Source organism: Gymnoscopelus braueri (assembly GCF_963280865.1).
Source record: "Gymnoscopelus braueri genome assembly, chromosome: 1".
Lineage (NCBI taxonomy): Eukaryota > Metazoa > Chordata > Actinopteri > Myctophiformes > Myctophidae > Gymnoscopelus > Gymnoscopelus braueri.
In genome coordinates, this window is record NC_137603.1 from 42,205,441 (window position 1) to 42,274,075 (window position 68,635).

General features: G+C 41.7%; 2 protein-coding genes across 3 annotated transcripts in view; one reads left to right on the top strand and one right to left on the bottom strand.

Annotated features, from left to right (window-relative positions):
* The first annotated feature begins 20,564 nt into the window (after positions 1–20,564).
* Positions 20,565–38,105, top strand: LOC308083668 (cell adhesion molecule CEACAM5-like). Its single transcript, XM_080425984.1, has 8 exons — positions 20,565–20,638; positions 20,907–21,239; positions 26,199–26,483; positions 26,993–27,256; positions 30,411–30,695; positions 31,322–31,585; positions 32,725–32,997; positions 37,762–38,105. Exons 1-8 carry the CDS (start codon positions 20,572–20,574, stop codon positions 37,851–37,853), a joined length of 1,863 nt encoding a protein of 620 aa, XP_080282110.1. The 5' UTR covers positions 20,565–20,571; the 3' UTR covers positions 37,854–38,105.
* Positions 38,106–67,389: 29,284 nt separating this feature from the next.
* LOC308085480 (uncharacterized protein) overlaps positions 67,390–68,635 on the bottom strand; it is a 2,885-nt gene continuing 1,639 nt past the window's right edge. For both annotated transcript variants that reach the window (XM_080428650.1, XM_080428651.1), the window contains exon 2: positions 67,390–67,769. In XM_080428650.1, the coding sequence (XP_080284776.1) occupies positions 67,450–67,769 (320 nt within the window). In that variant the 3' untranslated portion in view covers positions 67,390–67,449. The remainder of the gene's footprint in view (positions 67,770–68,635) is intronic.

Genomic DNA, 68,635 nt, shown 5'->3' on the forward strand with positions numbered 1-68,635 from the left:
TCACAATATTGGAGTATATTAGTTAGTGTTGCTGATGGGGAAAAGCACTGTAGTTGAAGAAACCTCTGGTTGGCCTTGTTAAAGAACAAAAAACAAAAAATGTGTTCTTGATATTAACAAGTAATTTTGTTTTATAGTTGTGTGTAACAGACCATTGATTAATTGTTAGTGTTGCTGATGACAATGGTCAGCCTTGTTAAAGAACAAAAACAATAATTTTATTTTTTGTATAATAATTACTGTTGCTGATTTTGCCAAGCACTGTTGTTGAACAAACCTCTGGTCAGCCTTGTTAAAAGAACAAAATCAAGCAAGCAGTTATTTTACAACACATTGAGTGCTAATCGCGTAGATCTACGCAAACCTAAATAATTGCGCAGCGTGCCAGTCGCGTAGATCTACGCGAAGTGGTCTTTTTTTTTTTCTTACTCGCAGGTTCACATTTCATTGTAGGCCTCGTTCGCCACGACACATTTCATTGTAGCACCACCGGAAACGGAATTATCCATATCCGGAGATTTTCGTTCCCATCCGCCTCCACTCTAAAGCGGAAACTAAATCTCCATTTTCTCGGTTGTTGTTTTTCTCATCGCTGATCGCTGTTTAACATAAACCGCTGTAGCTTCAAGGTGGCGGATCGCAGATCGAAACGGTCTTTGCTGGGCGTCTCACACAGCTACCCTGTGTGTTTACAAACAGTTGAACGCGCGATTTTAATGGATTTAGCGATGTCTGTGGCGACGTGAAAAAAACTAAAAAACAACAATAAATCGCTGGCGCTGGTGAGTACATTATGATATTTAACTCTGGCGTGGAATGTGTTAATGCTGTACACACTGCACAATATTAGGCTCTAAGAAACATTCTGCAAGATTGATAGTGTTGCTCAGCTTTGTTGTTGAGGAACCACAGGTCAGCCTTGTTTTGATCAACAACAACAAAATCTTCTTCATATTAAGTCATTTTGTGTTACAGTTGTGTGTAATCTCTGTGTTTCATCGAGGCAGAAGAAGCGAAAGAGAACGTAACTTCCGCTTTCCGGGTCCTTTATACCCTCGGGGGGTAGGGATTTCCGGAAAGCGACTGATGGCCCACCGGACCAATAGGAATTGGCCCGAGGGAGTTAATGTGAAGCTTCTGTATCATCGCCAGGGGCGCTGATTCCCATATGTGAACAGTGAGAGAGCAATGTAACAAAACCACAGGTCAAATGTAATAAAACCACAGGTCAGCCTTGTTGGGGCCCAAAAACAACACATTTAGTTTTATCTCTGTGTATTCATATTGTGCCAAATTTGCTGTGTTTAATTGTCTCCGCCAGGCCGAAAGGCATGGCGAGAGAGTATGTTTTGCCACCGGTTTTGCACCCTGTCCAAACGTCACTCAAATCGGTACACAGTATCTCTATAGTCATTAAACCAAACGGGTCTTTCAGATTTTTCATATTCCATCCTTATTGGCTATGAATGGCTTCCAAAGTTTGTACGAGTGCTCAGTTTTGCACAAAATGCCTCAAATCATGAACACAGCATGCAGTGTCCGTGAAATTTTGCACGCACATTCTCACTAGGCCGAGGAAGAAATGCCAAATCAGCCTCATGGAGGCGCTTTAACAGGCCAATTTGTACTTTTACCTATAACTGCACCGATCTGTGCAAAACTTTGTATGTGCACTCCCTAGAGGACAAGGAAAATCTTTTCCCTGCATTTTTCACATCTGCCTTTCATAGCGCCACCAGACTTATAACATATTTTTGGATATTACTCCTTCATATTTTATCCAAATTTCACCCAAATCAGTATACACTACACATGATCTCTATAGTCATGTGATCAAGACGGATCTGTTTGACTTTTCATATTCCATCCTGATTGGCTAACATTGACATCTTAAGTTTGCAGGAGTGGCCCGTTTGGAACAGCATCCGATTGCAGTGAAACTTTGCACGCACATTTGCACTACGTTGAGGAACAAATGCCACCCTTTCTACATTGCCCTATTATAGCACCACCAGGAGGCCGATTTTTGCAAAACCATTTTTTTCATATTACTCCTACAAATGTAGTCCAAACATCGCACAAATCGGTACATATTATCTCTTAAGTCAAGTGATCCGTCCGATTTTTCCCATTCCAGCCTGATTGGCGAATTCCGAACATTGCTGGCCCACACTAACCTACCTGACCTGGCGGAGACCTGTGCTCCGAGGAGCACTTTTTCTAGTTTATAATAATTTTATAGTTTAACAAATGTAAAACGCAAAAGGACAACAAAAAAAAGGAACGAAAAAGTACTGCCATCGGCCAAGACGCAGGAATGGAGGGGCAGAGGCCCAGTGGGCCAACACCAAACACCCGGGCCAGCAGCGGGCGAGCCAGATCCAGCCCTGGCGCCGACAGTGGCGTCCACCACCACCGGTGCCAATGGACTGGCACCCACATCTCGCCAGGCCTCCACCCCTGTCACCCCTAGTTTAACAAGAAATGTTTTGTGTGAAGATTATGGTTATTTCCCTATTGAAACACCAAAGCTTAACAGCCTTATTTTCAAAAAGGCAAAATAAAATGGGCAAATATCAGACTGGTTGAAGGAAAACAATTGCATCCCGTCATTGCATCCTCTGCAGTAATTAGGCCACCAATGAAGTAAGGTGCTCCGCACACAAACATGGCCCTGCACAAAGTGAGATCCACTATACAGATTCAAGAACAACAGATCAAACACTTAAAGACAACGGCGACATCACTCACGGAAGACAAAACCTTTTTGCATGACCAGCTAGAGTGGCAATTCAGTGCATACATTGTTTGAAATATTTTGATTAGGTTTTTAATAGCAGCTAAAAACAATTCTTCGATAAATTACTTGCACTCTCTTCAGTCACCTACTCTTTGTCCAGCTCTATTCGTGTTGATTTCACATGAGAATGCAAAGAATAAAAAGAAAAAATACAAAAGTTGGGCCATCAGTGAAGACTGAAGTAAGACAAGAATGATGTAAATGTTGTCCTTCAACCAGAAATCTATTTGCCAAAAGCAAATTTTTAGTACAATGAGCACTCTCAGCCTTTGTTGGGAGACCCCTTGTCATAAAAATATATATATCTGAAGAGAACGTGTACTGTACGTGTACGGCATTGTCAGTGTGGAAGAAGAAGAGTGCAGCCAGGAAAGTGGAGCCAGGCAAGTTAAGTGAGACCAATGAATTAGTTATCATATCAATCTAATATGGACGTGGTGTTTGACAGGGGGTTTCCTACAAGGGCTGAGAGTGCTCACAGCACAGCATGTAAAGGTTATAACTTACACAATCACAGTGATATTTGAACAAGGCATTAAAATAAATTGCCAAAGTCTAAAATAAATTTATTCTACGTAATCTACGCATACCCCTTCTAGTCTGGCCAGAAATGCGTGTACGGCTCCATCATAGGGCCCCATCTTGTGCGCCGCCTTACTCCTTATCCCTTAACGTTTTTGCAAATTTTTACCAGTTTGATTTATGTTTTTAAATAGTTCAAATAGCCGATATACAAGCTCACAACGTGTCTATGTAGATCGGCTAGTTGAACCATTAAAAAAAAAAAAAAGTAAAATGTGGCCAATAATTTTAGGGATAAGGTGTAAGGCGGCACACAAGATGGGGCCCATTCCTGCTGTTGAGCTGTAAAAAAATAAATAAAAGACTATTGGAAGGAAGGAGTCGTCTTAATTCTCCATTCTAGTTTAGCTCACGCTAAAACTAGCCACTGCCCATTGTCCTTTTACTTGACGACTCTGCTTTTATTCACAAAATGAAGTTATGGATTGCAGCTTTAACATTATTATTTAAGCCTACTTAGTAGTGTTTTTTTTTAACAGCTAATTTATCTTATGACACATGATAGAGTCATTTCATTTGATCTCTTATCTTAATTATCATAATGTGTCTAGGGTCCTTAACCTGGTTAAAATGTCCTATTAATGGTCCCATATGGGCCTGTACCTCAGTCATGTTAAAAGTACTCTGTACTCTCTACTAGCAGTCTCTCTCTGTCTGCAAGCCAAGGTCGAACTCATGCAGGCTTTCTCTGCTATCTATTGTTTTGGGAGCACGGTATCTGGATGTTCTTTTCTCTACAGCTGTCTCCCTTTAGTGTCACCCAAATCATCATCTGACCAGTGACAGGTCAGAGCAGTCAGATGTCAAACGTGTTTGACCCAGACATGGGGACGCTGTTGTCCAGAGATAAACTGTCACACAATCATCATCTACCATCATCTACCATCATCAGACGACGACGGAACCTCATCGCTCTCCACCAATGGCAGGATTACACCTCCGACGGCTGGACGATTGATCTGTCATCCTATGACTCTCATCCAATCCGAGAAGTCCACCTTCACCCGGAACCTCATCGATGTCACATCCTATGATGTCATATGTTTATGTTACTGGACAATGTTAAAAGCTCGTGCTTGCTCTGTTACACTGCGGAGAGACGGACGGCCGATGTTGCGGACCTGTGATATACTGTAAACCTTCTATTGTCTCTCTGATCTGAATACAAACATGTTTCCTTATACCCTTCGCTGCCTGTCTGAGTCTGGTTTTTCCTTATTGTCTCCGTGCTACAAGTATCTGTACTTTGTGTGGGTCATAAGGTGAAATTCAACTCCAACAATTGGTCCTTATCGAGCCCGGATATGTTTGAAATATGGACGGGGGGAACTGAGCTATTGTCAGACTCTCTTCCCCGGCAGACCATGTTTTAATACGTATCAAACGAACCGGCCTTGGGTGTAACGACTTATCACTTCTATTCAGATGAAGGTTAACTTTGAACAGTATCACAATTTATTTTGTTTGGGACCTGGACGCGATCGCTGGACCTTTGGACTGGACCCTCGACATGTCTCAAATTCCACATGGTCCAGCCATCGGGGTCGGGATCCCTGAACCAACATCAGATTTGATAAGTATATAATTTTATTTTTATTGTACCATGGTCCAGTGATTGGGACCTCCATGTAACTTATCCCTGCCTTGATCTGATGAGTATACCTTTTTCTTTATTGTCTTTACCGAACCATGTGTCTCATAATTATCAGCCTGTTTGTAAATGACTGTTTAACAAAGCTCCGCCAGGGAGCCTGTCAAGTAAAAATGTTTTATCACCTTATATTCCTGGGAGGACATTCCTGAATGTCTCATAAATTCTCTTATCTAGTGGTCAATTATTTAGCTCGTTATTCCTTTTTCCGTTTCTAAGTTTCAGAGTGTAGTGCAAACACCCTAATCTATTTTTATCTACTACTCCTCCACGGTTTTCAGACTGTATTTTTTCGGTGCGATTTCTTTATGACTCAGGCAGACTCAGGCAGAACCCAGCAGACTCAGGCAGAACCCAGATTATGTACTTTAGACTCAGGCAGAACCCAGATTCTGTACTTTATTCCTGTTGTAATCTGTACCGAATAATATCTATATCTTTATTTTATCTGCCTCTCTTTCTCTCACCACCTCCGGCCGGGGTGGTGCGGGGGGGAGCGTATATATATTTTTTACCTTTGACCGGTTTTATTTTGACCACTGTAGTTAAATCATCCATCCATTTAATATATTAAACTTTGACAATAACTTTTAAATCCCTTATCCAATATACAGCCTCTCACTTCTCCCGTGTCTTATCTGTTTACATTCTCTTGTTCAGAGCTGGTATCATAACAAGGCTATGCCCACAGAAGAATACAGTCACACTATAATGTTATACTATGAAGGCTTGTTTTAAAAGTTTAAAATATATATATTTTAACTCTGTTCTAAATTCCTTGAACCATCAGTATAATTATTTTTGCATTAAAAAATAAGTTTTAATTTATTTAAAATATTTTGAATATAATTTAAAATAATAAGTAAACCAATCAGGTTAAAATCTTTTTCATTCCAAAATTAGTTTGTTGCTGGAAGATATCTATGTTCGGTATGTTTGTATGTCTGTGTGTAGTAATGAACGGTTTCTCTCTCTATCTCTCTCTCTCTCTCTCTATGGGTCAGCAAGCTGTCGTCTACAGTGTGTGTGTCCGAGCGAGCGAGGGAGCTAAGGAATGAAAGTCTATCTGTTTATCTTTGTCTCCCTTCTACTATCTATGTATGAACGATTTCAGCTATGCAGGAATGCGTGAATGTTTGAGTTTGTCTGTCTCGCTAGTTCTAACCATTTTAGTCCAAATTTAATTAATTCCCCAGTCAGTTAGAACAAAGTAAAACAATTTCCAAGGATCTGTCAGTGACAAATCATTAATTTAACGTCATCAGCTCATCCAAAATGGTCGCTTTGATCTCTTAAAACTCAATTTCCCATAATTCCTTCTGGGCTACTTAGACTCCATTTCCCATAATTCCTTCAGCAGGAAGTGTTAGTGGTATGTTAGACACGGTTCCATGGCAACGTCATCCTACCAGCTGAGTCTATATTGAATTCCATTTAAAACATAGATCCGTTACATTAACCCTAATAAGATTCAATTTGTTCCATATCAATATTGGTGAACATTAACTATAATATTAAGTTTATTATCAAGTCATTTAGATTTATTTTAAAAGTTTTGAAAATATTTTATCATTTTAACTTAAGATTTTTTGAGCTTGTAGATTTGCTAATTTTCAGAAGCTATTTTTCTGTACTTATCTAATTTCAATATACTCTTCAGAACAAAGATGTTTATTCCTTATTTTTCATTGTTATATTTTCATTTTCAAAGTTTTAATTATAACTTTTTAATTTTTTTTTAAAAAAAGGGAAAATTTAATTTAATTTTCTTTTTTTCTTTTTTTATCCCCTTTCTCATCAACAAATCATCTGACACACATTATATTATAGATATATGGGTGTCAAATAGAGGGGAGTTTGATGAATATTTGATTTAAATATGATTTGATTTAATGTTTAATTACTGTGTTTTGTGTTTGTGTTTCATTTTAGAACGAGAATGTAAGCCACTCCATTACCCAAACCCAATTCCTGGACAACAGTCACAATACCTGCTAATTGTACATACAATTGTACATACAGGGCTAAACTTTAATTTTATATCTGGTTCTAAACCTGTTTTAAACTGCTTATGTTTTGTCAAATACATTTCATGTGCACTTTCTACACCCAGTAATTCTGTGTTTAATTCATTTACAGATTAAATAATCTTCCTGGTTAAATTGAGTGACAGAAGCCTCTCCTCTCGACTGCTCAAAGAGGAAAAGTAGGTCCTATACGTCTGTGTGAGTAAAGAGGCATCACGTGAGTTTTTCCCGCCATAAATTATTTTGCTTAGGGTTAACATATCTACCCACAGTATTGCTTCAAGGAGAAGTAGGGCTAAAATTCGACTGAGCCGATACACACTTGGGGGCGGGACCTGAAACAACAGCTTCTTGGAAACAAGACTATGTTGGCTAAAGTTCCTGGTGGTACATATACATTGTGGGATTTTCAGGAAAAGTTAAAAGTTAAAAAATTCAGATCCTGCCAAGGGATGGCCTTCAAAATAAAATAAAGAAAGGTTTGACAGATCTGTTCATAATTATAATACCTTATTCTGGGAACTTATGAGGTGATGTCATTTTTCTCATTTAACAGCATATAGAACCCACTTACCATTTTAATTATTCTATAGTCTATGTAAGATTTCATCCTACTAACGCTGATTATTTACTCATGAACTATAAACCCTGTTTTGCTTCTTATTTGAATAAATTAATAAATTATACAGTCCTTTTGAAGAAGTATAAATGTGTATGTTATCTAACACCATTTATTTTTGGCCTTAAGTCCTTTAAATCTTTGCCTGTCTGATTTGATTTTGAATAATGTCACAAGGTACAATCAACTTGACCTTTGACCCTATCCAAATCATGATAAGATGTAGGCTTGATAGAGTCATTTCATTTGATCTCTTATCTTAATTATCATAATGTGTCTAGGGTCCTTAACCTGGTTAAAATGTCCTATTAATGGTCCCATATGGGCCTGTACCTCAGTCATGTTAAAAGTACTCTGTACTCTCTACTAGCAGTCTCTCTCTGTCTGCAAGCCAAGGTCGAACTCATGCAGGCTTTCTCTGCTATCTATTGTTTTGGGAGCACGGTATCTGGATGTTCTTTTCTCTACAGCTGTCTCCCTTTAGTGTCACCCAAATCATCATCTGACCAGTGACAGGTCAGAGCAGTCAGATGTCAAACGTGTTTGACCCATGGGGACATGGGGACGCTGTTGTCCAGAGATAAACTGTCACACAATCATCATCTACCATCATCTACCATCATCAGACGACGACGGAACCTCATCGCTCTCCACCAATGGCAGGATTACACCTCCGACGGCTGGACGATTGATCTGTCATCCTATGACTCTCATCCAATCCGAGAAGTCCACCTTCACCCGGAACCTCATCGATGTCACATCCTATGATGTCATATGTTTATGTTACTGGACAATGTTAAAAGCTCGTGCTTGCTCTGTTACACTGCGGAGAGACGGACGGCCGATGTTGCGGACCTGTGATATACTGTAAACCTTCTATTGTCTCTCTGATCTGAATACAAACATGTTTCCTTATACCCTTCGCTGCCTGTCTGAGTCTGGTTTTTCCTTATTGTCTCCGTGCTACAAGTATCTGTACTTTGTGTGGGTCATAAGGTGAAATTCAACTCCAACAACACATTACACCCATTTCTTCTTCCTTTCGTCATTTCATTTGAAAGTTTTTCCGGATATCCTTGATCAAACGCCCCAAGGGACCATCCTTATGCCTCCTGCCTAGCCAATATGTCCATTCTATTAAGGCCAAATGCTCCTTTAAAAGATGCACAGTCCTGTTTCCTCTCTGTCGCCACACTTGACCTTTGTAAACCCCCCACGCTCTTTCGATATTCTGAGTATGTGCTCCACTTTCAGGGTCAACAAAGCTCCTACTGTGGTTAACGGAGTAATCTCTCTCTATGTCGTCCTCAGACGAGCCCTCCATCGGAGTCTCCAGTCATCTCGGTTCTCCATACATCTGGCCAGCTCCTTTGTGCTTTCTGCACCAGCATCTTTCCTTAGTACATCCACGTAGGTAGGTGTGGGACGTCCTCTTGATCGATGCCCGTGAGTTGGTTCCCACAGTACGAGCTTTTTGACCGGGAATTCTCGGTGCCGGTGGCAGTGGCCGGCTAGTCTCATCCTCCTGACTGCTAGCTTTTCTGATACACTTGGTAGTGCCCCGTACAGACGCTTGTTGGTAATGGTTGTACCCTGCAGCAGAAAGCGCACCTACATAGGCTCGCCATTGATCGCTGATTATTTTGGATCCTGTACTTACATGCCTGGTGATGATCAGTAGTAGATGGTGCCTGAAGCGTTTCTTCACCAGTCTGAGTTTGCAAAGTCCTGATAACAATGTCAATGTAGTGCCAACTCTGACAGAGACAATTACCTTCCATTTGTGGCAGAAGTTGCTTTCATCTATCATGATGAACTCATGAGGACCACAGAGTTGCTGTCCCGTCTTCCTCCTCTCTCTCCTCATAGCACAAATGCAGAGTGAGCAGTTTGGAGTTCATTTTTGTCAGTGTGCCTGCACTGAATGCAATGCCCTCCTCCATCATGTCGATTTGTCGCAGCTTCAGCCCCTGGGGAAATCTGTAAGTGTAAACGCCCATCCCCAAAAACATAAAAGGAACGAAAAATTAAGTGGAACAAGCATTAGTTTATTAGCTTACATAAAGAAATCATTAACACTATAAAGTTGTTATTTATTAGTCCTGTATTTAAAAAAAGTTAAGGCCATGGCACTTACTGGCCCTCTTGAAAAAAAAGATAAATATATCATATTTTTATCATATATTTTATAAGTCTTATTACCTTGCAAATGCCTATAATTTGTGTAAACCCTGAATAATTGAATAAAGTATATTTAAAAAGCGAAAGGGACCAGCTGCTTCAGATCTGCTTATAAGGAGCTGATGATTCAATTGGTTCCCTGTGATTATGGGGAGGGGCAGAGGTTTCTTACTTTGAATTTATTAATAGGATTTTGAGGGAATATATTTTTCCAATATTTCAGTTGCATTGTAATTTCATAGTTTCATAGTTAATATTTAGTGCTGTAGAGGTTTGTGTTATAGTTATTTGTAGTTTGTTTGAATGTTATGTCCTAGTGTATCCCCCCTGGGTGTTAAGAGTGGACTGATCACCACATGATCCCCTCATGTCTCATTTTGGTTAGGTCAGTTGTACTGTTAAGTTCAGTTCTGTTTGTCATTTGTTTTGGGCCCAGAATTATTGTTTGTACATTTTTAGTTAAAAAATGTCAGTCCTTGACAACTACATTCAAATATATATCTGAAAACATTTGAGGTGCGAAATAAGCAAATCAGTACATAAACGTGAGTCAGTAGTGCTTATCTCTCTCCCTCTGCTTCACTGCACGACAGGTGTCTGTAAAGCCCTCGATCCCATAGAGGGCTTTACTTTAGAGGGGACAGGATCCTCGGCTGATATTGTGATTGCGAACGCCGACCAAGTGAAGCTTACTATGTAACCGTGCTCGGGTTGTGTGTGTGTGTGTCTGTGTGCATTCTGTGTGCATGCACTGCCTGTGTGCAGCCGCCAGAGGGCGCCAGAGTGCAGGAATTTAGACAATGCTCTGATTAAAATGCACAACAGCCTGCAAAACACACACACACACACACACACACACACACACACACACACACACACACACACACACACACACACACACACACACACACACACACACACACACACACAGTGTCAATGTTCTCTCCCCATCATGGTGAAATAACACGGATTACAAGTCCGTAAATACACAATATTTTTGAGCTGCGTTCGCTTCCAGCGTTGGTATTAGTTAGCCTGTTATTTTAAGTAGGGTGCTGGAGGAGTGTCCTAGTTTATGGTTTCTAGCCCCAGCGCAGTCTCTTTCCTGATATTTTGGCCTCAAATAGTAAATATGTATATAGTATAAAACTTGACTATCAAATTAAGTGTCCACCTAAAATATGTATTAAATGAAATGTTAAAAATAGTGCTCAGTTTATCTGGCTGATCAGGCAATTGCCTGTAGTAACAAACGATCTCACCTTGTTACTAATAGTAGCCTAACAGTAACACAGGGCACAATGGAACAATTTTATGGGACGGGTGTTGTGTTTTGGTTGGATGGGATAGATAGTGTTACCCCCGGCCTAGGGGTCACCAAGTGTAACACAAAAATGGACTCCCTCCTACCCAGTCCCCAAATATAGCCAGCCAACAGTTGAAATTCCAAAGTACAGTGATTATTTAAAAAAATACAAAGCATACATGGGTAAATTACCTCAGGGTGGGAACCTGTACATAAAACACTTAACTAAAAGAAAACCTATGCTAACCTTACAAACCCAAAACAAAACACAGGTATCTTACCTTACCTAAACTAAAGAACACATGATGAAACGAACACAAAAGAAAGGACAACCACCCCTACATTACCAAGCCTGCAACAGTGAAAACTCTAAAATAACTGGCAAGGCTAAAAACAATCAAAACACCAGACTAGTGTGGGTTGGAGACTACAGCATGGAGGAAGACCAGAGTAATGGAGGAGAGCCATCTTTATAGTCCCCTGCCTGGTCACAGGAGCCAATCACCAGCAGGCTCCACCTAGTAATCAGCCAGTCACACACAGCCACCACTCATTCACACCAGCTGGTACCAGGGGTGCAATGCTCACTGGACGGCCTTGCACGCCGTGCCGGAACCTATTTGACCAGGAGCACACGCAGGCACACGCATAGATTTAAAACTACTTTAAATTCGCACCTCAACAAAGTTTTCAAAGGCTCCCGACTCACACCTAGCGAATTAACATAGAAATAAGCTTAGATGCATATCAATTGTCCATTGTGTGACTTGCAGTGTAGGTGTTAAGCGACGTGCGCGTCACGTCGTTGAAATAGAGTGCAAGAACATACCAAATGAGCATTGCATGCCTGGCTGTACCCATCAGTTACTTCTACCACTCATTCACACCATAGACTGTATAAAAGAAATGGACGAAGGGAACATGACGTCACCCATTGGTTTCTACAGACCGTAAATGAAGCCGATTGTTCAGGAACGTGCAATCCGCCATCTTTCATATATACCATTGGGCCACGCTGGGCAAGACCTGGGATGTTGGTTGTCTAGGAAGTGAAGAACCGGAAACGGTTGAATTTGACGGAAGTACCGCCCAAGGAAATGACGTTGATGCTTTACAAATCTGTTAACATTCTCCGTGAATGAAACAAGTGTTGTGATTGGTCAAAAAAATATCGTTTCCGGGGGAAACGCGTACGACGGAAATCCTACCCACTCAGGACTTCCTAGACACTCGCTGCTTTAGGTCGTGACCAGGCTCTTCTTTTCGCAGATAAGTGAGGCTGGGACCGAGGCTACCATTGGGCACGCCGGAACTCAAACGCTATTGCTTGAGACCAGACATGTGACCAGGGAACCGGAAAACAATCCCCAAAGAATGCTATTGGTTGGGTAGCTTGTCAATCAAGAGCGGGGGCGGGGAATGAATGCTATTGGTTGTGTAGGTTGTCAATCAAATCATCCCGCCCCTCCTGGAGCAAAGCCTACTTTATCGTAAATTTTAGAATAAATGGGACCATAATTTAGAAAAACGCATATCATGATGATTGAAAGGAGACTTTAAACTAGCGACTGGAAGCATAGTATTTATGTAAATTTTTATTAAGGTAAGAAAATCTAGTCTAAAGTTCGTCAAAAACCCATCCGCTTACAATGAGAGAATATTCTTTCTGACACCTGCAGCCACCTACTGGCCATTTATATGAACTGTCTCTCTTCCATATTGGCCTCATTGTAAATATCTCAGGCTGGCCCCTTGATTCACACACACCAATGAGGGAAAAAGATATACACAGGGCAACACACACACACAGGAAAATCCAATATGACCCTATAGGGTCATAACAATAGACTCATAATGCAAAATTGTGCAAGCAATTAAAACATAGAAATATCATATATTGTTTTTGTTGTCGGGGTATTGTACAATTTGCACACCCAGTACGTGGAATTAGTTCTGTTGAACTGTTGTCCCTAAAATCTTTGATATCAGCCCCACTGATGCCATGTCCACACACGACTGACAATGGTTAACTGACATCAAAATGTTACATGAATGCTGTAATAGTTTTAATTGTAGGTTGCATGTTGCACCCTGGCGCAAGATGATGCAAACTATACTGGTATGTATCCCATGAAGCAGGATTAGCAAGATAATCGGATCGATTTGGATATTTAGGGAAATCCTGGATTTCTGTTCCAAAAATGGTCTTCGCATTGGGTGCATCCACACATGTACGTCAAGTTGTCGTACGGAAGTCGGAAGTCCCATCCACTCCCATCCACTCCCATGTTATATGAAAAACCGGACCGGAACTTAACTTAACATGGGAGTGGTAGGGACTTCCGACTTCCGTACGACAACTTGACGTACATGTGTGGATGCACCCAGTGTTAACTTGTACAGTAGTTGGGTCATTGTACTTCCGTGACTGTGGAGAGTAGAGGTTTGTTTCTCAGTGGATTTCTCATCACACATTAAGTCCAGCCCAACATTTTTTTACCCACCTTTCCTCTTTTGCTTTTAGCTCAGTCTGAGGGTGATGGATGTTTTTTACAAGTCCACTGGAATGTTAACATTTGATCCCTACAATGTTTTTATTAGTTGTTTAAATCTTATAGTCCAGTTTCTGATCTTAGAATTCTATTGTTTTTGGTATTCTATATTTTGGTTTTTCTTTTGTGGACTATTTTTGTTCTCGATTGGAAAGCATTTTGGGTCACCTTCAGTTGTTTTTAAAGACCTGGTGAAATGGAAATAAATAAAATAAGCAGCAGCAGATTTGAACCGGAAACACCTTCATACATGTTTCTCATAGCTTCAAATGAAGCTGGGTGCATCCACACATAAGATAAAAGTTGACGCTAGTTGTCGCAAGCCCTTGGCTTGTTCCGGTTCCGGCCATTTCTGGCCGTTACTCAAGGAAGTGCGCTTCAGAAGCGCATCGGGACGTTTTTTCCCATAACATGTGAGTGGATGGAACGTCCGGTGATTTTTATCTTATGTGTGGATGCACCCTGTGAGAAACTGACCCGGAACAGGAAACGCCGCCTTCTGGAAAGGGGAACTACAGTCATGCACAGAGCCTACTTGCCTCTATTTAAGCTCACCTCATTCATTGTTCTTCCTCTTGCTGTCTTTTGCCTTGATGAAGGCTGATTTCACCGTGTCACTGAAGGTTGTATTGCACGTTTGTTCCCACCACAATCCCAACACCAAAATATCTTTAATATATCTCTCTCTCTCACACACACACTCACACTCACACTCACACTCACACACACACACACACACACACACACACACACACACACACACATTCACACACACACACACACACACACACACACACACACACACACACACACACACACACAGTGTTGTGCCTGAACGCGTTCAATGCACGATCGTTCATGAACTCGTTCATGTTTTGGGCGAACGTGAACTGAATTCAGGCGTTTGTGAACGGCGCTCTCTCACAAATGCAAAATATAAGGTGCTTACCCGCTTGGCCCAAATGTTAGCTAGGTGTCCGGAGTATTTGTGCAATGTATTAGTCCACGTTTTCAATAAAGAAGTGTTTTAATCCCTCTGTGGCCGAACACCATTTCCCCCCTCGTTTACTTCCTGTTTACATTGAGTGTAATTCTGGCTTTCACCGGATGCGCCCCGCCACTACCGCCCATTGGGAACTTCTGACAGAATAGGCCACAGACGGGATTAAAACACCTCTTTATTGACAAATATGGACTAATACATTGCACAAATACTCCGGTAACCTAGTTAACATTTGGGCCAAGCGGGTAAGCACCTTATATTTTGCATTTGTACATGTTTCGAGAAATACGGGCTTTACTGGTGACATTTCAGCGCAAACAGGGGGGTGGTCGCTGGTTGCTCAACTAAACTCAACTTTGATTGATTGATTGAAATTTCTATTAGGCAAAAGAATGTAAAACAACACAGTTACATTTATAATACTTTTGTCTAAAAGGTCCGACCAAAAAAGTCCTGCGGACGTTGGGGTCCTTGAATTAATTAAAACTCAAAGTTATAGAGCACATTTCAATGACCGAAGCCAAGCAAAGTGCTCTACAACACAACAATAGAACAACAATGTTATTATAATACATACAATGAAAAAATACAACACAAAAATACGAAAATAATACATTTGCAGTAATAAACGAATTAAAAAAGTGCATAGCAGAAACATACAGTAGTGAGGTAGGATCAGTGGTCGTGGAGAATTGGATTAGCTGTGCCCAATGGCAAGAGAAAAGAAATAGGTCTTCAGTAGTGATTTAAAAATGTTTATGGACCCACTGAGCGGCTCTTACATAAAATGGAAGGCTTTTCCAGAGCCTCGGGCCAGCCGCAGAAAAAGCTTGGCTTCCTCTAGAACGTTTATTGGTCGAGAGCTCAGTCAGTAGCAGCTGATCGGCCGACCTTAGGGGTCTGGATGGGGTGATCATTGATAAGGTCAGTGATAAAAGGCGGGGCTAGTCCATTACGTGCTTTGAAAGCAAACAAAACCTTAAAATCGATTCTGAAGCGGACTGGAAGCCAATGTAGAGAGGACAGAACAGGAGTGATGTGCTTGCGCTTCTTAGCACCAGTAAGGAGGCGGGCAGCTGTCTCTGCTGTCTGTGGTTCTATATATGGGCTGTGGCTAGCTCTGGTCCATAACCTGAAGGAGTTCAGGCTATGGACCAGAGCTAGGCTGTGGCAATAATTTTGACAAACAATAGGTCGCAACAACCCAGGTAGCAAATCATGCCAGATTTCTAATGTGTCGACGAGTTGAAATGTGACGATGTCTCCACGGCCCGCCGACCGTCCTTATCATCATTAACCATGTGCAGCGCGGAGCCAGTGCCTCTCAGGCAGCCTGCAACATTGTTTTGGTCTGATGGGCTCCTGCTGGTATGTCAACAATATTAGATAGCAGGTTAACCTCATTGCTAGACGGATTTGTTGTTATAAACTCTGTGCATAAATGATACCCCAACCTTGGTTGCCCAGGAAACGGAGCCATTCGAGACACAAAGCCAATACCCCACGTTATGTGTATAATTACTCTGCATCTCTGTTTTAACGTCAGAAGAATATATCTGGAACCATGCATTTCCGACGATTGTAAGATCTCTTCTCTGGAATAAACCCAAATACTATTATTAACACGTTTTCTTATGTTGCTACATGTTTTATTTCAGCACTGTATTTGGATATAGTGCTACAGCCCCAGTGGCTTTAAAATAAAGTCAAAAACTGTCCAACCAAATGGTTAATTCAGCTACGGCCTGAGACAGAGATACTTGGTTAATAGTTATACTGCAGATTGGCACTTAATTGATTGCTGTCTCTTTTTGTGGTGTTCATGGCTTTTGGCCCTTGAGTGCACATTTGCAGTGATCTTTAATGCCAAATTACACTTATATCTTGCTGATTTGCAGTGTTTAACTTGTGTGTGCAGACTTCAATAAGTACATTTCAGTGCAACTATTTGGCCAAGCTATTTTATGTCTCTTTAGTAGCCCTATGCACTTTATTACTGGTTGACATGTGGAAGTAGATTTTAATCATTAAATATACCAATACATTGTACTATCTCAAATATGTGAATAAATCTATTTTTGCATTCCAAACCGACCATTATTTGTTCACATAAACTGAACACTTACCTTTGGGGACGTTAACTGGATATAATAACATGTACCTCGGGTCTCCCACCCTGTAAATGGGAGTGGCGTAGTCACACTGTGTATAATGGGAGTACTTGGTGACTCCATCTGGTTACATAAAGTTTCCAAATAATTGTAGTGGAGTAAAAGTACAATATTTGTCTCTGAGATGTAGTGGAGTAGAAATAAAAGTATAGAGAATTGGAAATACTCCAGTAAAGTAAAAATACCTACACATTTTACTTAAGTAGCTACAGTACAAAGGACCCCAATGGAAACCAGCCTTAGTGCTATCTTGGGTTTAAAATCCTCTTAGCAGACCTTGTATTGAACTGTACTTTCATGTGCTTTTTTTGTGCAAACTGCTAATAAAGTGTTCAATCAATCAAAAAACTTGAGTAAATGTACTTACTACTTAGTTACTTTACATCACTGCTTCATGCTTATATTCACTGGTGACAGACTGTAGGCCTACATACTTTTATACTATTGTATTTAGTAAACTTTCACTTTTCACTCAATCACAGCAGGCATGCAACATGATCTTTTATTAGGTATTATTGCTTGTGTAAAACATTTACTTTTTGTTTTAGATTAAATGAAGATAATGATTAAATAAGAATATGAGCGTACATATTTTATAGCATTTTATTATTTATTGCAAAAGCCTCCATGATGGAAGTTTTGGGATTAATGAAAATATTGGAGAAAAAAAGGATACTTTTTTATTTTTCGTTTTCCAAAAGAAGTTGGGATGTTGCTTCCTACAAATGGTCAGTCTGTGTCTGTCTGTCTGTCTGTCTGTCTGTCTGTCTGTCTGTCTGTCTGTCTGTCTGTGTGTCTGTGTGTGTGTGTGTGTGTGTGTGTGTGTGTGTGTGTGTGTGTGTGTGTGTGTGTGTGTGTGTGTGTATGTGTGTGTGTGTGTGTGTGTGTGTGTGTGTGTGTGTGTGTGTGTGTGTGTGTGTGAGCATGTGGGTGCTTGCGTGCGTGCGTGCGTGTGTGTGGTTGTGTGTGCGTGTGTGCGTCTGCTCGCACACATGCTCTGCTCAGATGTCACGTGATTTCAGAGAAGTGGGAGCAGAGCAAAGTGAAAGTATCCAGACTACATGAAACCACGTGACTCAGCCTCTATCATCAGGCTCACAGCAACCAGTGGTGGGAAAAGGCTACTCAAATTTTTACTTGAGTAAAAGTATCAATACTGCAATGTAGAAAAATACTCTGTTACAAGTAAAAGTCTGTAATTCAAAATTTACTTGATTAAAAGTACAAAAGTATTGGTATCAAAATGTACTTAAAGTACTAAAAGAAGAAAGTATTCATAATGCAGAATGTCCCATTTCACAAGGTTAAGTATACGAATCTTTTCAAAATAGCAGATTTACAAGCTCATAATGCGTCCCATCGCGATGCATTGAGAGCTTGTAGAGCTTGTAATGCCTGAAATGTATATAGGGCTGAAGTGGTTAATGTATGTTTTGTAATGATAACACAAAACTACAAAGTAACTAGTAACTAAAGCTTTCAAATAATTGTAGTGGAGTAAAAGTACAATATTTGCCTCTGAGATGTAGAAGTAGAAGTAAAAGTACTGGAAATTTGAAATAGTCCAGTAAAGTAAAAAAATACCTCAAAATTTTACTTAAGTACAGTACTTGAGTACAAGTACTTAGTTACTTTACACCACTGATAATAAATCATAATAAACATCATAGTTAAATGAATTTATATTAGCCCTGGATCAATTAGACTATAGATGTATTTAATTGATCAAATACAAGATCTATGATGGTCTTTCTTTATCCAATAAATAAATACATCTATATAATAAATAAAACAAAACAAACCAATACAACTGTATTTTTTTCTGTGAAACAATAAACAGAACAATATGCCTCTAGTACTATAATAGTAATAGTATTATTACTATTATTATTACTACAAGAACAAGAGGCCTCTATTAATTATAGCTGGGTTCAGCAGAACCACACCTTTCAAACAACACATCATAGGTCCTGCTATGACAATGCATGTCAGAGTCACTACAAAGTAAAGAGAACATTCATAGATTTATATTTCCGCCTATTGTAGGTATGTGTTCAAATGACTGTATCTCCTATTTACATTCAGATATTGACATTCAGTTTCTTTTAGAATGTAGAGGGATGTCTTGACTTCATTTATGCCAAGTCTTAAACCTGTCAGAGCTTCCATTGTAAATTTACATGAGTTTTTATGCCTCAACCCCCAGACGGCCAGGCTTTATTTTTTGTTTGGGGTGTATAACTTTATATATCAATTTCACCACTTTTGCAGTAACATGTTTGTATACAACAATCCATTTCATGTATAGGCCTTAGAGATCTATGTTGTGTTTGGTCCTACGGTAGGACTCCTACCTCCGGTAGGGGTATCTCGAAAACTAAAGCCCTTTTTGGCTGTTTGTCACAGGCCTATATGTATATAAATATGTGGGAGGGAGGGGAGGATGGGGGGAGGTGAGAAGGGGGGTTAATAAGCAGGGGGGTTAATAAACAGCACAGATGTGAACTTAGTTTTATTTTATTTTATTAAAATAGTAAAAGAAAAAGTTACAAATGGTAAAGCAATCACAATGTACAAAAAAAAAAGAAATAACTAAACTAGTTCCAATTTTTGGAACCATGAACTTAATTTAGTTAAACATTTTGAATTATGAACTAATCTGAACTAGTTCATTTAAAAATGTGTGAACTGAACTTTGAACTAGTTCATTTAGAAAGTGACGCACACGCACACGCACACACACACACACACACACACACACACACACACACACACACACACACACACAGACACAGAGAGAGATAGAGCGATACAGGGGCAGAAATGATCTGTCCCCACTCCCCAGCCTTCAGGCGAAGACAATGGTTAATAATTAGCGGCAATTACAGCATGAGAAAAGTTTACCCTTTTGTGAAAAGTGAAAGCATAAGATGTTAACAATGTTGTAAAAGTGATGGCTATAAAAATGGCCAGAATCAGCAAATTCCTGTTACTTTGCAGATAAACACTGAGGTGCAAATGCTTTCACTTGCATTTCTCTATTCTACTTCATACTGTACGTGTCTGATTCTACGGCAGAAATGAAAACATCTTAACATTGCTCTCAGGTGAGGTCATATTATTTTAAACACAGCAGAGATGTGGCTACAAATTAGATAATGAAGGAGCTGTAAAAAAAAAAAAGAGATGTATCTTCAAGTAAACCATTTTTCTTTTGTCATAATATGACAATAATAATAATATGAAACCACACCTGAATCACCTCAGTGATTAGCAACCATCAGGGGATCAATCTTACTGAAGATAAATATTCTGTGACTACTTGAAAAGGTAAGATAATAGCAAAATCCTGGCACAGGGATCAACAAGCTTGAAATAAGTCTGGCACTGAATGATTAGTTAAAAAAAAAAAAAATGAACTAATCTGAACTAGTTCATTTTAAAATTTGTGAACTGAACTTTGAACTAGTTCATGTAGAAAGTGAACTTTCCCAACACTACACGCACAAGTGAAAGCATAAGCTGTTAACAATGTCGTAAAAATGATGGCTATACAAATGGCCAGAATCAGCAAACAGGGTACATGATGTTGAACTTCCTGTACTTCCTGTAACTTTGCAGATAAACACTGAGGTGCAAATGCTTTCACTTTCATTGTTCTATGCTATTCATACTGTGCATGTCTGATTCTACGGCAGAAATGAAAACAAGCGTGATACAGTTATTCATCTTAACATTGCTCTCAGGTGAGGTCATATTATTTTAAACAGTACAGCAGAGATGTGGCTAAAAATTAGATAATGTATTTTCAAGTAAACCATTTATCTTTTGTCATATTGCATTTAATTTCCAATTTTCCATCGACCATGTTCAAAGGTGTTTTAAATCTCATTAGATTGTTTACAAGATACACTTGCTGACTAATTATATTTTAGCACTTTTTTGACTGATTCTCTCAAAAGTCCATACAAGTTTCACCAGAATCCTGCCTAAACCTGTAATTATCTCCTCCAGGTTTAAGCCATGGAGCAGGAGTTCTACCAGACCATCTGAATGGAGCACTGGGAGGGAGTGTGACGTTCACCACAACAATCAATCAATCAAACAAACCATTTCTCTCAGTATCTTTCAGTTTTATGAGTAAAACAGTCCATGGAGCAGCAATAATTAACCCACCTAGTGTAAATGTAATCGCACCAGGGTATGAAGACAGGATAACCTTGATCAGATCTACTGCATCCCTGGAGCTCAGAAATCTGACTTGTAATGACAATGGAGAATACAGACTCAGTGTTGTAACAGACGGAGGAGAACTGATGGAGGGACATACCATACTGAAGATCCACAGTAAGTTGATCCTGTATTATCTTCAATGAAAAATATACACTAAAGCAATGAGAGATTAATTTAAATATAAGATGTTTACGTACCCTCTGAAATGTGACATTTAGGCTAACGCTCATTCTTGTTTGTTTGGCGCTAATTGGTCCAGCTGTTTGCAAGATTAGCTCAGGAGTCATGACTCTCGCTCGTGTGCGTGCTTGCGCGCGCGCACGCGCACACACACACACACACACACACACACACACACACACACACACACACACACACACACACACACACACACACACACACACACACACACACGCACACACACACACACACACACACGCACACACACGCACACACACACACACACACACACACACACACACACACACACACACAATTACTGCCAATAATGTAATAACTATTGTTAATGTAATACTAGTGGATAATATAATAATGAATATAATATATTATATTATTATATAATATAATAATAAAAAACTCTTGATTTGCATCATTTAATACATTATTACATTACTGGTGGGTAAAGCAGCCAATAATGTGTTAACTTTCCAATAACATAATGTTTCAAGCTGACAATGTAATAATGTAGGCTACTTATATGCAAGTTTTATATACTCGCTATGAAGTGTCACATTTCATTTATTTGTTTGATGTATTTGATGGACTTTTTCCTGTTGGATAAATGGATCAATGTTATATCATTATTCAATGTTGCTGGCCGCCATGGAACCTATAACATTATTGCCATCAAAACAAGAGCCGTGGGTTGCGTTGGGTCGCTTTTAAATGCTATTCTATAAACTTGCTTTTAAATAAGAGGCTTAGTTTGATTGGAAACCTGAGACATCCTCAGGGGCGGCCTTTCCTATGTTTCACCCGTTTCAATTGAAACGGGCCCCCAACCTCAGGGGGCCCCCAAAAAAAAAAAAAAAATTAATATTTTTTTTAAATATTTTTTGACTCGCATCCCAGTCCGGGGCCCGCCTCTGGCTGGCCGACGTCCAAGAATGTCATGCAAGAAGAGGATGTAGATCTGATTGAATCAGGGCTCAGCTCAAGTGAATCATGTGCAGTGAGTTGTTTTAGCTGTCTGTCCATGGTGGAAGTGCAGATAGCCTAATTAATTTAGTTCGAAATGCATCATTATGGATTGTGGAAGCAAACCAACTTCAGTCCACAAATTATTTTAAAAAAAAACGTAAAAAAACTTCTTTTCTTTTTTTTTCTTTTTTTTTTGGGGGGGGGGGGTGCATATGGGGCCCCCATATGAGCTCTTGAAACGGGCCCCCAGATCATTAAGGCCGCCCCCACTGTAGGAAACCACGCAAGTAGAAAACATTTCCTTTAGGAAACCACGCGAGTGGAAAACGGCTTGTTGGCTGTCTGTCTTGTTGTCTGCTGCTGTTGCACAGCAACAGTTACAGTTAGGCTACTGACGTCAGGTGCACTAGACTAGAACAGTGGTTCTCAACCTGTTGGTCGGGATACCCAGGGGGGTCACCACATGATTTTGAGGGGGGGGGGGTCCCCAGATGACAGTCAAGAGTCAATTTAAGGACTTTTAAGACCTTTTTATTGCCGAAAAAAGAAAGAAAGAAAAAAAGACCATCATCAAAAGTAATCAACAAACTTTATAATTGGTCAAACATTTGCCAAATTGTTAAATAATAGAAATACAATTTAAAGATGTTTTAAAACATATTTTCGTGAACGGAAGTGCCAGTTTCCTCTCTTGGATTTCGAGAGGTGTAGTTCCAGACTCTATATAACATTCGGAGATTGTGGAATAGTTGTCTGGCTAAACGAGACTATTCCACACACTACGTCCTACCGGGAAACTCCTCCCTGTCAGGTGATAAGAAGGCTAGTTGGCTCTCATGCATTGAAGGAGGCATGAGCTCGGCTCTGGGCTCCCTAGGCTGGCAGGGGGAGTGTAGCGCCCAGGATTACGTAGACAATTGGCACTGGGTGAAAAAGGGTTGCAAAATCGTGGGATAATTTCAAATATGTTCAAAGTTCAAATATGATTATGATTATTTTGGGGTGTTGGACTGTCTAACACTAATTTTGGGCGGTGAAACCGCCCCTATATGTGAGGTTTGGAAATTGCACCCCCCCAACCCTGCGCTGTGATTGGCCACCAGTGTACCCCCCTAACCCTGCACCGTGATTGGCCAATCACAGTCTATTCAGGACTGTGATTGGCTAGTGAAACATGACACATGTGCATAGCCCTATAAATAGGACTATGCACTTAAAAAAAACATATTTATGTTTTTTTTTAAGTTAGGGGTGTACAATGGTTGGTCCACAATATTACTTTTCTTTAAGTGAACTTCCATCACTGTGATGACCACTGTGACCACACCGCCCACTTCACACTGGGTGGGATTTTTGAGTGGTGCTAGCCACTCCAAGGAGTGACTTTGTCTGTGTGTCTGTGTGTCTGTCTGTCTGTCTGTCTGTCTGTCTGTCTGTCTGTCTGTGTGTCCGTCCGTATGAGCACGGCCTCTCTGTATGTTTGAGCACAGCCTCAACAGCTGCGGCTGATTGCAACACAAAGATGCAACCATACAGGTACAGGTACAGTACAGTACAGTACAGTACAGACCGTACAGTACAGTACAGTACAGTACAGTACAGTACAGTACAGTACAGTACAGTACAGTACAGTACAGGTACTGTACAGTCCAGGTACAGTCCAGGTACAGTACAGGTACAGTACGTACAGTACAGTACGTACAGTACAGTACCTACTGTACCGTACCAGTACAGTACGTACAGTACAGTACAGTACAGACCATACAGTACAGTACAGACCGTACAGACCGTACAGTACAGTACAGTACGTACAGTACAGGTACAGGTAGAGGTACAGTACAGGTACAGTACAGTACAGTACAGACCGTACAGTACAGTACAGTACAGTACAGTACAGTACAGTACAGTACAGTACAGACCGTACAGTACAGTACAGTACAGTACAGACCGTACAGTACAGGTACAGTACAGTACGTACAGTACGTACAGTACAGGTACAGTACAGTACAGTACGTACAGTACAGTACAGTACAGTACAGTACAGACCGTACAGTACAGACCGTACAGTACAGTACAGGTAGAGGTAGAGGTAGAGGTACAGTACAGGTACAGTACAGTACAGTACAGTACAGTACAGTACAGTACAGTACAGTACAGACAGTACAGTACAGTACAGTACAGTACAGTACAGTACAGTACAGTACACACACACACACTTTTGAGTAAAACTACTTAAAATGAGTAAAAATACTTAAAATGAGTACAAATACTTAAATATTAGTACAGACACTTTAAAGTTCCTAAACTCAGTAAAAATACTTTAAATGAGTAAACATACTTAAAATGAGTAAAAATACTTAAAAGATGTTAAAATGTTAAAACACGTACAACTTAAAATGAGTAAAAATACTTTGAAGTCATCAAAGTCTGTAAAAAGTAACTAATGAAATGAACTCATGAAAGGCACCACTCTCTTCACTCTGGGTGTGATTTTTTGTTACTATCTGAGATTGCACAATAACACTTTGGTAAGTTCCAGTAAAGAAATATTAAAATAAAAAATATTATGAGTAACCAAATGAGGCAAGTGACAATGTAAGGACTTTTAAGACCTTTTTAATACCTAAAAAAAGAAAGAAATGAAAAAAAAGACCATTACTGTATCAAAAGTAATCAACAAACTATATAATTGGTCAAACATTTGCCAAATTGTTAAATAATATAAGAAAGAGGCAAACATTGTGAAAATAACAATAACAAGAAACGATAGCCTTCCTAGAAATCTGGATTAAATGTACAATATTTGTCTTTGAAATTTGCCTTTGAATGAGTATAATAATAATAATAATAAGGGGAATAATAATAATAATAAGAGGCAATATTATATATTATTGGCATAATTTAAAGCACATGACAGGAAAAACAATAATATAGGTCATTAATGACTTTGGAAGTCGACTTTTGCACGTCTCATCCTATTGACACACAAAGGGGGACCAGACACAGACTGCTTGCTGTCCAACAATGAGCAACTTGTATTAAATGTCGGGCCTGACTAGAATATAGTTAAAGGGATACTTCACTTTAGGGCCGGGGAAACATTTAAAAAATATATTAAAAATAAATGAAAAAAGTTATGGAAAATTCACGGCCCCCTCACGCATTAGAGTGTCCTACTAATGCGTGAGGGGGCCATGAATTTTCCATAACTTTTTTCATTTATTTTTAATATATTTTTTAAATGTTTCCCCGGCCCGAAAGTGAAGTATCCCTTTAAGTGCAGCAGCATGATTAGGCTACTGTCAGCAACAACAACAACAACAACAACAACAACTACAAATACCACATGGCTTTTGGCTACCTTAAATTGTTTGTTAAATGTAACTGCACATCCCAGGCATTTGTTGTTGACTGAGGTTGGAAATCAATCATCAGGCAATGATAAATGCCACATAGTTTGTTTATCACTATACCCATGACCAAGAAAATACTGCTATTCAACACTTATTTTAACAACACATAGCACTTAACCTACCTTTAATAACACAAACATCAAGCCCATTGAACCCCAGAGTCACCACATCTCCCACACCCAACCTGTGACTGTATCACTGTCAAGGTCACACAAGGTATCACTGTCAACTGTCACAAAAACAATGTGGTTTATTCACGATAGTGTGGATGTTTTACATCAGATATGTGCTAAAAACAGTTTTCCAGACCTGACGAAGGCCAGAAGGTTGCAATGCGTTTGTTTCTGTTTGACTTTTTCATGAGTGCTGATGTTTCCTTTGATGTTATGGTTTGGAAAACGGTCAGCAGTGATGTGAAGTATAGCTTGAGTTTGGCTAAACATGCCAGGCACTATGGTCCTTTATCCAGCATTTTTGTATTTATTTTTTACTCCGACAGTACCAGTCTCCAATCCAGTCATAACTCCCATCACCGGCACAGACTATGTGGAGTTCAATGACACAGCAGTCCTCAGCTGCTCTGTCTCCTCTGGTACCTCCCTCTCTTACCTCTGGCTCAATGGCAGTTCTGAGGTCACGCCCAGTGAGGGAGTGCAGCTTGGTGATGGAGGCTCCACTCTCACCATAGTCAGTGTGACCCGCTATGACCAGGGACCATTCAGGTGTCATGTGTTCAATCCCATCAGCGATGAAACAAGTCCACCAGTACAACTCTTATTCAGCTGTGAGTTATTAACCTGCATGTTTAACTTCCTTATCTTACAGCAATAGCTTATACTGTATGTAGATACACTATATGGAGGTTTATCAACTTATTGTAACCAATTGCTACTTTATTTTAGCATTTTGGTGCTGTCTGACATCTCGTGTTAAAAGAGCGCTTCACCCATTTTCAACCATATCTTTATACTGTATAATTGGTCCTCACTAAAGCTCATATTTCGCAGTTTACTGCACTCACTATGCATCTCATTTGTGGGCTCTGGACAATGACATTATCGATGTTTTTCTCTTTTCTTACATCAATAAAACAGAAATAGCGCCATTTTACAATGAGCATTAGTGAGGACCAAATGAAGATGGGTGAAGTGGTCCTTTAATAAACAATATAATAATTATGATGTTTCAGTTTTAAAATCTACATAGTAAATACTCACTAGCTCTTCTACGGCTGTATTTTTAAACCTACACATTTTTATGGGTTTTCTTTTGTCGGTGTGTGTTAATCTACAGTTGGCCCAGGCAACACTGAAGTGAAGGCTTCCCCTTCAAATGATTACATTGCAGAAGGATCAGATCTCACCCTGTCCTGCTCAGCTGTCTCCAGTCCTACTGCTGTGTTTCAGTGGTTTCTGAATGGAAATCTGCTTCTTGTTACTGGACCAGAACTCAAATTACTGAACATTCAGATTGGTCATAGTGGTAACTACATTTGTCAGGCCTTTAATAGCAAGACTCTGAGATATCAAAACTCTGGTGCCACAGTCACTGTTCTAGGTAAGTGGGAATGAAGAGCTTTGACGTTTGTGATTAGCGGTTCTTGAAGGCTTTTGAGTAGACTTTCTATTTCAGTTATTCAGTGTTTGAATTGAATAAGATAGTAAATCTTCACACTCATCCTATCATCAGGTGCTTGGCTGAGAAGACATTCAGTATGGAGTTATAATTCCCCACCATTTTACAGTTTTAATAGTCAAAAGACCTCAAGACAATGTTGTCTTTTGTCCATTAAAGCTATGATGTGCAATATGTTAATATGTAATAGTTGATATTGAGTAGGCCTACTTTACATAAAACCATCTATCTATAAATGCACAGAATCCTTGTGTATCTGTCCAGCCTGATCTAACATTGCACGGATCCAGTGCACTTCATTCCGTGGATAGTCGCCTAGAAACCCCGAAATTGCGTGCATATGTACGGCGAGTCCCACGGTGGGCGTAACCAGTCGCAAGCAGTCCCCACAACAAAATTTACGATTCTGTGACTATCGGTACATAACTCAAACGGCGCTGAGTAGGCACAGGCGAACGTCACACCGTTCAGGACGGCAACTCGGTCGCCTTAGCTCCCTCGGTGGTCCTTCACGGGGTGACAGTTCGCCTGTGACTGCGCGCCTCCGTCATGGTTTAGTCACAATGGGGGAGATGCGAGGCGGCTATGCACGGAATTTCGGGTTTTTCCGTGTCTATTCACGGAATTTCAAAAACTTCAAAAACGTTCAAAGAGAACGTTTCCTCTGGAGATCGGGTTGATCTGTCTGTCATCCACATATCTCGAGAACCGTACGACTGATCGACTTCAAACCTGGCACGTGTATCGCCGAAGTCCTGAAGGACTAGTGTAAAACTCCCCGATATACTATAAACTCCTGCAACTCACCTAAATACTCTCAACTCCTGCAAAACTCACCTAAAAACTATCAACGCCTGACTCTCACCTAAATCCTATCAACGCCTGACTCTCACCTATAGATCTCTCACACCTCTCCTAACATTACCTTCTCTAACTCCAAACCCTCTGAATCTCCGGTCCACGTCCTCTCCTCTCCTCTCTACAACTATATAATCCAGCGGTTCTCAAACTATGGGTCGCGACGCAAAGTTGGGTCGCGGGAAGGTGCCGTTGGGGTCGCGCAGTGGCAACCAAAAGAGTGGACTTTTTTTTATCAAGAAACTGTAAAAAAAAATAAAGACGAGGTCGTCACCAGCAAACACACACACACGCACGCACGCACGCACGCACGCACACACACACACACACACACACACACACACACACACACACACACACACACACACACACACACACACACACACACACACAGCTCCACCTCCAACAGCGACCCAGATCAAGCAGCAACAAGACAACACAACACACACACAAGCTCTTGCTGAGGCACACAAACTGATTTAGCTCTGTTCATATACGATTTACTTAGGAATTATGTTCAATATGAGCGGGTGGCTTAAAAGAGACATTTTGTGTTAGTCCGAGAGCGAGAGGGTACAGGACTAACCATGGATCCATTAGGTTCCATCTGTACCCTCGCAGAGTTAATTTAAATTGCGATGTAACGTTAACGACCGCTGGGGTCGCCGCGCCGGGGAGATCATTCTCACAGACAGTGAGACAGACAACCACTCCAGTTACCAACAGTTGCCGCGATGGAGAAAAAACGCCACCGTCGGTGGCCAAAGATAAAATCGAGAGGTGGATCACGAAACTCTGGTGGTTCTAGCAACGTATTTTGGCTAAATGCTCCAGTTTACATTACAAATGTGTGCACACTGAACCACCTCCCTAGCTTTTCAGTTAGCGGGGGGGAGGGGGGGATAACCCTATCCCATAAACAGCTCTCCCACACCCAACCTGTCACTGTCAACTGTCAAGGAGAGCAGGTCACAAAAACAATGTGGTTTATTAGGACTATAGTACTCTTCCGAGTTTATTCTTTCTTTCTAGATGAACTATTTTCGCGCTACTCCTCCCACAGTTTTTTTTTGTATTTTGCTAAGAGATTGGTTGTATAGTTTAATTGATATTAATGTATTAGTGAATTAATTTTCCCCATTGACATGAAGGGGAAAATGCAAAAACTCCCATTCAAGAATTGTTCTCTCGGAACCCGTAAGGGCTACAGATACAACACTTGGAGGGGAGGTTCATAGTCCAGTGCCAAATTATTAGAAAGATTATTACACCAATCGCCCTCTTGGTGGCGCTATAACAGTCCACTTTATGTTTTGGCGTATAAGTGTTGAACCGTAGGTCGTAGATATTTTTTTCTGTGGATTCCTTGGGTACACAACTCCCCATATAGGCCACGCCCATCTAGATAGATTTTCCGCCATTTAGAATTTTCTTCAAAACACACTTTTAGCTCCTCCTCCCACATTTATTATGTCAAAATTTCACAAAATTCGGTACACATGATCTATGGACGCATGTGATAAACATGTCTAAGCGGTTTGATGGTCCATACCGTTCGTCCGTAATAGGCTTCCAAAGTTGGTGGGAGGGGCTTGTTTTACAAATAATGCCAAAAATCACTAACAAAACGTCCGATCAATCCCAAATTTGAATCACATGTCAGGGGTAGTTTACTCAATGAATCCCCAAAAGCATTTCACTTCGATCCATAGGGGGCGGCACAAATGCCCAAAATTTAACCGTTTGATGCAAAAACATGATTTTTTGGGGGGATCAATCCCCTCAAAATGAAATACAAGTGATCTCAGGAGTGATGGGACAATATAATTGGCCCGTTACATTTCTGGGAGGGGCCTATTTCTTTAGTGGGAGGGGCCTATTTCTTAAAATTAAAACGGCATGTATCACAAATGCAGGATCCGATCGGCACCGAATTCGAATCGCACGTCGCACGGCCTCCGACGGTACTCCTCCCAGCGTATTCCTCGCTTCCCGGCGGCCGTGAACCACGACTCGCGTCGGCCCAACCACACTTGCAATTTCCCAGAATAGTTCATGATAGTGTGGATGTTTTACATCAGAGCTGTGCTAAAACAGTTTTCAGACCTGACCAAGGCTAGAAGGTCGCACTGCATTTGTTTCTGTTTGACTTTTTCATGAGTTAATCATGAATAATTCCAGGAAATGGCTTACAGCATTTTTTGTTTTACCCCGACAGTACCAGTCTCCAAAGCAGTCATAACTCCCATCACCGGCACAGACTATGTGGAGTTCAATGACACAGCAGTCCTCACCTGCTCTGTCTCCTCTGGTTCCTTACTCTCTTACCTCTGGCTCAATGGCAGTTCTGAGGTCACGCCCAGTGAGGGAGTTCAGCTTGGTGATGGAGGCTCCACTCTCACCATAGTCAGTGTGACCCGCTATGACCAGGGACCATTCAGGTGCCATGTGTTCAATCCCATCAGCAATGAAAGCAGTCCACCAGTACAACTCTTATTCAGCTGTGAGTTATTAACCTGCATGTTTAAATTCCCTATCTTACAGCATATAGCTTATAGGCCTACTGTATGTAAATACACTATATGGAGGTTGATCAAATTATTTTAACCAATAGCTACTTTCTTTTTGCATTTTGGTGCTGTCTGACATCTTGTGTTAAAAGAGCACTTCACCCATTTTCAACCTTATCTTTATACTGTATAATTGGTCCTCACTAATGCTCATTGTAAGATATGGCACAGTTTACTTCCACTCACTATGCGTCTCATTCGTGGGCTGTGGACAATTATTATGACATTATCGATGGAGATTCCTAGCTAAAATAATCTCTCTCTTTTTCTTGCATCAATAAAATGCAAAAAAGAATGTTTGAAATTACCGATGATGTTACTGGCAGGCAGGTTTCTAAACTTCCTCTGAGACAGCGCGAGTACACAGAAATGGTGCCATAATGAGCATTAGAGAGGACCAAATTGATATAGGTTGAAAAAGGGGGAAGTGGTTCTTTAATCAATTATGATGTTTCAGTTTTAAAATCTACATGGTAAATACTTACTCTTCTACAGCTGAATTTTTAAACCTACTAATATTATCTATTGGTTTCTTTTGTTGGTGTCTGCTAATCTACAGTTGGCCCAGGCAACACTAAAGTGAAGGCTTCCCCTTCAAATGACTACATTGCAAAAGGATCAGATCTCACCCTGTCCTGCTCAGCTGTCTCCAGTCCTACTGCTGTGTTTCAGTGGTTTCTGAATGGAGACCTGCATCTTGGAACTGGACCAAAACTAAAATTACTGAACATTCAGATTGGTCATAGTGGTAACTACATTTGTCAGGCCTTTAATACCAAGACTCTGAGATATCAAAACTCTGGTGCCACAGTCACTGTTCTAGGTAAGTGGGAATGAAGAGCTTTGAAGTTTGTGATTAGTGGTTCTTGGCTTTTGAGTAGACTTTCTACAGTATTTCAGTTATTCAGTGTTTGAATTGATAGTAAATCATCACACTCATCCTATCATCAGGTGCTGGGCTGAGAAGACATTCAGTATGGAGTTATAATTCTCCACAAACTTACATAGGTTTTAATAGTCAAAAGACCTCTTGTTCAGGATCTTCGTGAGTTACATTATGAGGATCAAGATCAAGATCACAATATTGTCATTTGTCTTTTAAAGCTATGTTGTGCAATGTGCATTTGAACTGGAATAAAACAGGACTCTTCTGTCAGTATTTGACCCAAAAAATCTAGAAATAACTACTAGAAAAATGTAAAGTAATGCTGTACATACAGTATGCTGCATTATGTAATAGTTGATATTGAGTACTGTACATAAAACCATCTGTATCTATAATAATCCAGAATCATCCGTATGACTGATCGACTTCAAACCTGGCACGTGTATCGTCGAGGACCTGAGGGAGTGCAGTGCTGACTGCTGAAATCCCCCAAACTCTGTGAATCTGTGTCTACCTGTGTCCCTTTTATACCCATATATGGAGATCCCTGATATCATCAATATGAGCCATAGACTGACTTCCATATGACAATGGGTGCTGCACTCATTAAATAAACGGTTCTTGAGATCACATCAGGGATCTCCTTAGCATTCAACACTGCTCTCCCTCAGGTCCACATTTGAAGTCGACCAATTGGACGGTTCTCGAGATATGCAGGTGACAGACCCACACAGAGATTTGTGGATTTTTGGTTCTGAATAAGAGCTGATCCGACCAACTTTCCACCGGGCATGGCACTCCCTCGGGTCCTGGTGATACACACGGCAAGTTTAAAGTGGATCGGTCGGATGGTTCTCGAGATATGCATTTAAAGATACGTCGGCCTATTCGGGTCGCGCAAGTCCGAATACATGCCCTGGCCTACCCATTGTGCAAAACATGTTATTAAACCATGTTGCTTTGCGCCAACACCGCCACATTTCTTTTCCATATGTAATTAAAGGTTTTACAAAGATAAAGCACAAATGCATTGTAGTAAAATACCTAAAAGTTAAATATTTGTTTTTAATTGACAGAGAAGATATCAGGTGCAGTTATCACACCATCAACAATTCAACCAGTTAAGGGGACTTCAGCCAAAATGACCTGCAGTGCTGAAGGATCCATCTTCACCAGAGACTGGATGAAGGATGACCAACCTCTGACCCCTAACAGTGACATCACTTTTCATGACAATAACACAGTGTTGTCCTTCAGTGCTCTGAAGCAAACCGACAGCGGAGAATACTTGTGCAGAGTCAGTAACCCTATCAGCTCTGATAAGGCCAGATACAACATGATCGTGAACCGTAAGTGTCACCCAGTGATGTTCTTTCCTTAACACATTGACCGCCAGAGGTTAATCTCATAATGTACTCACCAGTGCCAACGTTTTATTGTTGTTTTTTGTTTTTTTCACGTCGCCATAGACCTCGTTAAAATCCTTAAGATTGAGCTGTGCACTGTTTGTATACATCGCGGAGATCTCCCTGCGTCTACCAGTGAAAACCACGTGTCAAACGGAGCCGCCATGTTGTAGTTAGAACGGTTTATGTTAAACAGTGATCAGCGAGGAGAAAAACTACAATCGAAGAAAATGGCGTTTTAGTGTGCGCTTTAGAATGAGAATGGCAAAACGTGATCCCGAATAATTCCGTTTCAATGGTGGTGTTACAATGAAATGTGCCGTATAGAAAATTGAAAAAAGTTTTTTTTTTTCGAAACGGGATCGGCGCTTTACGGTTGGATTTATCGGCCCGTAGGCTACGGGCCTGGCGGTGGTAGTGTTAAAAAGCATGATTTCGGTGATGAAGTAAAAAATAATAATGAATGGTAATTCTACAAAAAATGTGTTACCGTTGGCAGCCTCTTTCACAAGAAGCTAAAATGTTCTGATAATTTGATAAAACATACCTGCATGGTCTTGTCCTACAGTAAATCCTAACCTACTTTAATAGCCTATATGATTATAGACACACAAGTTCTGCCTTACTTTTTTTGTTTGAGGTTTCATGCTACACAACCTATCCTATTTGTTTATCCCACATGGAATTTTGTTCATCATTTTACTCAGTGTATTATCCAAACATTTACCCTTAATATCCCAGCATATCACAGTACTATGATATTTCATATCTACGTTTCAGATGGGCCAGACAATGTTCAAATCAGGGGTGTAATTCAAGTAGAGGTCAAAGAGCCGTTCACATTAAGCTGTTCTGCTGAGTCAATGCCAATTCCAAGTTACCACTGGATATTCAATGGAGAAGAGTTGGATGAGTATTCCCATGAACTCAAAAGGACAGCTACCAAAATCTCTGACGGTGGAGATTACATTTTCAGAGCTAACTCTTAAACTCTTAAACTTAAACATGTGCCACTTACTATGTCTTTGCAGTCACTCGCGCTAATGTCCCTATTCCCACCCCAGTCACGTTAATATGTCCGTAATTTTCGAGTAGTCGTGCATCAATCTGACCAAAACACATAAGTTTACTGGCAGTCAAAGACTGCCTGCTATTTATATATTATTATATCACTGCATAATGTTAAAGGTAGGGTAAGTGATATTTTTGGGTTAAAACAAAAAGTATTTTGTTAAAAGGTTAAAGGACTACATTGTGATAGTAATCATTGCTATAGAGTGTTTGATAAAAATGAAACTGAAACTGAAACGAAAATGCATTTTCTGTTTCATAAAGAGCTGGAGAGACAAGGAGACTCCTTTTACTGAACAAACACTCTATAGCAATGAGTACTATCAGAATATAGATCTATTTAACACTTATTTTAACCAAAGAAAATCACTTACACTACCTTTAAATCATTGACCTAAATGGCGTTATATCAACAAGGATAGGGTGATTAAAAAAGGTTATGTCTGTATCAGAAATGACTTTGGACAGGTGGAAAACTTTAGTTAAACTTGCAGAGGAACGCATTACTTTACCTGGGTTACATCTTCTGATAGTTGTACTTGAATGTTGACATGAAATAATAATCCTGTTTAGTGTTTTGTTTAGAGCGATCGTGGCTACAGGTTGTTGTGACGCCCCTACTATCTATCGGCATGTCGCAATCATTCTCCGTTGTACAACGGTGTGTTGTGCAAAAGTGAAGATCTACAAGGTATCGCCACGTTGCGATGCGTTGTCCATTTGTAGATCTGTTTTTTGGCGCATGGCAGTGAAGTAGGCTAAAGCCAGGTTTTGGGAGGGTTGCCAGGCTTTTCGATAAACAACCGAACCAGGTCTATGAAAACAAGCCCAAAGCCGATCTACAAGCTCACAACGTGTCGCGATAAGCAACTGCACTTAAAAATTATTAACCACGCTATAGTCTTATAATGACTCGGTTTGGAAACAACATAAGACCTTCCGCTATGTCTACATTTATTTATTGTTATATCATTTATAAATAATTTAAAATTTAAAATAGCAGATCGACAAGCCGGAACACACAGGTTATGGATGCCATGCTCACCAGGTGACAAAGAGCTATGGCAGTTCAGGGACAGCTGGTTAAACAGGGGCTATCCTAGCCCGGTATCAGCACCACCTGGCCAAGCAGCTTGAGTGTGGAGACTCCAACCTAGCTGCTGAGGTGCAGCAGGTGTGACTGGCTGGTGTGTGTTCACTCAGAGAAGCAGTGCCATAAGGTGGCACTGCATACCTGCTAACCACTTAAGCCCCATTTCAAATATTGTGAAAATACCATCTACAAGCTCTCAACACATTGCGATGTGACACGTTGTGAGCTTGTAGATCAGCCATTTCCACAATTACTGATACTAGTCCATACCCGGTCGACGCATCCGTGGGGGGATATGCGCACATGATCTGGCAACCCGGGAGGCAGTTCGTCCCATAGCTCGTGGGGCCATCCTACAGCTGGGCAGCCCTGTAACCATCGCGACATTCTTCTACACAAAAACGCGAATAAACAGCTGACAGTTGGGGAAATCAAAAAACAGGCAATGCTGTTAGGTGCACATGGCAGGCGCGTATCGTCATTGGGGCCAACGAGGCCATGGCCCGGTCTGTAAACCCAGCTTGTCCCTGTGTAGGGGCAAGATCCAGGGGGAAAAAAACAAAAAATCAACATTAGCAGCCCCTCACCCTATTCTGTTGTAGCCGACCACAGAAAGTCGCCTCTGTTTTCAAATGGGGCTCATTTGCATTCGGCCGAATTGTTAATGAGTGGCCATTAAAAACCAGTTTAGCCGTTGTAGTGTATTTTCTGATCCAAGAGCGGGCATAATAATCAGGTTTCCTGGAAAAAGGTTTCAATCAGAGAAGTTCCGGTCCAAGGGTTTTAAGTCAGGCATCTTTTATTTCCGCCCAACAGGCCAACTGCCATGTTAAGGTCTGATTCAGCAGCGCAAAGCATTCACATTGAAACACATTGTTTATACACTGGAGATTTCAAAAAGACGCTCCTAATTTCACAGCTCCGCCTGTCCCCATTTTCAACCAATCACAAGCTGATCCGTCGTGGCCGCGGATAGCAACAGCGCATATTATACTAGGTCACACAATACATGGAAATCAATTCAACAATATCGGCTTTCAGTACAGAACCATATTTCACAATGAAGTTTTGTTATGAGATTAATACTTTACACATTATACATGTTAGAATGATACCAAGAATCCCATCCTCATTCATCTGTAAACAATAGTTAACTTAATGAGGCTTTTAATGACACAGGAATCAACTCAGAGTGAATACCTTTTACCTCTCCTGGCTTTTACTTTAGTTATCAAGACTTTGTTCATTTTAACTACACATTTAAAAAGGCTCTTAATATTACATAGGCTTACTCAGCTTGACAGAGTTGAGAGTTAAACCCAAAAGGTCTTCGGTAGACATCCTGTCTCTGCCATCCACTATGCATTCACTGTCTGTGACCAGCGGACTCTCACAAGGGGAACAATGGTTATTATAATCTGTTCAAATTAAGACAAAAGAATGGCTCTGTGGTTCAAGCCAAAACGGGGGTGTCATCACCTGGGTGCTAAATATTTGCCTCTCTGACCCCAGGGGGCCAAGCTTCAAAGTCTGAATACAATAGAACAAAAGCTCCTCTTCCAGATGTAAACACGAGTTTCTTTTGTCAATCAATTTGAGGTGTTTTCTCTGTACCTTCCCGAACCCCCACTGCTCCTAGCACTGCTAACTGCAAAACTCAGAATCAAGATAGTACTGTGACACAGGATGAAATATGATTACTTATGGAACACCGTGCTTATGTTTGAAAATGATACCTCACCGTCAAACGGGTTCTGGCCCGGTTCTGGCCCGGTCAACGTTAGAATCCACCAAACGCCACTGGCACATGGTAATGGTCAATGGCTGTGTGCAAATTCAGATCAATTGCTCCAGCCACTGAGGAGAACCGGGCAGAACAATCTTGGCCTCACTACCCTACCTACCTACCTACAGTACCACTACAGAGCATTGGCAAATTATAGGAGGATATGTTGTTTTAAATCTCTAAATTCTTCTTGGAAAATGTCTATACAGTTTAATACAGCAATGCATTGATATTAAAAAGAAAATGTCCTTTTAATATGTACATTGTAATACTAGTAATAATAGTATTTTAAAAAGCATGTCATTCTGAATTTACGTAAGTAAATACTCCAGTACTTTAACTCGTGTCCAAATGTGGCTAAGCAACTTTCACTTGTAGTTGAGTAATATTTCACCAGGATCATTTATACTTTGACTCAACTAGGGTTTGTCCACCGCTGCATGCTGCCACTTATGTTGGAAAAGCGTTACAAACGTGACGCAAAGTCAACCAATCAGTGAAGCCGACGGGTCGGTTAGCCAATCAGGGAAGCCGGTGGCCACATAACAAACACATTGACACACAGCAGAACAAACCGGACTCAAAGCTTGACCAATCTGTGAAGCTGACGGGTTGTATTGGCCAATAAGGGAAGCCTGTGTCCACACTCCTCCCGCCTGGGACACACAGACACAGGTTTCATGAATGAATAGATAATAGAATGTAGAAATAAAATAATTATAATAATTAATCTTCCTGTTTTTTTTGTCACATTCAGGATCAGGTTTATCATCTGGTGCCATCGCTGGAATAACGATTCCCGTGCTGCTTATTGTAATCTTTGCCTGTTACTGCTGTGCTAAAAGATAGTTAAAGAGAGCAATGTGATAAAGGATTACAGGGAAATGAGAGTACTGGTGGCTTCTGATCGGGAAGATGTGATAAGGATTATGTCTCTGATGATGAATTCTGTATTATAATTATTTCTGTTTATTTGTCTTTGCTGATATTACATAATATTATGTGTAAATAAGAGTCAATGTAACAGATCACAAATTAAATCGCTTGAATGCTATGTAAGATGAAAATATATTGTGTATTGTTTATTTTGTACCAATCAAGTAATCGGGTGATGAATGTGAATTAGTGCTGTTTAGACCATTACTGATTTTGAAAGAAGCTGTACATGTTTGTACCGTGTATGGCAATGTAACTGAACCATGGCAGGGACTCATTCAAATGATTTATTGAGGAGTGATTTAAAGTGTAATCTTTTAAATATGTAATCTGTTTTTTTTTCACACCTTCAAACAATGAAATCAATTTGAGTTCTTAATTTATTGAAGTATAAAAAGTTGATGTGGATATGACTTGAATAGAGTGAAATGGAAAGAGGGGTGAGGGGGATGAAGGAATGCGTTAATGAAGGGATGAGAGGTGGAGTAGGGGTATAACGATACAGTAACTGTATCGATTCATCGATTTAAATTCAATGATCGATATGCAAACAGCAACATACAGTATCGTATTGTTTGACTTCGTATCGTATCGTTTTGCAATGCAAATAATCTATTGTATCGATACTAAGTACTTGTGCGTTGTATTTAGCAATTTTAAGAAGAAAATATAGCTGCAAGCAGCGATAAGCGGGGCCAGGGAATAGAGAGAGAGAGAGAGAGAGAGAGAGAGAGAGAGAGAGAGAGAGAGAGAGAGAGACTAATGAAGAGTGAGTGAGGGCAGGTGTGATTATGGATTGAGAGGGAATGACAGCAGGTGAGGTGGGTAGATCCAATCCATGGGAATAGGCCAGGTGGACTGTTGCTGTTGCTCACTTTCTAAAAGAACATAATTATGAGAAAGAGAGAGAGAGAGAGAGAGAGAGAGAGAGAGAGAGAGAGAGAGAGAGAGAGAGAGAGAGAGAGACGGAATAGATTGAAGACCCAGCCAGCACGCCCACGTGGGTCCCATATGGGTTCAAGGTGGGCTACACCATATGGGCCCCATGTCGGCATGTCAGCGGGATCCACTTGGGTCCCATCTGGGATGCCCATGTGGGCCTTACGTGGGTACTACCTGGGCCCCACATGGGCCCCATGTGGGCTTTTAGGTGGGTTCTACCTGGGCCCCACGTGGGCCCCATGTGGGCTTTAGGTGGGTACTACCTGGGCCCCACATGGGCCCCATGTGGGCTTTAGGTGGGTTCTACCTGGGCCCCACATGGGCCCCATGTGGGCTTTAGGTGGGTACTACCTGGGCCCCACATGGGCCCCATGTGGGCTTTAGGTGGGTTCTACCTGGGCCCCACATGGGCCCCATGTGGGCTTTAGGTGGGTACTACCTGGGCCCCATGTGGGCTTTAGGTGGGTACTACCTGGGTCCCACATGGGCCCCATGTGGGCTTTAGGTGGGTTCCACCGGGGCCCTAGGTGGGTCCCATATGGTTTCAAGGTGGGCTAAACCATATGGGCCCCATGTCGGCATGTCAGCGGGGTCCACTTGGGTCCCATCTGGGATGCCCATGTGGGCCTTACGTGGGTACTACCTGGGCCCCACGTGGGCTCCATGTGGGCTTTTAGGTGGGTTCTACCTGGGCCCCACATGGGCCCCATGTGGGCTTTAGGTGGGTTCTACCTGGGCCCCAGGTGGGCGCCAACTAGGCAAGTCTATGTGGGACCGAGGTGGGTCCCAACTGGGATGCCCATGTGGGCTTTAGGTGGGTTCTACCTGGGCCCCAGGTGGGCCCCAACTAGGCAAGTCTATATGGGACAGAGGTGGGTCCTAACTGGGTTTGTTTGTGCAATGGTTCCTTTGATTTCCAACGTGGGTCCTAATAAGATTTAAATATAAATAAAATAGATTAAGCAGCAAACATGAACCGTGTTAATTCTTGTAAACACACCTAAAATAAAAATTGGGTATAACATTTTACACGTCTTCAGTTTTACCAGGATGAAAATAGACAATATATATTTTAAAAAATTTATTAAAAACAATATTACAAGATAATGAAAATACAATGAAAATACAAATGGAAATAAATATAGCAGTAGTGTAAAGGTGCAGGAAGAGAAGGCACACACATTACACATGCAAGTGTACATACAGTATATACATAAAATCACAAAAATGCAACATAATATTCTGACAATGCTCCACAGAGACTATTAACAGAAACAAAATATAAGAATAAAAATGGTGTATAAGAGGTGCATCAAAAACTTCAATTGTCCATGTAACAGGGCAGAGGGATTCTGAGATCCAGTTTCATGTTGCAGATGAATCTGGGCCCTATGTGTACGTGGGTGTCTCTTGAGCCTTTCTGTTTAAATCCCCAGTGACAGAACCAACCAAGTATTGTGCTGCTAAGGGGAGAGAAAGAGAGACAGAGATTTTGTCTACTGGGGTGGTGCATCATCCAGTTGTGGAAGCTGTCTCTGAGCTCAAACTCTGTTTCCACCTCTATCACGAGCCCCAGTGAACCACTTGGAGAGAGCCTTCTTCTGCATCCTTGTGTTCTTCAGTCCTCCTAATAGAAATGACAAGAAGCCAACTGTTAGAAATTATAGAATTATGAAACTTTCCATTACTGTATATACTGGTATACATCAAATGTGTTGCCAAATTACATTTAAAGTTAGACAGATAAAGGAAAATTAATCACACACACACACACACACACACACACACACACACACACACACACACACACACACACACACACACACACACACACACACACACACACACACACACACACACACGCACACACACACAATGATTCACCAAGACGAGCAGGAAGAATGCCCAAACTGAGCAGCATAAAACAGCATGAAAATAAAGTTTAGCTTGAGAACAGAGTAATGCACAATCTACTACTTAAAGAGATCAGTACTGCATTTAAATATTTACTTACTTAGTTATGAAAGCAGAAATCCATCACAAGGCAATCCTCCTCTCTGCTTTGCTCCTTGAGTCCTTTGTCAGTTTAAATTTGAATTTAGTGGACAAACAGAGGGGGCCTTTAGGACCCAAAGCAAGCAGGACCTTTAGCTGTCCTTAGAAATGCCTGAGCAAATAAACAATAAATAAATAACAATAAAATATTAACTGAAAACTAAATACAATGGCCTTGCCTGTCTTAAGTAAAGTGTGTAATACTGCATTAAAGCAAACATCACCAGCCTTTATAAACATAACCTGTGCGGATGTAAACATTCGGCTTTCTAAATGAACACCCGAGCTCTCTCTCTCTCTCTCTCTCTCTCTCTCTCTCTCTCTCTCTCTCTCTCTCTCTCTCTCTCTCTCTCTCTCTCTCTCTCTCTCTCTCTCTCTCTCTCTCTCTCTCTCTCTCTCTCTCTCTCTCTCTCTCTCTCTCTCTCTCTCTCTCTCTCTCACACACACACACACACACACACACACACACACACACACACACACACACACACACACACACACACACACACACACACACACACACACACACACCTCTGTTTAACACAATGCTGTACCCCCTCCAACTGCACTTCTTGTTTTCATTATGTTTAAAAAAAAGACTCTGTCTTTCTAAAAGGAAGATATGTGTGTCCCCACTGCTGCCTAAGCCAAGAAACAAGGCTTTACAAAAAATATAACTAACTGAAACAGGATTGTGTATTTTCAAAGTTAACTAAAACAATCTATCTGAAAAAGAGCTTGTAGATCGGCTATTTTAAAAAAAACGTTTCTGACTAATCCATATTACAATAAAAAATTAAAACTAAACTTTAAAGAAATAAATAAACTAAACCACCCACCCCTCCAAACCCAGACTAGTCTGGCATGCCTTGAAGTGATAATTTGAATACCCATTGTTCCATTGTTGCTATCTGTGTGTGACCCCCACAGGGTCACACTCAGATAGGGCCATTAACAGGCAGTCAGGGGGAGGGGATTTAGTCTGGACTTGAACTGGAGAATACAAATGTAGTTTGACTTGAAGCAGCACATGTAACTGAAATAAAGCAGAAAGCTCTGAATCCACAAGCTTATGAACAAATTGTATTATCATTGCTCCCTATCACAAACGACACATTTATACTTGCTAAAATCTAAGAAAAAGTGAGTTGGGCTTTAACCACTTAAACCCTTAGTAAACTTGTACTTGGTCTGCTCTTTTTCCCCTCTCTACACCAAACCTCTTTGCCAAAAATAGCCGATCTACAAGCTTGAGCTTGTAGATTGGTTTATTAGCCAGGGATCCTTTAAATGGTTACCAGTTAAACGGTTAACAGTTAAACAGTTAACCTGCCATGGCCATCTCTAATAAATAAAAACAAATACTTAAATACTTAAAAATACAATGTAATGTCCAATCTGTATGGTAGAGTATGTTCATACAATATAATGTATACTATATATATAATTGGGGTGGTTGCATTTAGTCTCCCTGCTCTTCTATTGAGACATTTCGATTGTGTCAGAGGTCATGTCTCACCTAGACACAGGATCTGACACAAATTCTGACCTGATGGTCAAGATTGAAATCATCCCCTGAGCAGACAAGCTCTATCTTAATGGTAAAATATGTCAGCATTTGTGCAGGAAACTGGGTTAAAATCTGGGGTAAAAGAGGAAGATATAGTACAACTTAAAATGGGGTTGAATAGTTTGTCCGTCTTTGTGAGCTTGTAGATTGGCTGTTTTTGGCATTAGTGTTTAGTTTGGCAGTGGTAAAACAAAAAACAAAAACAAATCTGTTTACACATTATACGATTTATAGTGAGTGATTGAGTGCGCGTGTGTGTGTGTGTGTGTGTGTGTTCCAACCCATGCCCAGTTAGCCCATATGTACATGTCAGTTAGCCAGCAGTTAACCAGTCACACCACGTGGGAATCACATGGGCTTCCCCGCTTCCAACCCATACCGGTTAGCCCACATGCAGACCACGCAGGAACCACGTGGGCTTGCCCGCTTCCAACCCATGCCGGTTAGCCCACATGCAGCCCACGCGTGAACCACGTGGGCTTGCCCGCTTCCAACCCATGCCGGTTAGCCCACATGCAGCCCACGCGGGAACCACGTAGGCTTGCCCGCTTCCAACCCATGCCGGTTAGCCCACATACAGCCCACGCGGGAACCACGTGGGCTTGCCCGCTTCCAACCCACGCCCAGTTAGCCCACATGCAGCCCACGCGGGAACCACGTGGGCTTGCCCGCTTCCAACCCATGCCGGTTAGCCCATATGCAGCCCACGCGGGAACCACGTGGGATTGCCCTCTTCCAACCCATGCCGGTTAGCCCACATGCAGCCCACGCGGGAACCACGTGGGCTTGCCCTCTTCCAACCCATGCCGGTTAGCCCACATGCAGCCCACGCAGGAACCACGTGGGCTTGCCCGCTTCCAACCCATGCCGGTTAGCCCACATGCAGCCCACGCGGGAACCACGTGGGCTTGCCCGCTTCCAACCCATGCCGGTTAGCCCACATGCAGCCCATGCGGGAACCACGTGGGCTTGCCCGCTTCCAACCCACGCCCAGTTAGCCCACATGCAGCCCACGCGGGAACCACGTGGGCTTGCCCGCTTCCAACCCATGCCAGTTAGCCCACATGCAGACCACGCGGGAACCACGTGGGCTTGCCCGCTTCCAACCCATGCCGGTTAGCCCACATGCAGCCCACGCGGGAACCACGTGGGCTTGCCCGCTTCCAACCCACGCCCAGTTAGCCCACATGCAGCCCACGCGGGAACCACGTGGGCTTGCCCGCTTCCAACCCATGCCCAGTTAGCCCACATGCAGCCCACGCGGGAACCACGTGGGCTTGCCCGCTTCCAACCCATGCCCAGTTAGCCCACATGCAGCCCACGCGGGAACCACGTGGGCTTGCCCGCTTCCAACCCACGCCCAGTTAGCCCATATGCAGCCCACGCGGGAACCACGTGTGCTTGCCCGCTTCCAACCCACGCCCAGTTAGCCCACATGCAGCCCACCTGGGACCCTCATAATTTGCCCAGTTCAAGCCCATGCCCACTTGGTACCCAAGTAGCCCGCATTGGGCCCATATGGGTCCCACGTGGGCGTGCTGGCTGGGGAGAGAGAGAGAGAGACGGAATAGATTGAAGAGAGAGAGAGATAAACGGAATAGAGTGAAGAGAAAGAGAGAGAGAGAGAAACGGAATAGATTGAAGAGAAAGAGAGAGAAACGGAATAGATTGAAGAGAAAGAGAGAGAGAGAGAAACGGAATAGATTGAAGAGAGAGAGAGAGAGAGAGAGAATCGGAATAGATTGAAGAGAGAGAGAGAGAGAGAGAGAAACGGAATAGATTGAAGAGAAACAGAGAGAGAGATAAACTGAATAGATTGAAGAGAAAGAGAGAGAGAGACTTGGAAACGGAATAGATTGAAGAGAGAGAGAGACATGGAAACGGAATAGATTGAAGAGAGAGAGAGCGAGAGAGACATGGAAACGGAATAGATTGAAGAGAGAGAGAGAGACATAGAAACATAATAGACTGAAGAGAGAGAGAGATGGAAGCAGAACGGATTGAATGGACATCTCAACCTATTTAACCTGACACCGTCAAATGGAAGAAGCTTGCGACACACATTTGTTTCACAGCCTACTTCCCATCTGAGACTTCGGTCGCAGAATCGATGACAGACAGTTTTTCTTTTTTTCAAGCTACTAGGCAGCTGATTGGATGATCCCGCCCCTAGCAGCCGCTGATTGGTTCGGACACGCAGTGTTCGGGCATGCTTACTCCCTGCGCAATCCCAGACCTCCCTGAAATCAAATGCAAATGAGATTTCCGGAGGGAGGGGGTTTACCAGGCTACAACCTATTGCCATTAACAGGAATCGAACCCTCAACCTTCAGATTGACAGGCTGCAACACTACCTATAGTGCTATAGCTTTGTACAGATTGAGGTTGTCTGTTGAAGATAAAAGTGAACCAGTGAAAGCAGCCGACCTACAAGCTCAGAAACACGTTGCTATCTGAAAAGTTGTGAGATTGTAGATTGGAGAGAGAGAGAGAGAGACATGGAAACGGAATAGATTGAAGAGATAAGGATAATTCCTTTAACAGGTCCGTTCATGAAAGTCTGTGCGGTCTTGTTTCCAATGAGGGCCTGTGATCAATTAGGGGTTAAGAGTCTTGCTCAGGGACAAATTCCATTTGCTGGCAAAATTTCCTGGAATCGTACCTGGGGCAACTAGGGCCTCTGGCTCCCTAGGCTGGCTCACTAACCACTCAGCTATGGCCGCCCCTCAAGAGAGAGAGAGAGAGAGAGACACATGGAAACGGAATAGATTGAAGAGGGAGACATGGAAACGGAATAGATTGAAGAGAGAGAGAGAGAGAGAGACATGGAAACAGAATAGATTGAAGAGAGAGAGAGCCATGGAAACATAATAGATTGAAGAGAGAGAGAGAGATGGAAGCAGAATGGATTGATTGGACATCTCAACCTATTGCCATTAACAGGAATCGAACCCTCAACCTTCGGATTGACAGGCTGCAACACTACCTATAGTGCTATAGCTTTGTCCAGGCTAAGGTTGTCTGTTGAAGATAAAAGTGAACCAGTGAAAGCAGCCGATCTACAAGCTCAGAAACACGTTGCTATCTGAAAAGTTTTGAGATTGTAGATCGGCTATTTTCAGAATGAAGTATGTCATACATTGCAAAAACAGACCTTCTCAGATAAGACATGGAAAAGGAATAGATTGAAGAGAGAGAGACATGGAAACATAATAGATTGAAGAGAGAGAAAGATGGAAGCAGAATGGATTGATTGGACGTCTCAAAATATTGCCATTAACAGGAATCGATCCCTCAACCTTCGGATTGACAGGCTGCAACACTACCTATAGTGCTATAGCTTTGTCTAGGCTGAGGTTGTCTGTTGAAGATAAAATTGAACCAGTGAAAGCAGCCGATCTACAAGCTCAGAAACACGTTGCTATCTGAAAAGTTTTGAGATTGTAGATCGGCTATTTTCAGAATGAAGTAGTCATACATTGAAAAGACATACTCTCAAATAAGCATTTCAGGTTATCTTTAACAATTGCACTTGCATTAATTGACACAAGTAAGACGCGCGAACGCTGGAAGCGAACGCAGATTGACTGAGGCTGCTATATTTCAACCACACTGTAGTAGTGCACTCTGCCGGCTGTATACAGGCAGTGCAGCTGCTGGCATTTCAGCACGGAGTTTCGAGTCACATGGGGGCGCGAGCCAATGAGAGCGTGAACACACGCTGTATACAGGCAGTGCAACTGCTGGCATTTCAGCACGGAGTTTCGAGTCACATGGGGGCGCGAGCCAATGAGAGCGTGAACACACACGGAAAGACCATAAGAGAGAGAGAGAGAGAGAGAGAGAGAGAGAGAGAGAGAGAGAGAGAGAGAGAGAGAGAGAGAGAGAGAGAGAGAGAGAGAAACGGAATAGATTGAAGAGAGAGAGAGAGAGACACGGAAACATAATAGATTGAAGAGAGAGATGGAAGCAGAATGGATTGATTGGACATCTCAACCTATTGCCATTAACAGGAATCGAACCATCAACCTTCGAACTGACAGGCTGCAACACTACCTATAGTGCTATAGCTTTGTCCAGGCTGAGGTTGTCTGTTGAAGATAAAAGTGAACCAGTGAAAGCAGCCGATCTACAAGCTCAGAAAGAACGTTGCTATCTGAAAGGTTTTGAGATTGTAGATCGGCTATTTTCAGAATGAAGTATGTCATACATACTTCATACCCTCTCAAATAAGCATTTCAGGTTATCTTTATCAATTGCATATGTATTAATTGACACAATTACTGGTAGTGTCTGTTGATATTTATAAGTATTTCCGTCCATTATGAACTAAGCCTCTGTGTCCCGAACTACTCTAGATCACTGGTTCACAAACCATTTACCAATAAAGGCATTTTTGTGTCTCCTCGGAACGAAAACTAGTGAAAGTAGCCGATCTACAAGCTCACAAAACGTTGCTATCTGAAAAGTTGTGAGATTGTAGATCGGCTATTTTCACAATGAAGTTTGTCATACATTGCAAAAACATACTCTCTCCAAGAAGCATTTCATGTTACCTTTAACAGTTGTGTTGAACCCCTGAAACAGGGGAGTATATATATATATATAAAGAAACAATACACAGACGTCTTCTCTCATTCACAGGTAGTATATTGAATCAATTATCACATTCAGATACATCTTCACCATCATAGAACCAGGCAAGTGTATAGGTAATCATTAACATTGTTTAGCATCGCTTCCATTCCAGAACCCCCAGGTAAATACTGTATATACTGTAGGTAAGCAAGTATTTATATTAACCATTTTTAACTCTTTTCATTCATTGCATTTTAATCAACACTTTTATCTCAATGCAACGTTTCCCATTTCTTATCCTTTCTTCCAACATTAGCATATCCCACCAATGAACTAATAGTGTGGTTTTACCCAACACAAATGCAGACAACAACATGCAGACGCAGCTTGTGCTACGTTAGCTTCGCTTAGCTCATGTGGCTATTTTAGCTCAGTGAAACCCCTACAAACACTAAGAACGTTGTTCATTCCTCACAACACATACAGCACAAAGTGCAGGCCTTGCATGACACAATCTGTATCCATCGGATACCATTTTCCTCATATAATTACCTGAAACAGGGGAGTATATATATATATATAAAGAAACAATACACAGACGTCTTCTCTCATTCACAGGTAGTATATTGAATGGAGGACGTGGGCTGTGGCTCCCCCTACAGGCCTACTCAGGCATGAGCAATCGATCTCAGAGCAGAGCAGGTCATCAACAGACAATACTAGCCGATTATCACTTTAGAAATATGATGCAATTATATATTCAATCAAATTCACTCTATTACATACTCCCCCTCAAAAATAGATGTTGTCCACAACATTGTGACCTTTGACCCTTGTGTGTGGTGTGTGGTTACAATCTGGAACTCTTTTTCTTTTGACAATTCCGGAACTCTTTTCACAAATATATTTCAATGCACATGTGTAGTTACAATCTGGAACTCTTTTTCTTTCATTTTTACAAGTACAGTTCAATGCGACGTTACATTCTGGAACTCTTTTTATACCCTCGTTATAGGCGTCAATCTTCATGGCTTTGTTGTAAGTCCACGTTAGTTGTTCGTTGTGTGTGTGTGTAACAGTCTGTGAGTATGTCTGACGCCCGGCTTTGTTTCAAGTCCACGAGTGGGTGACAGTGTATGATGCTGAGTGTGCATGAAAATGGGTGCAAATTCAACAGTCTATATTCCATAAATGAAGGGAGGCTGGTAGTAGTAAGGCAGCATCGGAACTGTCCATGGCACTTGGGAATTTGCATAATAAGGCAGCGCTCCTATGTTGTGACAAGTTGGATTTCCAAGCTGGTCATACGTGAAGATCTTTGGTGGTCTACACTCTCTCTGAGGCCGGTGAGATGCCTGCTCCTCTTCAACACCTTGAACTGGTGACTGAGGTATTTCTCCCACAGGTAAGTTCTCCAATTGAGCGTTCTCAGGTACGTTTGTGACTTGATTTCCGTTGCTGTCAGGTAAGTAATCCACTTGGCTCTCCTCGTGTTCGGGTAGAGGGTCAACTGAGTCCCCCCATTCACCTACTGTATGTCCTCCGGCTGAGATAGCCAACTGTCAACAGGTTCCTCTGTTTGAGCTTCACCCGGCTGATCGGGTGGCTGGCATGGCCGTTGAAGTGGCATATCCACCAAGTAGTACTCCTCTTCTTCATCCTCTTCATCCACTTCATCAATGTCTTTATTTGTCTCTGCTGCTCCTCTCTGTGGTTTCACGCGTGGTTGTACCTGAGCTTCCAGTGGTAGGTGGTCACAGGGCAAGAGAAGATTGCGGTGCAATACCCTGGATCTCCCTTTTCCTTGTTCTGGTTTCAGCTCATAAACTGGTACATCTTTTCCCACTTGACGAACAACAGTATGGATAGTGTCTTCCCAATGATTTCTCAACTTGCCCGGGCCTCCGCGAGGTGTCATGTTCCTCACTAAAACACGGTCCCCTGGGTACAATGCTGAGCTCCTCACCTTGGTATCATAAGCTCTCTTGCTCTTTACTGTAGCTTTATGCATGTTTCCTTGTGTGATCTTATAGGCCTCTTCCATCCCTTTCTTCCATTTCTCCACATAGTCACTGTGACTGCCACTCCTTGGTTCAGGATTCAAGTTGAATAGCATATCGATGGGTAGTCGTGGGGACCGCCCAAAGAGGAGGTAGAATGGGGAGAACCCTGTTACTTCACACCGAGTGCAATTGTATGCGTGTATCATCTTATTCAAAGAATCCTTCCAATTTGTCTTTTGTTGGTCAGTAAGCGTCTTCAACATCTGAAGTAACGAGCGATTAAAGCGCTCTACTTGTCCATTTCCCTGTGGGTGGTAGGGCGTTGTCCTCGACCCAGCGACACCACAGTACTTGCTCAGTTGGGAGAAGAGCTGATTCTCAAACTCCCCACCTTGGTCATGGTGAATCCTCGACGGAAAGCCCCACTTGAGTGCATAGTCATTAAAGATTTTATCAGCCACAGTTTTCCCTGACTTATTTGTGGTAGCATACGCCTGGGCGAAGCGAGTGAAGTGGTCAATGATCACAAGTATATATTCATAACCACCCTTGCACTTCTCAAGGTGGAGGAAGTCGATTGAGACGAGCTCAAACGGCTGGGTCGTGATAATACTGGTGAGTGGTGCTCTCGTCTGCCGGCAGGGTGTTTTCTGTTTCAGACAGGTACAACTTCTAAGGACATACTGCTCCACTTCTCTTTGCATATATGGCCAGAAGAATCTTTCTCGTATCAGTGATGTTGTCCTGTCTATTCCTTGATGGCCCATTTCATCATGTAGTTCCTTGAGCACTGTAGCTCTATGCCTTTCTGGTAGCACCAGTTGTCTTCGGTTTGCTGTTTTTCTGTAGAGAACTCCACCTTCACATATCTCAAGTCTATCCCATTCCCTCAACAGGCATCGACTGTGCATGCTGAGACTTCTCAGTTCCCTCCCCACTGGTCTCGTTCCTGACAGTTTGTACTGCACCACCGGTTCTATGTGTGGGTCGTCCCTCTGGCTCCGTTGTATCTCTGCTGCTGTGAATGGTACAATAGATGCATTTCTGGTTGTTACTGCACCCGTAGCCGAGACACCCATCGACCATGAGATGTTGGACTCTTGCTGTGCACCTACCGCCTGTGAAGTTGCTCCCACCGCCTCATACGACATCTCCTCTGTACAGTGTCGCATTAGTGTCTCCATGTCTATTGGCATCATAGACAAACTGTCCGCATCTATATTCTCTTTTCCTGGGCGGTATTTAATGGTGAAATGGAAATCAGCAAGTTCTGCGACCCATCGACTTCCTGTTGCATTTAATTTGGCGGTGGATAACACATATGTGAGTGGGTTATTATCACTGTACACTGTGAAGAATGAGGCGTAATATAAATAATCACGAAACTTGTCGGTGATGGCCCATTTAAGAGCCAGAAACTCCAATTTCCCTGAGTGGAGATTGTAGTTTTTCTCTGGTGCTGTCAAAGTCCGTGATCCATACGCAATGACTCTGAGTTTCCCAGTCTGTCGCTGATATAACACAGCTCCTAATCCTTTGTTGGACGCGTCTGTGTGAAGGATAAAAGGCTGAGAAAAGTCTGGAAATCCAAGGACTGGAGGCTGAACTAAACAGTCACTCAGCTGCTCTAGGATTTGTTGGTGCATGTCTGTCCACTTGACTGGCGTGCTTGACGGTACCCCTCTGGTCTTTGCCTTTGTCTGCAGTGTCCTTCCTTTGTATTGTCTGTTTTTTTCTTCCTCCGGCCCTTTGAGTAGGTCGTAGAGCGGGCTGGCGATGCGTGAAAAATCTTTTATATATTGCCTATAGTAGCTTAATAAGCCCATAATACCTCTCAGCTCACCAACAGTCTTTGGCTTTTTGTCTTTCAGAGCCCGTACGGCTGCAGTATCGGCTGGGTCCATTCTGCTACCTTCTGCAGACACAATTCTTCCAAGATACCGGACTTGAGTCTTGAAGAGGTCGCACTTGCTTGGCTTGAGTTTAATCCCATACTGCCGCAGGCGCTGTAGTACTCTTCTGACATCGTTGACATGGGTTTCAAACGTTTTGCTAAAAACAATGGTGTCATCCAGATATGGAACACATATCTCATCCCTCAAATCATCTAAACACTCCTCCATGCAGCGTTGGAATGCTGCAGGTGCATTCATGAGCCCAAATGGGATTCTAACCCACTCATACAAGCCCCAAGGGGTCACAAAGGCTGTCAGGTGCTTGCTTTCTTTGGCCATGAACCCCTGGTGGTACGCTTTTCCTTGGTCCAACAGTGAAAACAGGGTGTTCCCCCCCAGGTTATCCATGATGTCTTGTACCCTGGGGATGGGTTGGCGGTCAGGGTGAGTCTTCTTGTTCAACTCTCTGTAGTCTATACATAAGCGCAGTGTGCCATCTTTTTTCCTTACACAAACCACAGGAGAAGAATAAGATGAGTTTGATTTCTCAACCCAGCCTTGTGTGATCAAATCAAGTATGTATTCCTTCATTTCCTGGTACAAAGGCTTCGGGACAGACACATATGTTCGTGCCACTGGGTCACTGTCTTTCAATGAGATTTTCAACTGTAACTTCTCAATATAGCCTATGTCATTATCAGATCTGGAGAATGAGCTGGATTCTTCTCGTAGCATTTGACTTACTGTTTTTCTCTGCTCTCCACCCATGTGACTCAGGTCAACAGGGGGGTCCCACAGCTCCTCACTGCTGTCATTCTTGTTGGCACCCTGATTCTGGATGTGATTTACAGTAACAGGTGAGTGAGCCTTTTCGAGTATGCTGGCTGGGTATATTGACTTGACGGGCTGTGCAGTGCCGATGAGGGTTTTCCCTGATAAGATGATATCATGGTTGGTGGGGTTCTGCACATCCACAGTGACATTTGGTGAAGCTCCTTTCCTGACTACTAAGAGAGTGTCACAAAATTCAAGCCCTTCTGGCCATTGCTGGTTCTCATCTGGCTCAAATACAAGTGTTGTGTCCTCTTCAAAGGGCCTTGCCTGCACCCGACATTTCACCTGAACAGCACTATGTTTTGGCACAGTGATTTTCCCAATCATTGTTTTTACTGGATACTCACACATCTGTTCTGTGCTCACTGCGTTGATGAAAGCCCTTACTTGGTTCTTTTTCAAACCTGGGAAAGCTATCTCCACTGTCTTCACCAAGTTCTCTGAATGAGTGTATTCTGTCTGATTCTGTTGACTGTTCACAACAATGCACTCAATAACATTAAAACCAAGTATGGGAAGAGGCTGCTGGTTACCTTTCAACACCAATACTGGGATGTGGAGCTCTTTAGTGTCAGCTGCCAGACTAAATGTCACTTCTATATAACCAACATAGGGCATTTCGGTTCCATTTGCAGCTTCAAGCTGTAAGGGGTCAAGTGGATCGATAATCTCTGCGATATCTCTCAGTTTTACACCAGGCAAGTGTTCCGCTTTCCACTGTTCATCTATAAGGCACACCTGTGAGCCCGTATCCCATAGCATCCGAGTTCTCTGTCCTTGTAAGTAGACATCGATGAGACATTTCCTTCCCACCAAATCAATCACTGTGGAGTGATTTCTTCTCTGACTGTTCTTGCCTTTATCATTAATATTGTGACATGTGTAAGCTCTTTGTCTCTCTTCTCTTGAGCAGCTGCCTGGTGTACAGCTGTTTTTATGTTCTGACCAGTGGATAACTTGACATTCTCTCGAACAATAAAGTGTTTTCTTACATACAGAGCACCGTTTCAATGTTTGATTTTCCTCTTTCCTTCCACAATTTACACAGCATTGAGACACATTTATTTGTCTGGTCACTTCCGGTCCCGTGGAAGCGACCGTTCTTCGTTTAAAGGGCTCTCACGGGTTGGTCTTGGTTCTCTGTACATTCTGCAGCCAGCACGGAAGTGCTCACTACTTCCACAATTGTAGCAATGCTGGCAGTTCTCCACACCATCCTGTCTGCAGTTGGGGCATACAGGTCGGGCACGCGGTGCTGGGTAGAATCGTTGGGGTGCAAATCTCTGTTGGAACTGTGCAGTTTCTCTCATTGGTCTCGGTCCTTGAGCTGACCAGTGCCCCTGTATCGGCCCTGACTGATGAGTGTAGGCTGGCATATTTTCATGCTCTCTACTCATGGGAGGATACTGTGGTGGTACATGCATTGGGTGGTAAGCTGGCATGCTGTCCTGTTCTCTGCCCGCCGGCTGATATTGCTGAGGCCCCTGTGTTGGCTTCTGGATACTTTCTCTGATGTGGGCCACCTCGGCTTTCAGATCCTTTAACATCACCATGTCTGATCGTAATTCTTTAAGCTCTGTTAACAAATCAGGTGAGGGCGTGGTTGCCTGCTGTAGTGAGTTACATTTCTTTTCGACAGGAACATCACTGGACTGCAGTACATGGACATTAGTGGGACGAGGAGGTAAGTTCTGTCTCTTTTTATCATGTCTTTCTTTTTCATTAGAGCATGCAACATTAAGTTTCTCCAGGAGCAACTCATCTGAGGTAGATGTCTTTAGGAGGTAAGGTTGTAGGTCGCTCTTTACACTGTCGCTCTGTAGGCCAGTAAGTACTGTATGCATGAAAAGGCTCTGTACTAGTGCGGGGTCATACTTAAGGCCAGACTCTGCCTCCTGAGAGGCGAACAGAATTTTCTGTCTCAGGTCCATTGTACGCAGGAGAAAGTTCTGTGGGGTCTCCTTTTGACCCTGGGCATCTGCGGTAAGTTGTTTGTACAGCTCTGTTGCACTCCTCTCCTGATAATGAGATCTGAGGATTCTTCGTAAGGTAGGTAAGGTGAGGTCTTTTTTTCCCTCAAGGTAACTCCGCAGCTGCAGGCCTGGTACAATAGCTCTGATCACAGCGTCCACTATTTCTAGGTCTGGATAGCCTTTGCTCAGCCCATTCTCGATTTGGCGTGCCAGGCTAGAAAACGTGAGTCTATCTTTCTGTCCAAGTTCTCCTATTTGACCTGATATTTTGTACTCTTTGCGCCAGGGTGCGCTATCTGGATGAGTCGGTGCCATGTTCTTTTGTGGCGAGTTGTGGTCTAGAGTATGGTCCACCGTTTTGTTCACCAACCCCTGCATTTCACTTTCCTTCTGCTGCAGAGCAAGTTTCAGTGCCTCTAGCTCCCTTTGCAATTTTTCCTGGTCCTCGTTCTGTTTTGATGTAGCTGATGAACTAATTTCACTGGTAACTTGAATAGTGTTCATCATATCCTTTAAAATCAGCAGGTCTGCCATGCCTTCATCTTCAAGGCTTTTCAGATCATTACTCTCAACGAATGTTATGACATGTGAGATAAGAGCATTGCGAGTTTTGCCTGTCACATTCTCTTTTTGTGACCCTGATATCTGTAGAAAGTCAATGATTTTTATCAATTGATCTGTGGTAAGTCTGTACAATTCTCCTTTAATCTTTAGCTGTAAGGTCTCCAATTCAGTCTCCATTTTAGCAGGTAGGTGGACAACAGTGCTGGTGTAGAAGGGTTCCACTGTTTCAATGAACGTTGCTGCTCCCTCAGAATGCACACACACGTACCATTAACTTTTGGCCCTCTGTTATAGCCACTTTGTCCTCTGCTGCCTGAGTTGTTTTGGGGAGATGCTCGATGAGAGGGGTCCTTGTGGATACTAGGATGGTCCTCACTTCGTTCATCACAGTAGTGCCTCCATTATGTTGAACCCCTGAAACAGGGGAGTATATATATATATATAAAGAAACAATACACAGACGTCTTCTCTCATTCACAGGTAGTATATTGAATCAATTATCACATTCAGATACATCTTCACCATCATAGAACCAGGCAAGTGTATAGGTAATCATTAACATTGTTTAGCATCGCTTCCATTCCAGAACCCCCAGGTAAATACTGTATATACTGTAGGTAAGCAAGTATTTATATTAACCATTTTTAACTCTTTTCATTCATTGCATTTTAATCAACACTTTTATCTCAATGCAACGTTTCCCATTTCTTATCCTTTCTTCCAACATTAGCATATCCCACCAATGAACTAATAGTGTGGTTTTACCCAACACAAATGCAGACAACAACATGCAGACGCAGCTTGTGCTACGTTAGCTTCGCTTAGCTCATGTGGCTATTTTAGCTCAGTGAAACCCCTACAAACACTAAGAACGTTGTTCATTCCTCACAACACATACAGCACAAAGTGCAGGCCTTGCATGACACAATCTGTATCCATCGGATACCATTTTCCTCATATAATTACCTGAAACAGGGGAGTATATATATATATATAAAGAAACAATACACAGACGTCTTCTCTCATTCACAGGTAGTATATTGAATGGAGGACGTGGGCTGTGGCTCCCCCTACAGGCCTACTCAGGCATGAGCAATCGATCTCAGAGCAGAGCAGGTCATCAACAGACAATACTAGCCGATTATCACTTTAGAAATATGATGCAATTATATATTCAATCAAATTCACTCTATTACATTTGCACATGCATTAATTGAGAGAGAGAGACACGGAAACATAATAGATTGAAGAGAGAGAGAGATGGAAGCAGAATGGATTGATTGGACATCTCAACCTATTTCCATTAACAGGAATCGAACCATCAACCTTCGAATTGACAGGCTGCAACACTACCTATAGTGCTATAGCTTTGTCCAGGCTGAGGTTGTCTGTTGAATATAAAATTGAACCAGTGAAAGCAGCCGATCTACAAGCTCAGAAACACGTTATCTGAAAAGTTTTGAGATTGTAGATCAGCTATTTTCAGAATGAAGTATGTCATACATTGTAAAAACATACCCTCTCAAATAAGCATTTCATGTTATCTTTACCGTTTGCACATGTATTCATTGATACAGTCATGTTTTTTGCAATTCAATTTAAATGAGTCTGCATCAAGTGAGGCTTGAGCCTATCCTCAAGAAACACTATGTGTTATCCGAATAGTGCCAAATCATGATCACCTCAATACATTGTCGGGACAGGGATCGAACCAGCGACCTACTGACTCCAAGACTGCCTTTCTTCTCATTGAGCTAGATATATGGCCTCCCTGATAGTGTCTGATGATATTTATAAGTATTTCCGTCCATTTTGAACCAGGCCTCTGTGTCTCGAACTACTCTAGATCACTGGTTCACAAACCATTTACCAATAAAGGCATTTTTGTGTCTCCTCGGAACGAAAACTAGTGAAAGTAGCCGATCTACAAGCTCACAAAACGTTGCTATCTGAAAAGTTGTGAGATTGTAGATCGGCTATTTTCACAATGAAGTTTGTCTACATTGCAAAAACATACTCTCTCCAAGAAGCATTTCATGTTACCTTTAACAGTTGCACATGCATTAATTGAGAGAGAGAGACATGGAAACATAATAGATTGAAGAGAGAGAGATGGAAGCAGAATGGATTGATTGGACATCTCAACCTATTGCCATTAACAGGAATCGATCCAGTGAAAACGGAGGTCAAACAGATGATACCATTTCACGCAAATAACTGAAAAATCCTGGGTTTAAGTGTTTTTCAAACTGCTCAAAATTGCGGACAATCTAAGGGCGGAGAGAGAGACATGGAAACGGAATAGATTGAAGAGAGAGAGACATGGAAACATAATAGATTGAAGAGAGAGAAAGATGGAAGCAGAATGCATTGATTGGACGTCTCAACCTATTGCCATTAACAGGAATCGATTCCTCAACCTTTGGATTGACAGGCTGCAACACTACCTATAGTGCTATAGCTTTGTCTAGGCTGAGGTTGTCTGTTGAAGATAAAAGTGAACCAGTGTAAGCAGCCGATCTACAAGCTCAGAAAGAACGTTGCTATCTGAAAGGTTTTGAGATTGTAGATCAGCTATTTTCAGAATGAAGTATGTCATACATACTTCATACCCTCTCAAATAAGCATTTCAGGTTATCTTTATCAATTGCATATGTATTAATTGACACAATTACTGGTAGTGTCTGTTGATATTTATAAGTATTTCCGTCCATTATGAACCAAGCCTCTGTGTCCCGAACTACTCTAGATCACTGGTTCACAAACCATTTACCAATAAAGGCATATTTGTGTGTGCTCGGAACTAAAACTAGTGAAAGTAGCCGATCTACAAGCTCACAAAACGTTGCTATCTGAAAAGTTGTGAGATTGTAGATCGGCTATTTTCACAATGAAGTTTGTCATACATTGCAAAAACATACTCTCTCCAAGAAGCATTTCATGTTACCTTTAACAGTTGCACATGCATTAATTGAGAGAGAGAGACATGGAAACATAATAGATTGAAGAGAGAGAGAGATGGAAGCAGAATGGATTGATTGGACATCTCAACCTATTGCCATTAACAGGAATCGAACTCTCAACCTTCGGATTGACAGGCTGCAACACTACCTATAGTGCTATAGCTTTGACCAGGCTGAGGTTGTCTGTTGAAGATAAAACTGAACCAGTGAAAGCAGCCGATCTACAAGGTCAGAAACACGTTGCTATCTGAAAAGTTTTGAGATTGTAGATCGGCTATTTTCAGAATGAAGTATGTCATACATTGCAAAAACATACCTTCTCAGATAAGCATTTCATGTTATCTTTTTCAATTGCATATGTATTCATTAATACAGTCTTGTTGTTTGCAATGCACTTTAAATGAAGTCTTCACCAAGTGAGGCTTCAACCGACAACCTTGATGTTATGAAACATTCACTTAAGCGGGAAGCCATTGGACCAACAGACCTGATCCAGTGAAAACGGAGGTCAGACAGATGATACCATTTCACGCAAATAACCGAAAGATCCTGGGTTTAAGTGTTTTTCAAACTGCTCAAAATTGCGGACAATCTAAGGGCGGAGAGAGAGACATGGAAACGGAATAGATTGAAGAGAGAGAGACATGGAAACAATAGATTGAAGAGAGAGAAAGATGGAAGCAGAATGGATTGATTGGACGTGTCAACCTATTGCCATTAACAGGAATCGAACCCTCAACCTTTGGATTGACAGGCTGCAACATTACCTATAGTGCTATAGCTTTGACCAGGTTGGGGTTGTCTGTTGAAGATAAAATTGAACCAGTGAAAGCAGCCGATCTACAAGCTCAGAAACACGTTGCTATCTGAAAAGTTTTGAGATTGTAGAACGGCTATTTTCAGAATGAAGTATGTCATACATTGCAAAAACATACCCTCTCAAATAAGTATTTCAGGTTATGTTTAACAATTGCACATGTATTAATTGACTCAATCATGTTGTGTGCAATGCAACTTTAATGAAGTCCGCATCAAGTGAGGCTTGAACTGGCAACCTTCAGGTTGTGAAGCACACGTTTAAGGGAGAAGCCATTGGACCAACAGACAAGAACCTGTGAAAAAGGAGATCACACAGATGATACAGTTTCACGCAAATAGCTGAAAAATCCTGGGTTTAAGTGTTTTTCAAACTGCTCAAAATTGCGGACAATCTAAGGGCGGAGCTTACTGGTCAACGTGATACATGTGTTCCTCATGAGTCAAGGCACATGTGTAAACAGGTTTAATGGCTGTCGGCCAAACGAGGCATGACTTTTGCCTGTTTAAAGTTTGCACTTTCAAAAAATCGCTATAGCGTCCCCCTTTGACCAATTGGAGTAAGATTGGTTTCAGTAATATTTGGAATGACCCTCAACATTAACGCAAAGTTTCAAAGAAATGTGAGTCTGCATGTATGTGTTAGGGGCAGATGAATAATTGTCATAAAACTGCAATATTCATTGGCTCATTAAAGCTTCATTTTTTCACTTATGGAAAATCTTTTGCACAGGTTTGTCGGCATAGGTCCAAAGTTCGTGTGTAAAACGTTTCGTGCAGATTACTCAAAAATCCCAGGAGGAGATAGGTTTTAACTGTTTTTCATATAATTCAAAATGGTGGGAGATCTAAAGGTCAGAGGTCAAAAGTCAGAGGGTGAAAGTTGTTCAGCATGAAGAGACGCATATGTGTATCCAAGTTTTATTGCTGTAGGTCAAGCAGGGCATGAGTTATACCTGTTCAAAGTTGCCATTTTCAATTGAGTGCTATAGCGCCACCTTTTGACGAAAGATTGTGAGATTTATTTCTTGATAGTTTTTCATGACCATCTACCATATGGCCGAGTTTCGTAAAAAGCGACAGCACGGTTCAGCCAGAACTGCGAAAAGTGGCAGAAACAGAAGAATACCTACAATATTAAAACAGGTCCAGAGCTGAGCTCTGGCCCCGTAACTAGAAAAAGTACAGCACAGGTCTGTACTTTCTACGCCAGGTCAGGTACGTTATTGTGGCCTCCTGGTGGCGGTATAATAGGCCAATGTGAAAAGGGTGCCATTTCTTCCTAGGCCTTTCACGGCAATCGGACACTGCATTTATGATTTGTGGCATTTTGTTCCAAAAATGTGTTTTGCTAAATTAGACCTGCTGGTGGCGCTATAACAGGCCAATGTGAAATGGGTGGCATTTCTTCCTCGGCCTAGTGGGAATGTGCGTGTGAAATTTCACGGAAATTGCAAGCTGCGTTCATGATTCGAGGCATTTTGTTCAAAACGGACCAATCCTGCAAACTTTGGAAGCCAACCTTAGCCAATCAGGATGGAATATGGGAAATCGGACAGATCCGGGTTGATCACATGACTATAGAGATACTGTGTAACGATTTGCATGACGTTTGGATAAAATTTGTAGGAGTAATGTAAAAAAATGGGTTTTGCACAAATCGGCCTCCTGGTGGCGCTATAACAGGCCCATGTGAAAGGTTTGGGGCAGAGGTTCTGAATTGGTATCGAGGGAGTGTGTGTGCACAGTTTCGCAGCGAGCGGGCCAATGGTGCTGGAGATTAGCTGGTAACACACGGACAGGACACACACACGGACGGACGGACGGACAGGGGGTAAAACATACTCTCTCGCCATGCCTTTCGGCCTGGTGGAGACAATTATGCAAGCGTAAAGGACAACCCATTTTCACCCATTTTCAACATATCTTCATATAATTGGTCCTCACCAATGCTTATTATGGTACAATTTTTGTCTACTCAGTCTGTTTCAGAGGAGGGCTGTGGACAGTTCAGAAAACCACCTACCAGTGACATCATCAATAGGGAATCCATGCTAATAGAAACTGCAGGCTTTCTATTCATGGAAAGTTAGCATGCTATAATGAAAGGCATTGTTCTCACGTTAATAAAAAAAAAAAAATATGTTTAAACAAAATCTTGTTAAAAAAAAAAAACCTGACGATGATGTCACTGGTAGGTGGTTTTCTGAAGTGTCCACAGCCGTCCTCTATATCACCAAGATGGCCGCCAGGGGAAAGGGGCGGGCAAGTTTCTGATAGTAATTTCTCCCCATTATGTTCAGTTGTGTGTGTTCAGAGATGTTATTAATAATTGGAAATTAAAAATGTATTTTTCCTGCATTTTTGGGTGAGCGGGGAACATAGAACCTTTTTTTTGTTAATGGGGAACATAGAACCTTTTTTGGGGTAAACGGGGAACATAGAACCTTTTTTTAGGTAAAAGGGGAACATAGAACCCAGGGAACATAGAACCTTTTTTGGTAAGTGGGGAACATAGAACCTTTTTTGCGGGGAACATAGAACCTGGGGAACATAGAACCTGGGGAACATAGGTACGGTCCCGTTTCGAAGCATTAGTTTGTTATATTTATTGATTGATTTTGCACTGGGGTCATTTTCCATGTTTATATAATTTAAGTTTACGTTTCACTGTCTTATTAATGTAAACCTGTATTACTACTTTGTCACTTTCCACACAATAACAAGAAAAAGGTCAAGACAATAAAACTACCTTTCACTTGCCAACCTTATGTCACGGTCCTTTCATTCCCTAGACCAGGGGTCTTCAACCTTTTCAGGCCAGGGACCCCCAAACTGATGGGGTGATGGAGCAGGGACCCCCTACCTCGTAGGGTAGGGGGTAGGCCACCACATATATTGTATATTTATGTATAACATTTTGTTTTATATGTATAAACATGAACAAATGGTTGCCTGGAGCCTGCTCCTACCCACAGGTTGTCCCAGTAGGTGTGCAAAAGACGTTTGCTTTCTCTCCAAAATATGTATATACATACCATGTTATTGTGCATTCAATACTAAGCTATTCAAATATGTCATGTTATGTTTAAAGACATATTGACATTTTTTTTTTTTTTTTTTTTTAATCAAACAATTTTGTGGACCCCCTGCAGTACCTCCGTGGACCCCCTAGGGGTCGCGGACCCCCTGTTGAATACCTCTGCCCTATACTAAGGATCGTAACAATGATAGAATAGTGAAAATAAAGTTCAAAAAAATAATTAAGAGGATGGAGGGTTGGGTCTGTACTGTGCAAAGCTTATATAGTACAAATACCTACTGTATAGAGCCTACATACAACAAGCATACAAATATAATAATAATGGCTTACGAGCCTCTAAATAAAGAGATATTGATTATTCTACCTGTGAACTGAAGATGTTCACCGGAAACACTCAGCAGAATGTCATAATAATGAATGAGGAACTGACTTCAACCAAAAACTCAGTTTCTTCACTCAACCTCTGCCTGGTTTCCAGTCAGCCTCACTGACACACTGACACACACGGATAGAGAGACCGCTCAACGAGACATTTACAGAGACAGACAGACAGAGAAACAGTTCAGAGAGACAGATCAGAGACAGACAGACAGACAGACACCAAAATAGATAAGGTTCAGATCAGAATGTCTGGGATCAAAGGGATTCAACTGGTTTTAATTCTGCTGCTTGGAGTCGACAACTCTCTACTGGACCGAGTCACCCTGTACATGAGATCTGGAGACACTGTCACTCTGCCATCTAACGTGTTACCTGGATATACTGGCTGTGGGTCAACTACGTGGCTTTATGCCGGAAAAGATAACACAGCTGTTGCTGTGGCTGAGCATGGTGAGATTAAAAGTAAACTAACCCCATCTAAAGCAAGCAGAATGAGTTTGGAGTCTAACTGCTATCTGACTGTTAAAGATGTCACCGCTGAAGAGGCTGGTATTTATAACTGTCTACAATGGATTAATGGAAGAAAAACTGGAGTCGATAAACAAACCGCTCTGTTTGTACTGAACACAATGGGACAGAACAGACACTGACATGTTCTCTGTTTGGTATCGACATGGAGTGTGAGCGTCACACTCTGTTTTGGATGAATAAGGACGGTACCCTGATAACAGACTCTCAGAGCCGTGGATGTTCTATCACTCTGACAAGCAGCCAACACGACCTGACCAACAAGTTCACATGTCAGGTGGCTTCGGATGGGGACGTGAAGATAAACATCGACTTCCCAGGAGACGTGAAGACACCGACACAAATAACCAAGCCTCCACCTGATGCTACGACCGCCTCCTCCTCCTCCTCCCTCCAGACAGCCTGCTCTGATCATACGTGGTATTGACGGTGGTTCGAGTGGTAGGGACGGTGGCCATCTTCCTCATGCTCCTCTCTGTGATTCTCATCAGCAGACGAACCGCCACCGAGACCCCTTAACCATCCATCCCAACGCTGTGATAGACGACTGAAGCAGCGGATCCCAGCCTGTTTTCCCTCTACACCAGCCGTTTTCAACCTGTTTATCCCTCGACACCAGTGGTTCTCAACCTTTTTTCCCCTTTACACCAGCTGTCCTCAACCTGTTTCCCCTCTACACCAGAAGTTTTAAACCTGTTTTACCTCTATACCGGATGTTTTCGACCTGTTTTCCCTCTACACCAGCAGTTCCCAACCTTTTTTCCCTCTACACCAGCAGTTTTCAACCTGTTTCCCCTCTACACCAGCAGTTCCCACCCTTTATTCCCTCTACACCAGCAGTTTTCAACCTGTTTTCCCTCTACACCAGCGGTTCCCAACCTTTTTCCCTCTACACCAGCTGTCCTCGACCATTATTTTGTCCCTCGACACCAGCAAATCACAACATTTTTCTGGATCAGGGCCCATTGGAAAATCTGAAAAGTGTTTCGCGGCCCACCCATCTGACCACTTAACACGGCCATGTTAAGTGGTCAGATGGGTGGGCCGCGTGCATTTTCAGATCATGTTTATTTTAACGATCCATTGTGTTCCGGCTATAGCTTGTAGATCGGTTATTTTTGGCAAGTGACACCCTCATGGAAGGAGTAGTTCACTCAAAAAATGACTTATTTTCTATCAGTTACACACCCTATGAAGCCTTGCATTCATGGAGTTTTTTTTTGTTTTCGTCAAATAAGACAATAATTTGATGATCGGCGGACAGTGGTGGAAAAAGTACTCAAATGTTTTACTTAAGTAAAAGTATCAATACTGCAATATAGAAATACTTTGTTGTTACAAGTAAAAGTCCAGAATTCAAAATGTAGTTGAGTAAAAGTACAAAAGTATTGTTATCAAAATGGACTTCAAGTACCAAAAGTAATTGTACTCATTATGCAGAATGTCCCATTTCAAGTTTTCAAATGTGTAAAGATCTTTTGAAAATAGCAGATCTACAAGCTCACAATGCGTCGTGGCAGAAATGTGCAGTATATGTGGCTGAAGTGCACGTGGTTAATGTATGTTTTGTGCTAATCATCAAAATCTACAAAGTAACTAGTAACTAAAGTATTCAAATAAATGTAGTGGTGTAAAAGTACAATATTTGGATCCGAGATGTAGTGGAGTAGAAGTAAAAGTATTGGAATTTGAAAATATTCAAGTACAAATACCTCAAAATTGTACTTAAGTACAGTACTACTACAGTAGCAGTTCTACTAAATGTACAGTACTAGTTACAGTACTTTACACCACTGCCGGCGGAGTCCTTGTTTGACAGCACTATCATTGTGTAGTGTTATGTTGTATTCATGTTGATGTGCAAACCGCTTTGCCGAAAATAGCAGATCTAAAAGTTCACAGCGCGAACTTGTAGATCTGCTATTTTCGGTTCCCCTCAGAGTAGGGATGCTATAGGGTTGAAGTTGTTCATGTAAAAAAAGAAAGGAAAAAGGTTCCTATCACACAAATATTTGGCAGCCCCCCTGTAATAACTCTGAGGACCCCCTAGGGGTCCCGGACCCCTTGTTGAAGACCCCTGATTTCCATTATTCATGTAATCAAACATATTTTAATCTTTACTGCATATTATTCATGTAAACAAACATATTTTAATCTTTACTGCATATTATTCATGTGAACAAACATATTTTAATCTTTACTGCGTATTATTCATGTAAACAAACATATTTTAATCTTTACTAGATATTGTATTCTTTGCTAACATGATGTCTTGATGAGTCTTCATGATTTATTATGATGGATTAGTAAATATATGTTAATTAATCATACAATTTGTTATCTTGCTATTTCATGTAAAGTAATAAGTAAAAAAAATACAAATAAAACAGTTATCATTATTATGTAATAATAATAATAATAATATTAATAATAATAATAATAATAATAATAATAATAATAATAACAATATGCATTTAAAATAATTGCAAATTAACATACATTTTCAGTAAATTTGTAGAAAATGTTGACTTTTCAATTAAACTTAATTTGAAAATATCATCTAGTTGTCATATAGTCTATTTCTAGATATTTAATTGTCTTGGGTGGGTGGTCCTGTATTTAAATGTGTGTTTATTACAGTGAGTGTTGATTATATGGTTCAAATCATATTGTAAATGACCACATACCTGTTGAGGGACAAATAATATGAATATTATTATTGACTAGTATGCACAGGACAATACTAGAGCACATGAAGCTGAGTGAAAAGAAATACAGGAATAAATATATACAATTTAAATTGTCTTTTCACGTTATTTTATTGCTTTATTTACAGAGAATACAATACATGAGTCAGAGCAGGTTATTCATGTTAACACCTCTATCTACGTCTCTCACATCACTGTCAACGTATTAGTTCCTTTTCTGGTTCATTATAGATGGAAACAGTAACAAATGTTCAATTCATCTATCAAAAATAATGGGTGGGAGGGGGAGAGTGATAAACAGCAGATCTACAAGCTCACAACACGTTGCATCGCAATGCATTATGAGCTTGTACATCTGCTATTTTCACTGTTCGCTGAACGATGAAGTGAGTGGTTAATGTTCCAAATGGCAGCATGCAATTGGTTTAAGATAATCCTTGGCGCAAAAACCGTGTTTGTGTGTGTGTGTGTGTGTGTGTGTGTGTGTGTGTGTGTGTGTGTGTGTGTGTGTGTGTGTGCGTGCGTGCGTGCGTGCGTGCGTGCGTGCGTGCGTGCGTGCGTGCGTGCGTGCGTGCGTGCGTGTGTGTATTTGCGTGCGTGCATGACATCACATGGGGAGTGGGCACTGGGCAGTGATGATGATGATGATAAATTATTGTCCAATTGTCAGTACTTTTACTTAAATAGTGTACTTTTACTTCACTGCAATTATTTCAAAACTTAGTTAGTTAATTTGTAGATTTTGATTATTATTACAAAACATACATTAACTACTTCAGCCCTATATACATTTCAGCCATTTGAAAATAGCCGATCTACAAGCTCACAAGGCGTCGCGATGTGATGCATTGTGAGCTTGTAGATCTGCTATTTTCAAAATATTTTTATCCATTTTACCCATTTGAAAACTTGTGAAATGGGTTCTGCATAATGAGTACTTTCTACTTTTGGTACTTTAAGTACATTTTGATACCAATACGTTTGTACTTTTACTCAAGTAAATTTTGAATTCCGGACTTTTACTTGTAACAGAGTATTTCTACATTACAGTATTTCTACATTACAGTACTGATACTTTTACTAAGTAAAACATTATTTTTCCACCACTGACATTCACATGAAAACATTGTTTTCATCACATGCTCCAACACCAACTAGAAAGTAAGAAAAACATAAATATGAAAAAAACATACATATACTTATATATACTTTAGGATGTGAAATAGATTATAGACTCTAGGGTACATAATGTTATTAACACTAGTTTATCAAATGTAATATAAGAGGCATAATACAAATATTCATATTAATGACAACATCCAAAACTAGTGGATGAAATAACAGATAAAATATCACATCCTCCATTCTGTATAATACAAACATTAGATATATACACATACTATATACGTTATAAGGCAGGGGTCTTCAACGTTTTTTAGGCCAGGGACCCCCTGAGCTGACAGATAGATGAAGCAGGGACCCCCTTAGCTGACAGATAGATGAAGCAGGGACCCCCACTACATATTGTATAAAATGTATATTTTCACACATTTAAACACATTAAACTTGACCTTCGGCCCTGTACTTGGTTTGCTCTTTTCCCCCTCTCTACAGAAAACTTCTTTGCCGAAAATAGATATACAAGCTCACAACGTGTCGTAGTGTGACTTGTTGTGAGCTTGTAGATCTGCTGTTTTTGGCAAAAGTCCCCACCAGAATAGGGATGCTAGTATAGGTTCAAGTGGTTAATGTAAAAAAAGTTCCTATCATACAAAGATTTGGTGGCCCCCCTCTAACTCTGAGGACACCCTAGGGGTCCCGGACCCCCTGTTGAAGACCCCTGGTATAGACAGTAGATCTACACACAGACAATAATAGAAGCGTTTTGCAAGGATTTCCTAAAGGAGATTAAAGGAGCACTTCACCCATTTTCAACCTTATCATATAATTGCTCCTCACTAATGCTCACTATAAGATGACATCATTCCTGTCTACTCACTCTGTGTCTCATTGGTGGACTGTGGACAGTTCAGAAACCTGTCTACCAGTGACATCATTGACGGGAATCCAAGCTAATAGAAACTAAAGCCTTTATCTTTCTGAAAGGTTAGCATGATGACATTTTTATTTTTATTTAAACAAAATATATATACACACATTGTAAAACTGTCCACAGTCCACCAATGAGACACAGAGTGAGTAGACAGAAATGGTGTCATCTTATAATGAGCATTAGTGAGGACCAATTATATGAAGATAAGGTTGAAAATGGGCGATGTGCTCCTTTAAAGGAGATTTATTTTTTTGTACAACCATGTTTGGTGGTTGTGTTGACCTTGGCATTGAGGTAGTTTTAAGCAGTAGTTCTAAAACCTTTTTCATGTCTAGGACCCCTAGATAAATATATTTGGTCGTGGACCCCCATCTGAAAATACATACTTTTTTGAAAATAACAAATCTACAAGCTCACAACTCGTCACATCGTGATGCGTTGTGAGCTTGTAGATCTGCTATTTTCAAATAGCCAATGTATATAGGGTTTAAAGGGGTCGAACTGATTTTGATGCTACATATTTGCTGGGGACCCTCTGGAACCACCCTCAAGGACCCCTGGGGGTCCCCGGACCCCACACTTTGACTTTGAGAACCACTAGTTTTAAGAACGAGGTTTGACGGTAGCGTAGGTCACCTCAGCTTCATCGTCGCCTGTATCATCATGTGACTTGGCTCCTCCCCCCACCGCAGCCCTCGTCTGATTGGTGTGGACGACAGACGCGTAGGTCAGGCCGTCATCGGGGTCGTTGTGATTGGCCGATGGACCGGGTTGGCTCGCTGCTGCTGCTGTGCTGTGATTGGTTGAGGTCAGGGGAACGACGTCTTGGGTGGGCGTGTTCTTCCTCTTGACCAAGAAGTAGATGGCCAGCGCTGTTGCCATGACTACTAGGACCACACCCACCACAACGATCACCACGGTGACTGAGGAGAGGAGGGTCATTTGTTACACTTTGACACTAAACTGAGCGATTATATTTTTTATACATTTGATTAAATAAACAACTTATTTGGGAACCATTTTGATTCCCAGAATAAAAATGATTCTGGGAAGAGTTATTTCATGCAATAGCTCTTATCAACCAGTAGGTATCCTACCAAACACCGAAATGTCTTAACCCATTAAGACCGGGAAAGCATGTTATTTTTAGTTTTCGTTGGCTATTAAAAAATAGCAGATCTACAAGCTCATAGCGCGGCACCAGAGCTTGTAGATCCACTATTTTTGAAAATCTTGAACATTTGTGCAAATCTTTGAATATATATGTCACAGGGTGAATGGAGAACCAGGTAGATTGAAGACAGAGCGCTTGTTTTTAGGCACGGGGCTTCGGGGCGAGGCGGGGCTTTTCGAGATAGGGTTTATTAGCGAGGCTCGCGAGGAGGAGGAGGAGAAGGAGGACGCGGCGCTGCGAGGCGGGGGTTTATTACGTGAGGCTCGCGAGGAGCTCCTCCTCGCGAAATAAACCGTCCTCCTTCTCCTCGGGGAAGGAGGACGGTTTATTTCGCGAGGAGGAGCTCCTCCTCGCGAAATAAACCGTCCTCCGAGGAGGAGGAGAAGGAGAACGCGGAGAGGCGGGGCTTTGATGTGCCGACGCGGACCTGTCTTTTGTTGTTCCCCCCCACATAGCAACCAGGAAGCTACGCTAGGGGAACGCTGAACACGCGTGCACACGCACACGCTTGTCCACGACGGAGGCGCGCCGACTTAGTGGAGCTTGAGGCCGAGGAAGCGCGCCCTCGCGCCTCCAGGCGCGAGTGCCCGCGCTGACCGGCCGATGCTCTACTAG

Bases quoted from the DNA above. Each gene is read 5' to 3' on its own strand.
- LOC308083668 (XM_080425984.1), top strand. From the start codon at position 20,572: ATGTCTGATTCTACGGCAGAAATGAAAACAAGCGTGATACAGTTATTC. The intron at 21,240-26,198 runs GTAAGTTGATCC...TTACTCCGACAG, and splicing joins TACCATACTGAAGATCCACA to TACCAGTCTCCAATCCAGTC. The intron at 31,586-32,724 runs GTAAGTGGGAAT...TTTAATTGACAG, and splicing joins TGCCACAGTCACTGTTCTAG to AGAAGATATCAGGTGCAGTT.